Consider the following 65,746-nt stretch of genomic DNA (forward strand, 5'->3'; position numbering starts at 1 on the left):
GCTAGGTTTTCCAATCATCACTAAGCAAGCGCATACGTATGAGTATAATTCTATAAAAGCAAAGCCTAAATCTCCTAACAAAAACTGGTAACTTGACCATTCCAGTGCTAAAATGAATTTAAACCTGTAATTTAAGAACACATGGCATTATTTTCCCTAAAATCTGTCGTAAGCTACGTCTGGTGCTGCACTTACTAACCTCCACATATGCCTTACTCGGAAAAGTTACTTTACACTGCACTTTTGAACATGACTTAAATACCTGATTCAGTTCAAATGCCCATATTATTTTCGCAGTCATATGTTTCCTATAGTAGCTGTGCTGCACTACCTCTCATCTAAAGCTGCATCTGATAATCTGTTAACCTTTTCCCACTCAGTGTTTCCAACGGTTCCACTTGTAGTTGAATATACAGCTACAATTCTGCAGTTTGGAAAGACTTGCTCTAAAGTGTTTACTGACTCCACATTCGAAAAGTTTACTTTACAATACATTAAACATGATAACATGATTGAGTACAAATGCAATGCCAATTTCCCTAGATATATGCCTGCTAGAATCTGTACTGCCCTTACCTCTGTTCAAAAGCTGCATCTGAAGTCTTGTAACTGTGACTACTGGGTTTTTAAACTGTCACTTTGTAGTTAAAATACAGCTACAATCCTGCAAGGTTGGAAAGCCCTGCTCTAAAAGTGTTACGACTCCACATTCGAAAGTTACTATGTACATATCATTAAACATGATTTCAACATGATTTAGTACAAATGCGATGCCATTGTCCCCTTAATGTATGCCTTAGAGCAGTGATCCCAACCAGATGCTTTGTGAGCAACATGTTGCTCTCCGAACCCCTTTAATGTTGCTATCAGTGGGCCCCAAAGCAGGAGCTATTTTTTGAAATTCCAGGCTTTGGAGGAAAGTTTAGGGTTGTGTAAAACCAGGTGCACTGCAAACAGAACCTCAATGTAGTTGAGCAATCACATAGGGCTAGCCAAATGGCCAATCAACAGCCCTTAATTTTGGCACCCCAAGACATTTTTTCATGCCTAGTGTTTGCTCCCAACTCCTTTTACTTCTGAATATTGCTCAGGCGGATCAAAAGGTTGGGGATCCCTGCTCTAAAGCATCTGTACCTGCCTTACCTCTGTTCTAAAACTGGATCTGACATCTTGTAACTGCATGATTTAGTACACAGGCAATGTCAGGGGGCATAGTAAGGTTTGGTCACACTGCACATGGATGCTTTTTAAGATCTGGGTTGGTGGCAGCCATTGGCTTTTGTTACAATCACAAAGCTGTTCCCAGTTGTCCAAAATCCAAATGGGGGATTTAACTAAAAATTGCTCTGACAAAAAACCTAAGCGCAAAGCTGGCCACATCACCAATGCCATCAACTTTATGGTAAGAGCACCCCTTGAGGTAAAAAATTTTGGTTTGTGTCCTTACCTGGCGAAAACATCATTTATGATGAGCTGGCAGACTATTGACTGTAGCTGATTGGGAGATAAAAATGCTCTATTCCTTCAACTGCCTCTCTTGCCAACATTCAGTTTTTCCTACAGCTGTACAGTGCATGATGGGAAAGTGTTTTAGCCATCAGTAGGGATGTCCTATACAATGGTGATGGAGCTTCACAGTCAATACCAGGACAGTGGAAGAGTTTAAACCCCAGTAGGAAGTTGGGGCTAAACCACTAGCTAAATATAAGAAGGGGATGGGCAGTTAGGCAGTGAGTGCAGGAGTGTCAGAATCAGTGCGAACATATTCATGTTGTTGTGATTCATTAGCTTGCCTGATAGGTAGTTTTAATTCGCAATCCGTGATAGCTGAATACCACTCCTATGGAGCCATATACTGAACTGCTAGGTGAGACAAAAATGTTGAGAGATTTTACAGTGTATGTTGACATTGTTCATAGGCAGTCCCTGTCAAGTGGCAGCAGATTTAATATGACGGCCATATTTTAATCTGAGTTATGGAATTAGAAAAAACTCCAGTTTTCTAAGGTACCTTGTGTTAGTTCAGAGGTGCATAGATAGATGTAGAGTTTGAAGGGCTCGCACCTTTGATAGGACCCCATGGTATATCGAAGGTAGGTTACGAAGATAAAGGATCTATAAATGAAAATGCTCAGGGACACGTTGAGTTTTCGCACTTAGAAGGGAGCCTTTCTGTAATATGACCCCCACCGGATACCCGTAATCCTTTACGTGAAAAATGGTAATGTTCCCAAAGAAAGATTTTTTTTTCCTCTACTGATTTGATTTGGATTCCATCCATAATAGAAGAGGGGTTCTACCTGTATATGCAACTACCGATCAGTCTGACACTCATACAGTCAATGCACAATCACTGTGAAGTGACTGCCAGCAGAGGTCTCTGTCATATACTGCATCCATAGTGTAACATTAATGCAGTGCGGTTTGCCGTTAAGCGCTGTTATCGTCTATAGACGACAGTGAAAGTACTGTGCGTATTTCTTACAGAGTGAGAAAGTGCTTATATGACCTCTTGTATAGTCGTAAGAATACATTTATTTATCTCATGTCCCTGATTTTACATTTTCCTGGATGTTACATAATTTTTAATTCCTGGTTCCTTGAAAATATAAGAATGGGGTTTCTACTGCGTATGTCTTGAGATATGTCAGAGTAAGATAGACTTCTGCACTGCCCAAGACACAACAGGGTTAGTCATGAGCACCATGTAAACAACCCAAAATTGATTAACCTGGCATTTGAAGGAAGTAACTTTAGGAAAATATACTCCACTGAGGAACCACTGGCTCGGGCCCAGGTGAAGGTACTCTTAATACAATTCTTGGTATGTTTACAACGAGATGACCCAAACTAGTATCAAATGAAAGGTACGGGCCGAGACAGCAGAGGGAGATGGCTTAACTCAGCAATAACAGGCAGCATGGATATCAGGCAATAATAAAATAACTGGCGCATTAAATCATCCGGATTTTATACAGCAAGAATATTATAAAATATTGAACCACCAAATATGATTACAATATTAAAGCATATTATAATGCATGTTCCAGAGGTGCAATAACTAATGACCTAGCAGAGAGTATGGGCAGTACACTAATCCCCTACCGAATAAAACCCCACTATGTCATGTCAACCTTTAAAAGTTATTACTAAGATACGTGGCTCTAAGACTTTTTTGCTTTAAGGTTGTTTTTAACATTTAATTTAAGGTACAATGTAGAGAGTGAGAATTCTAGAACAATTTGCAGATGGCTTTAATCTTTTTATTATTTGTTTTTCATTTTTGTGTTCATTCTGCTTTTTTAATTCACTACAGCTCCTCCAGTTTGCATTTCAGCGCAATCTGGTTGCTAGACCCAAAATTACCATAGGGCAATCATGCACCTGATTTGAATAAGAGACTGGAATATGAACTAGGTAGAGCCTGAACAGAAAGAGAAGTAATAAAAATAGGGCATTAATTATTATCTTAATCTTATGATTAACGGTTCTATAACAAGTTAGAATTTAATAGAAAAGTGAAGCACTCCTTTAATGAAGCACCGTTTGGCTTTGCACGCAATTGACAGTCGACACGGTGAATTAAGGTGCCAATAACTGCTATAATATTTTTTGCTAGGGACAAGGAAAATAGAGACTTCCCTTTGAGCCTTGAGACAGAGAAGGTATTTGATAAATGTTATGGCTTTTTTACTTTAGTGCACTCCATATTAGAATGCTGGGTGACACCTTCACATATTGTATCTGAAAAAATATACTCGTTCAAGCTGAGCTACTCATCAATGGCACCATAATCAACGCAATAGACATAAACAGAGGTATGCCTCCTCTCCCTTCTTCTGTTGAACCTAACATTTGGCCCTCTCTTTAGGCTCCTTTGAGATATGACCGCATTCCAAGACATCAAAATCGGATCACATGAAAGAAAGTTTACAGTATTTCATTATATATAACATAGCGAAGCAGGGCCTGCCACACATCCTATCCTTCATCCAACAATATGGCCAGTCTCTGAGTATTGGTATTGATGCATATGAAATATTACTATTGAGCAATAAAGGGAACCCCAGATGGAGTAGAAAATACAGCTTTAAATAGGCCAACAACACAATCATTTACTTTTGCAGACAAATACAGAAGAATTCATATAATATATATGCATATAACATTGCATATTGCTAGAGGTATCTCTGCAAGAACCAAAACAATGGCAAGCACATCACGTGTCATACTCTGCCTTCCTTATTCTCCCTGCATGTGCTATACTTTATGTTCCACACACTTCCTGCCCTACGCTACCTCTTTGTTCCAATATTTTGCCTTTCCTACTCTATCTGTGTGTGCCATACTCTGCTTCCATGTGGTTTATCTGTGTGTTCCATGTTCTGTCTGTCCTACTCTACATGTGTTGTGCAATTTTCTTTCTGCCCTACACTGCCTGTTTTCCACATTCTGCCTTCCCTATTGCCTGGCCTGTTCTACCTGTATTTGCAATACTCTACCCATGCACTAATCGTCTGTGTTTGCAATACTCTTCCTGCCCTATGCTGGCTTGTGTGCCATACATACTTGCCCTTTGTTGCTTGTTGTGTTCCATATTGTACCTGCCCTACGCTGTCTGTGTGTTTATATTCTGCCTGCCGTACTCTATCTGTGTGCCCTACCCTGCCTGCCCTACACTGCCTGTATGTGCCATACCCTGCCTGCCTATTCTACCTGTGTTTTCTATACTCTGCCTACCCTATTCTGCCATACTCGCCTGTCCTATTCTGTCTGATTTTGCCATACTCTCCTGTGTGTGCCACATTCTATTTGCCCTACTCTGCCTGTATGTGGAATACGCTGCTTGCCCTACTATGCATGTGTGTGTGCCCTAAGCTGTCAGTGTGTGCATCTGGAGATGCAGCTATATTTTTAATTTTTCTACTAATAAAAATATTTTTTAACTGAATATCTCTGGTCTTGTGGATCCGTTTGAGTGTCGGTCAGCTCTGCTTCCTTATTCTTCTGCTGTACCTCTCCCTAAAGCTGGGGGTGTGGGGGCTGGTGCACCCAGACCACTTTCAATATTTGGTGAGTTACTTTACACTTAATTCTGTAGCACCTTGTCCTCCCTAATCATTTGAATTGTGCCTTACTCTGCCTGCCATATTCTGTCTGTATGTGCAATATTCTGCTTGCCCTATTCTCAGGGTGCGCGTTACTCTGTCAGTGTGTGCCATACGCTAACCTTCCCTGTGCCGCCTGTGTTTTCTATATTCTGCCTACCCCAATCAACCTGTTTGTGCCATACTCTGCTTATGTGTTATTGTGCCCTACACTGCCTGTATGTGCCATACCCTGCCTGCCCTATTCTACCTGTGTTTTCTATACTCTGCCTACCCTATTCTGCCATACTCTGCCTGTCCTATTCTGTCTGATTTTGCCATACTCTTCCTGTGTGTGCCACACTCTATTTGCCCTACTCTGCCTGTATGTGGAATACTCTGCTTGCCCTACTATGCATGTGTGTGCCCTAAGCTGTCAGTGTGTGCATCTGGAGATGCAGCTATATTTTTAATTTTTCTACTAATAAAAATATTTTTTAACTGAATATCTCTTGCCAGAAGCTGCCTGTTTGTGCCATTCTCTGCTTTCCTCTATTCTGCTTGCATGTTCCACATTCTGTCTGCCATAGTCTACCTGTGCGTGCCATACTCTGCCTGTATGTGCAATGCTCTGCCTGCGCTAATCTGTCCGTGTTGGCCATACTCTGCCTGTTCTATTCTGCCTTTGTGTGCCATGCTCTGCCTACCCCATGCAGCCTGTGTGTTACATACTCTGCCTGCTCTATACTGCCTGTATGTGCATACTCTGCTTACCCTACTATACCTGTGTGTGCCATACTCTGCCTGCCCAATTTTGCCTGTGCGTACCATACTCTGCTTGTCCTATGTTGCCTGTGTGTTCCATATTGTGCCTGCCCTTTGCTGCCTGTATATTTTATATTCAGCCTTTCCTGCTCTATCTGTGTGCCCTGCCCTGCCTGCCTGCCCTATGCTGCCTGTGTGTGCCATACCCTGCCTGCCCTATTCTGCTTGTGTTTTCTATACTCTACCTGCCCTATTCTGCCATACTCTGCCTGTTCTATTCTGCATGTTTTTGCCATACTCTATCACTGTGTGCCATACTTTGCCTGCCCTATTCTGCCTGTATGTGTAATAATCTACTTGCCCTAGTAAACTCGTATGCCTTATTTTTCCTGCCCTACACTGTATGTGTGTGCTATACACTGCTTGCCCTATGCTGTCCATGTGTTCTGTATTCTGCCTTCCTTACTCTGTGTGTGTTTCATACACTACCTTCCCTAGGCTGCCTGTGTTTTCCATATTCTGCCTATCCCAATCTACCTGTTTGTGCTATACTCTGCTTGTGTGTTTCACACTCTACTTGCCCGAAGCTGCCTGTGTGTGTCGTACTCTTCTTGCTTCTTTGCTGCAAGCGTGTTCCATATTGTGCCTGTGTTCCACGTTCTGCCTGCCCTACTCTACCTGTGTGTGATATACTCTGCCTGCCCTGTTCTCCCTGTATGTTCCATACTGTGCCTGCCCTGTTCTCCCTGTATGTGCCATACTCTGCCTACCGTATTCATCCTGTCTGTGCAATACTCTACCTGCAGTAATCTGTATGTTTTTGCTGTTCTTTGCCTGGTTTACTACGGCACATAAATTAATGCATATACAGGCAGAATAGGGCAGTCAAAGTATGGCACACAACTGACAGAGTAGGGCACACACACATGCATAGTAGGGCAAGGGCCCTATGCTGCCTGTGTGTTCTATATTCTGACGGCCCTATTCTACCTGTGTTCAACATTCTGCTTGTCCTACTTTACCTGTGCGTGAGATACTCTGCCTGCAGTGTTTTGCCTGTATGTGCAATAATCTGTCGGTGCTAATCTGTTTGTGTGTGCCATACTCTGATTGTTCTATTCTGCCTGTATGTGCCATACTCTGTTTGTCCTTTGTTACCTGTGTGTTCCATATTGTGCCTGCCCTACACTGCCTGTGGGTTTCATATTCTGCCTGCCTTACTCTGCCTGTGTATGCCATGCCCTGGCTGCCCTCCACTCACAATCCAAATAGTTAACATTGCATTGAATTAAAAGAGAGAATACTGGACCCTTGTTAATTATACATGGAATTTCACTTTCCAGGAAGAGGAGGTATCAATTACCCAATTGACATTTACAGTAATTTATTTAAGAACAATAGTAAAAAAAAAACCTCTCTCCACCACCTCACCAATTCTCAGTCTTTTACCTATTGACAAAGTGCTTAGTGTAGTTATCAAAAGTTTAAATAACTTAGCATAACATCTCAAATATAATTAGTTTGTTAATTAATGAGGATTAAATTAATAAAGTTAATTGACAAATCAAAGCGCTTGTGCTTATTAATTAATAGCATGTGGAGGTAGAGAAATGTGTATTAATTGCTTGCCTATGTAGGAACAAATACTCATGACCATTAGGTTGTAGACATTTAAAAATGAAGTGTTAGGGCTAGTGCTGATTGCAATCTCAGATTGCCAGTGAAAAAATTAATCCGAATTGGTTGTTAAAAAAGCTTTAGCTAATAGGTGTTGAATGAATTCATTAAATATCTAAAAAAAGATTTAAAAAAATTACCAAAACCAGCACTTAAGAAATGGAAGTAGGAAAAGGAAAATAGTACAGAGGTGGAGAAGTCCCAAGAAACTGCTGCCTGATTGTTTTCTAGGCCCTGGGACCCCACATGGGGAGACAGTAGGATGCTGGGGACTGTGGTCTCAAGACTACCTTTCTATCTTAAAAGAGAGCTATTCTTCCCTGTAAAACCACAAATCCACCAGTGCCATGTACCAAAATGAGTTAAAAGGAGAAATTTTAAATGCAGTTAGGGTAGGCTACGTTGTTCAATCAATATAAATTTTGTTAAAAACAAAGTCTGGAAACAATTCCGTTTGGTAAAAAAGGATCGTTTTGCCAACACGAGTTTCGCCTGGGCTTTCTCAAGACAAAACAGCAATTATTTTTAAATGTGTACAACCTAATGGTCATGAGTATTTGGTCCTACGTAGGCAAGCAATTAATATACATTTCCCTACGCTATTAATTAAGCTCAAGCACTTTAAATAATTTATTTAATCCTCGGTAATTAACAAATGAATTATATTTGAGATGTTATGCTAAGTTATTTAAACTTAAAAAGAAAATTAAAAGATTGAGACTTGGTGAGGTGGTGGAGAGAGGGGTTTTTTTTTCTTACAATTTTTCTTTAATAAATTGATTAAATTGGATTAGTCATCATACAGAACAACTTCTCCACCGTTGGCAGCTTTTGGACTTGTTGCTTTGACTTCAGCTAAAATCTGCAGGTTGGAAAGCCCTGCTACTAGACATGTTATTATATTCACTGTTCCAAAGCAGTAGATTTTGCCCCAAATATAAATCTAGGGACCAGGGCCCAATGTTAATTTGCTTAGGTGTCCATCATCACTAATAGCAGCCCTAACGTATGATATATTCTATAAAAGCACCTAACATCTCCCCAAAATGTGTCGCTAGCATGTCTGTGCTGCACTTACTAACTCCACATTGCCTTACTGGAAAAGTTACTTTACACACTTTTAACATGATTAAAACCTGATTCAGTTTAAAATGCATATTATTTTCCATCATATGTGTTCCTATAGTAGGTGCGCTGCACTTACCTCTCATCTAAAGCTGCATCTGATAATCTTGTAACTGTCACTAGTGTTTTCACATGTCACTTTGTAGTTTAAATACAGCTACAATCTGCAGGTTGGAAAGTCCTGCTCTAAAGTGTTACTGACTCCACATTCAAAAAGTTACTTTACATACATTAAACATGATTTAGTACAAATGCAATGCCATTTCCCATAATATTTACCTGTAGAGCAACTGTGCTGCCCTTACCTCTGTTCTAAAACTGCATCTGACAATCTTGTAACTGTCACGACTGGTTTTAACTGTCACTTTGTAGTTCAACTATAGCTACAATCTGCAGGTTGGAAAGCCCTGCTCTAAAGTCTTACTGATTCCAGCTTGTCTCACTGGAGATATCACTATACACATTTTATACATTAAAACATGATTTAGTACAAGTGCAATGTCAGGGGGCATAGTAGGTATGGTCACACTGCACATGGATGCTTTTAGATCTGGGTTGGTGGGACAGCCATGGGCTTTAGTTACAACACAAGCTGTTCCCGGTGTCCAAATCCACAAATTGGGGATTTAACTAAAAATTACTCTGACAAAAACCTAAGACCAAATGGCACATCACCAATCCATCAACTTTATCCTAAGAGCTACCCCCTTGAGGTAAGAAAATTTGGTTGTGTCCTTACCTGGCAAAACATCATTATGTTGAGCTGGCAGACTGATTGGTTGTTGCTGATGGGAGATAAAATCCTATTCCATTCACTGCCTTCTCTTGCCAACATTCAGTTTTTCCTACAGCTGGTACCAGTGCATGATGGGAAAGTGTTTAGCCAATCAGTAAGGTGTCCTTAGACATATGGTGGATGGAGCTTCACAGTCAATACCAGGACAGTAGGAAAGAGAGCTTAACCAGTAAGGAAGTTGGGCTAAACCACTATCTGAAATAAGAAGGGGGGCAGTTAAGCTGTGAGTGCAGAAGTGTCAGAATCATTGCGAACATAATTCATGTTGTTGATGTCATTGCTTGCCTGATAGGTAGTTGTTATTGCATGCTGATAGCTAATCCCACTCTATGGAGAGCCCATATATGAACTGCTGGTAAAAATGTTGAGAGATTTACAGTGTAGTTACATGTCATAGGAGGTGCTATCAAGTGGCACAGATTTAATATGACGGCCATTTTGATCTGATTATGGAAATCAGGAAATTCCCCAGTTTTCAGGTGCCTGTGTATTTTGATAGATATGTTTATGAGCATATTTTGTCCTTTGTATAAGTATGGAATGGCCCAGTGTCATTGTGATGTGATTGTGGATCAAATAAAAACCAATCTGGATAAGCTCATTCATGTTATGTGTTTTATTTGTTCTTTATAGAAACCAAAAATTAGATAAACCCAATAAAACGGTCTTGCCACCAACATGGATTTATGTAGCTTATTTGCTATCAAATACAAGGTACTGTTTTATTATCATTTTTAAAAATTCAAACTGATGGCTTAGGAATGGACTCTATAGCTGATGGGCTTCCCATTTGAAACTGGAATCCCATACCTGAACTATGAATTGGTGTAATTTGCTCCATCCAATGGGAGGCTTGTTGGGGTACAAAAAGAAAAGGGACTGGAGATCAAGTAAATATATATATAAACTCAAATGCAGCCATTATAATCATATACTGTAGAAGCCGAAGGAAAAAAAAGAATAATACAACTTCAACATATTTTGTATGTGTACTGTTTTATTAGTATATTGCATTAGTGCATTAGATAAATTATCTTGTGAGATTCGGCCCTTCTCACTTATATCATTTATTCACCAGTACTTCACACTTTAGCTTAATATAAGTTCATATTGTCATATTTAAGTTTCCTTATCTTATCTAAATGAGCACAAGCTTTCTCTTTTTTTTCTGCAATAATCTCCTCCACAGATCTTAAATTCTCACTCACATTATCATCTACATTAAGAAAATCTTTTGCTTTTGACTTAACAGTTACCATATTTCTTGCTGAATGCAGCATTTAGTCAGTGGATCTGAGATTTCTCTTGAGGTATGTGTGCCATATAATATAAATATACTGATAGTATTGTTTCACCTGTGAAAACACCTCCAGCATAAGTCTGTGGTGCCATATAATACCATCTTGAGATCATTTTTTATCCTGATTCATATAATCTTATAACAGAAAAAGCAGGAAGTAGTGTTCTGGCTATTATGTTAGGCATCCAGTCACTCCAGCCTTTATACATTACATTTTAGGCTAACTAACTATATAGAAAATTGTTTTATTTTGCACAGAAAAACTATTAGAAACTTGTTTTATTTTGCACAGCCTATCTATTTACTTAGATTTTATTTTTACACAGAATTTTTCCTTTAAGCTTTAGTTCTCCTTTAATGCAAACCTTTGGTTAGCGATGGTATATTCACCAGCAAATGATTTTACACATTCACAAAAACACCATTTTAAACATCTTTTTACATCCCCCTTTTGTGTTTTTTTCTGTCAGTGGACCTTTTGGGTTGTAGACTGGAAACAGACAGGCTAATAACTGAAAAACGATACACACATTAAAATGTGAACTTCCTCTTTTATTCATATTATACTGTATATCTTCCTAGTTTGAGTGGGACCCAGCAACCAAATAACATTTTAAATTCCAGGCTAAAGACCTGTAGGACAATTTTTTACTCCAAGTCACCCCTTTAAAACCAATCACAATAGGGCATGGAGCATAAAATGTGTTCAGTGAAGTTACATAGTTAAATCGGGTTAGAAAAAGAAAGTCCATCATGTTCAACCCCTCCAAATGAAACCCAGCATCCATACACATACACACACACCCACTAACCCTTCTATACACTCACATAAATTCTATATACCCATATCTATACTAACTATAGAGTTTAGTATCACAATAGCCTTTGATGTTATGTCTGTCCAAGAAATCATCCAAGCCATTCTTAAAGGCATTAACAGAATCAGCCATCACAACATCACCCGGCAGTGCATTCCACAACCTCACTGTCCTGACTGTGAAGAACCACCTACGTTGCTTCAAATGAAAGTTCTTTTCTTCTAGTCTAAAGGGGTGGCCTCTGGTACAGTGATCCACTTTATGGGTAGAAAGGTCCCCTGCTATTTGTCTATAATGTCCTCTAATGTACTTGTAAAGTGTAATCATGTCCCCTCGCAAGCACCTTTTTTTCCAGAGAAAACAAAATCTTCCATCCCTCTAACCAGTTTAGTTGCATGTCTCTGCACTCTCTCCAGCTCATTTATATCCCTCTTAAGGACTGGAGTCCAAAACTGAACTGCATACTCCAGATGAGGCCTTACCAGGGACCTATAAAGAGGCATAATTATGTTTTCATCCCTTGAGTTGATGCCCTTTTTTATGCAAGTACTTTATTTGCTTTAGTGGCCACAGAATGAAGTAAATCTATATTAGCTAAAAAGAACTGTATATGTGTGTGTGTGTGTGTGTGTGTGTGTGTGTATATATATATATATATATATATATATATATATATATATATATATATATATATAGGATCTTTTCAAGTCCCTGTGTGCAACAGCATCTTCCTATTTTGTCTATATAATATTCTGTTGGCACCAGGGCCCAATACACCCATCTAGTGTGTGCATATGGCTCCATCAAAATATATATATTTATATGTATATATATCTTTCCAGAGGAGAATGAGTGCACACTGGGAACCCTTGGATAGGTTATTGGAAAACCATAATTGTATTTTAAGTTAATTTTTTGACGTCTTTATGATAACATATTTTTACCTTTTGTATTATACATTCTGTGCTTTTTCACAGGACTTTTTTCTATGCTCTTTTCTAATCACATGGGCAACAATGCATATGCTGGTGATTGGTCTCTTCTCTAAATTCACATGACTCCATGTGCACGTGATAGGGTGAGTGCTTCCTTCTTTGTCTATTTAAAGTATTGATTTTAAACATTCATGGTCTTGAAAAAGGTCCTAGAGGTGAACCAAAACTTCGGCCTGTTTTAATTAACTTAAATAAAATTATGGTTTTAAAATAACCTAAAGCTATTGATAATACATATTTATATATATATATATATATATATATATATATATATACACCAAATGAAAAGGAACGCACAACTATAAAGAAGATCCGAAGGCTGGGTGCCAGTCTTTTAAATATATAAATAATCCCTTCGGTGACGGCACTCCATATTCAATAACGATGCAGACAACTAAATCAGTTCATGTAGGTTTATTAGGTGGACCAACATTTCGATTCCATACAGGAATGTTCGTCAGGGTGGGAGTGCCAAACACAGACAGCCAATTTAAACAAACAAAATGGCGCCAAAGTTCTGTTGCTAGGGTGCCTAGCAACACGAGTCTGAGGAAAAAACGGTTAGGATTGAAGTGAAAAGGAGAGAGAAAGTCACGCAGTACCATCCAGACCCCCCCCTTACCTGAAATCGCAACACTAGTGGGACAGCCTGTACAGTATACTGCAAGAAACCTGGATTACTCGTCCGACGTCCCTATGGAGGTGAGCCGACAATCCGGAAGTGTCAGGCAGGTTGCGTGAGTGAGGCGCTTCCCCCGTTGCTAGGCAACCACAGCAGCTTCTCAATCTCTATTGCCCACCAGAGCCGGTAACAGCGTCCCAGTGCAAAGCGAAGGAAGCTAGAGCCGGTGACTGGCTGTACTCTATGCGTGACCTTAGTGCAGAGGGAGATCTATAGGGTATGGGTTCCAATACGTCACTGGTACCGTTCAGCGGTATCAATGCGAATCAGTTCTCCATGTCTTTTGGCCTGGTGTCCATGGGGGGGTATGCGCAATGAACATCCAGCGCAATGAACTATTATGTCAAAGGAGCATACTGCTTGGCTATAGATCCCAATTTTAGCCAAGGGTGACATCACCCATATGGCATGCTAAGGGGTACTCCTACTACCCACTAAGCTAAGGGGGGCATTGAGGCGGTACAATCAGGCGTGCAAGAATGTAAGAGTAATAAAAGCAATATCTGTGTATCAGAGCATGGTGCTCAGTGTCGGACTGGGACACCAGGGGCCCACCCAAAAACCTTAGACCAGGGGCCCCTCTCAGTACTATTATTCTTCCTCTCCTCAATCAACTTCTATTCTCCTAGTCTGTTTTCTTTACATACTATAATCAATTATTCCATCTATTTAGCCTCTTTGTTCTCATAGAAAAAGGTAATGGCCATGAAATAGACCAAAAGTTTAGCAGCATGAGGGCCCACTGACACCTTGGCCCACCGGGAGTTTTCCTGGTATCCCTGTGGGCCAGTCCGACACTGATGGTGCTGTATAGGACGTAGCAAGACAGTAAGGAACTGGTATGTCTATGCATATTGTTATATATCAAACAAAAAAGAAAACAAAAAAATAAATGTTAGAGGCAAAAGAGAGAGCAGAGATGTAACACAATTCTATATCCTGGAAGGGGTAAATAGTCAGGGTATATGGCAACCTAAGGTTTCTGTCTCTTCTGTATCCAAACATGGGTTTAGGAGTGCGATGGAGGGAAAGTGATTCATCCATGTTTAACATTGGCCAATGTTTATTGACACTTGTGGTCAGATGTTGAGAAGCTTTGGAATATGTTGTTGAGAAAACCAGTGAGGTATTTGATATATCTTTGGGTTGTTTTGCCATAAGTAGGTCGGACTGTGTGTATTTTAGTGCCCTTTCAAGCTGTTGACATAGCAGGTTCTCTGAGTAGCCTCTCTGCAGGAATCTCTCAAACATTTCTTGTAGTTGGTTTGTAGCTGAGTCCCGTGAGCTGTTATTCCTTATCACCCGGAGGAACTGAGAATAGGGAATACCCCTAATTGTAGCAGGCAGGTGATTACTACTTGCTTGCAAAATAGAGTTATGGTCTGTTACTTTTCTGAACAGTCTTGTGCTGATATTGGATTCCTCCAGGAATATGTTTAAATTGAGGAAATCGATGTTGTTGTTGTTGAAATTCATGGTCAGCTTGATCGGATTATCCAGGCTGTTAAGATGTTGGTGAAAGGAATGTAGTGCCTCTTCTGTGTCAGTCCAGATCAGGAAGAGATCGTCTATGTACCGAAAGTAGGTCAATATCGACTTTCCCAAAAGTGGGTAGATGTGTGTGCCTTCGAATGCCAGCATAAACAGGTTGGCATATGATGGTGCCAAAGGACTTCCCATAGCCGTCCCTGCCACGTGTAGGTAGTACAGTTTTTCAAAGCGAAAGAAGTTCCTTGATAGGGTTAATTCTAATAGTTGGAGTAAAAATTCAATGGGGGGGTGTCCGTGGGGGAGAAGTAAGGAGAGCCTTCCTACATGCCCAAATCCCTTGTGCATGCGGTATCACAGTGTAGAGGCTCTTGACGTCCATGGTCACCAATAAGCAGTTATGAGGTAGGTCATGTAGTTCAGAGAGTTGCCTGATCACATGGCTTGAGTCCTGTGTATATGAATCCATACTTTGTACAAAAGGCTGTAGATAGTGGTCAATGTAGGTTGCAACAGATTGATATAAAGACCCTATGGCTGATATAATGGGTCTTCCTGGTGGAGAGGAGAGAGACTTGTGTACCTTCGGTAAGGTATATATAATGGGGGTATGGGGATATTCTGTGTGAGGAATCGATGTGTGTTCTGGTCAAGCGACCCAGAGTCCTTTGCCAGGCCTAGTATGGAGTCCAATTCTTTTTTGAATTTAACAGTAGGGTCGCCTGGCAGCAATTTGTAGGTGTTTTCATCTGACAGTTGCTCCAGCAGTTCATTTCTATAGAACGTATAGTCTAATAGTACAATCGCTCCCCCCTTGTCTGCAGGGTGTATAACCAGATCAGTATCATCTTTCAGGCCCCAATAGGGGCTGAAACGTCGGATTTATGTACACAATAAAAGAACTTTGAATTTTGCACAAACAAGGAAAAGTTGTGCTCACCACTAATTTTTAAAACCATAAGGCGGGGGTGCAATGAGGCTGTGACCACAAAATACATATAGACAAATACAAGAGTCCTCTGCACTCAACCCATTATCAATATATTTAAGACAGAGACATTTTGTGCATACTGCTACTGAAAAATGCCTTAGGAATAGGCAAAAGTTCACTCTGGAGAGCCAATTTGAATCCAGTGATTTTTTATTCAGACACACAACATGTTTCGGACAGACATGTCCTTCATCAGGTGCTAATTACAATGTGTTTTCACTCCAACTTTTTATTCACCCCATTTCACCAGCAAGTTCATCAGCTCACCCAATTAGGCCAGACGAACGTAATTAAATAAAAACAATACCAAACAGAATACTGCCATCTTGTGGCCTATTCGTAAAAGGCATAAAAGCAACTGCACCAAGTATACAAAGTATCATAAATAGTAACAATAAATAGTACAAAAGTCATCATATTGAAATAGTTACAATAAATAGTACAAAACGTATCCGATAAAGGAGATAGTATCAAAATAGTTTCAAAGTCCTACCCTTAAAGGGGATCTATCGCGAAAATAAAATTCTCTGAATGGAAAGTTGAGGTGAAAATATTAAAATCTTCAAATATATTTCTTTAGCAGAAATGCTTACTTTTTTTGTAAAATGATAAATGATGACATGCAATGAGGGTGCTTTCTCTTAGAGACTGTTCAAGCTACTGCTGAATGGGAGTGGCTTCTCACTAGCTATGATGTCACCTAGCAACTAGCAAAGTCCCTCCCTCCTCCATGTTGTATAACATCCTCACACCAACTGTTACTGTGGAAGCTCCTTGTGAGAAAAGTAAGCCTGTCAGGTCTGCACATTCTCTCAGTCAAGTAGAGCTGAGTGATTGGTAAATAATGTACTGATTTGTTCAGTTTGGCTTCAGATATTTTAATCCTATTTTGGGATCTTTTCTTCACAAAATATATTTAGCTTTTTAGGGTACCCCCTGAGGGTGTGTGGTGTAACACTGAAGTCTTTATACCTTATTTACAATTATCAAGCTGTTGTTTGCTTTTGCTGACTGAAATTGCTTGCTACGGCTAATACAGTGAAATACCTCCTTCAACTTCCATAATTTAGGCCAATTGGCGATGCTTATTGTTATAATACATGTTCACGTTCTTACAATTATATTCATTGTCACAGATTTTATCCCAACGTATGGTCTAACAGTGTGGTTGGTGTAAATAATGTATTTTAGTTGTTACTAGGCCCACATAGTAGCAGCTTAGTAAATCCAAAAATTGGGTGATGATACCATAGGCGCAGGATAATTCTGCTGCACTGTGCCTTTATTCAACAAATCACAACATGTTTTGAGCTTTTTAGCCCTTTATCAAGTGTGAACAACAACATAGTGATGCAAACTTTAAATTCTCAAAATCCCTCCCCCCTTGCATTTTAATTGGTCAACTAACAATTGCTGGGAGGTTTTTACAGCCTAGTCGGCCAATAAGATTCGGTTCCTGTAAGTTCCTACATCCAAAAACACCAAAATTGTAGAGTTATAGTCCAACAATAAACTTTTTCTTTAAATAGTCTTGTCCTATTAAAATAATTAAAAACCATTAATTATCATTTTTTTTTGTTCAGTTTGGCTTCAGATATTGTAATCCTGTTATGGGATCTTTTCTTCACAAACCTCAACACTTCCTTCACAGGCCTGCTAGAGCGAATGTCCTTCGAAACATAATCATTGTATTTGGTTACAATTTAGTTACACTTCAGTTATATTCTTGGGTACAATTAAGATACTGTATCATACTTGCTGCCAAACATTAAATGTAACAATGTATTTATTTAGAGTATATTACCACACGGAAGAGTTTAATTTCAAAGCATCACTATCTGTCAGGAAAAGGAACAGTGTTAGTAAATATTCTTATAGAAAGCTAACTATGCTCCACTGGTCATTCAAACCTAGAGGAACTAATGCACACAACTTTTTTATCCACTACTTATTTTAACAGCACAAGACTATTTAATGAAAAAGTTTATTGTTGCACTATAACTCTACACTTATGGTGTTATGCATCACTATGTTGTTCACACTTGATAAAGGGCTACAAAGCTCAAAACATGTTGTGATTTGTTGAATAAAGGCACATTGCAGTAGAATTATCCTGCGCCTATGGTATCATTACCCGATTTTTGGATTTACTAAATTATCACATTTGGATGAATGCAAGGGCCTCTGATACCTAAAACTACAAGCTATGGAAACAAGCAATGGAAACCCTGCATAATTGGGGCAGGAGGATAGAGTCAACTGACCAAATTGTCAGCATTATCTTGGAAGAAGGGAAGGGAGAATTGGGGTGTAAGGTGGTGAGAATTTGGCAGGAGGGCTGGGCATAGGCTGATTTGGAAAAATGGTCAGAAGCGCAGGGAGAATTAGGCAAGAGGTGCTGCTGTGACTCCAGTGATGTCATCTTGAGATTTTGCACTGAACATCCTATGAGATTTCGGATGGGGAAGTTTATGAGCTGATCTGTGAAAGCCAAGAATAGTTAGGGAATAGGTGTTACTGAGCTTTACCAGGATGGCTGTTTGTGCTGGGGATCAAGGCCAAGAGACAAAGTAGCTGCCATTCCCCTTCCTGCTTGTCTGGTATGTGGGGATTATTTCATACTAACATTGCACAAAAAATAAATACCATCAATGTTCAATTGTAGTCCCATTGATCTATTCAGGTAGGTGTTCGTAGAAACTGAAAAAAGTATGTTACCATTTTGACCAGATCTCACTTTCACACCTATGTGAATTTCAGCCAACACCTACCTGAATAGCTCAATGGAACCATTGTGATTGGATATTGGTGACTGTATTTTTAAAGAGGTTCTTCACCTTCCCAAAACTTTTTTTCAGTTGAGTTATTTTTAGATTGTTCACCATAAACAAATACTTTTTTAATTGCTTTCCATCTTTTACTTTTTACTGTTTTCCCAAAATTGAAGATTAAAGTTTAATGTTCATGTCTCTGGGGTTTTCAGTCTGGCAGCTCAGTGATCCAGGAGCATTCTGAACTGTTACAATTTGCAACAATTAGTTGATACAATTAGTTAAAAGATTTCTTAGCAATATATGAGGAATATTAGCAACTATTGTATCAATTCACCTTCCTCTGGATTAGCTGCTAGCAGATCAGTGCAGCTACTTTCACTTACACACAAATGTGTTGATGGTTGAATGCAAGTTTATTTCTCAACCTCATATACTGTTATATTGTGTTAATTTGAAACTGCAGTAAAAAGGCAGGTGAATTTGTGTTCAGACAGGTGAATTACAACTTTTGACACTGCTTATAATATGGGACTGAATCATCTGTTTCCCTGCCTGTTGAAAATTACAGGCGAAGAAACTGAAACTGATGATGTAACATTAGACTTAGCCTACCCAAACAGAAAAATCACCCTCCACTTATGGGGCTGTGAGAATGAAGCAGGAAAGCAAGGTGAATTGGGCAGATGAGCAGTACGAGTTCTGAGATAAATTTGCAGAAGAGCAGGGAAAGTGTAGTAAGAATAGGGCAAGAGAGCAGTAAGAATTGGGCATAAGGGCAGAAACAACTGGGAAGATTGTCAGTGAGAATTGGGCAGGATGGCAATGAGAATTGAGAAGGAGAGAAAGGAGAAATGGGGAGCAATGCAGTGAGAATTGGGCAGGTTGACAGTAAGAGTAGGAGAAGGAGTAAGGCAGGAGAGTAGGGAGAGAGTTGAGAATTGGGCTGGTGTATGAGGAAAAATGGTCAGAAGCGCTGTTAGAATTGGGCAGGTGGGCAGTGTGATTTGGGCAAGAGAGCAGGGAGAGTGATGAGAACTGGGCAGGAGCATGGGGCGAAATGAGCAGGATTGTAGGGGGAAATGAGTTATGACCTGCCAATGGATTTTTAAGAAAACCAATTCTTTCCAAAGGTTCTAATGACATTTTCATTATAATTTATTCTGACCCTTCAACATAAAGTGACAAATTATCAGTCTTCTACATGAAGAAAGTTGCACAGTACTGATCTGAATTATAAAATCATTTGAACTGAGCCTTCACTTTGTGTGCTAGTATGCATTCATAGATCACTGTGTATTAAAATGAAAGATGGTTTATGCTATATTTATAATGTTAAAAGAAACTGAATGGACAGAATTATAAAAATTAAAGTAGCTAGACACTCACTTTTAGGAGAAGAAAGTGTATACAGAAGATACCTTTATTTATTTGTCGATTTATTTGTCTGCTGTTAGACTACAACTCCCAGAACGCCCTATTGTAAATTATAGTTCATCAACAGCTGAAGGCTTATTACTAGCTAAATTAAAACACCAAGAAGGTAAAAGCCATGAATAAAAAAGCTGTTGCAAATGTCATTCCGTTTCTTAAAAAATTTGGCTAAACTGGAAATGATTATATAGCATGTGGCATTGGCAGCAATGTCTGTGGAAGAAGCAGAATCAGCCTTGTAAAAGGTGTTTAGCATTTTATGTAATCCAGGCATGGGCATGGAGGCAAGGGTGTGCAGAGATGGCAAAGGGCCCACAGTCCCCTTGTCCTGTGTGTACTGGGCCCTTCCAGCTGCAGATAAGGCAAAGATTTAGCCAGGCACTTAGAGTCCCCTAAAACCAAGGGTGATATTTAAAATGGTTTCCAACCTGGTTCCTTTTGCCAAGACCTCTTCCCAACATAACCCAATGTTGATATTGTACAGATATTGAACAGAGCAAAGTCACCCGGTACCTTACAGACTCAGCTTTGCACACCACATGTAGTGTTAGTACAATAATACAACCTCTCCCTCTAATTTCTAAACAATTATCTGGACAGCTGGGCAGTTTGATAGAAAAGCAGCCAAACAACAGGACTCCAGAGAACAATCCAGTACGGGTTAGGCAGGAAACATCCCACAGCTTCTGTGCAATAGCGATTCCCTCAATCCCGCAAATCAGGAGGGAGGAAAAGTTTAAGCACAGGGAGGCAGGCCCAGACTGGCAATCTGTGTGTTCTGGCAAATGCCAGAGGGGCTGCTGTATGGTTCCATAGAAAGTTACCATATAGTGGGCTGGTAGGGGGCTGTTTGGGCTGGTAGGGGGCTGTCTGGGCCTCTGTGTACTTGGAATGGCAGGGCCTATTTTGACTCCCAGTCCGGGCCTGCAAGGAGGTAATGTTTGACGTTTCATCCTCCAAACTCCGGGTAAGGAGAGGAATGCTGCCCTACCGAGCGTGAAATGCGGTGCTGCCGGTGCCCTGCGCGCCTCAGAGCTGCTGTGCAGAAGTCTGCATGTGTTAGGGATCTGCTTTCTGCAGGCTGCGCTGTGCATTCCAATCAGTGGCTCTAACGCTGTTTGTACACTCCTCACAAGAGCCACAAGCAATGTACTGGGCACATAGTACAAAGCCCAATATGGCAGCGTGAATAGTAGTATGGGGATTACCCTGATTTAATCACAGCCTCAGTTGAGTGCACCGGGCAGCACTTATTACACACAGCCTAGCACAATATACAACTAACCACTCAACTACACCTGTCTGCTCCCCTATCCGCAGGCTCGCCTTCTCACCCCCTGCAGCACATTTGTGTGCCAGCACCTGTCTCCCAGCGACCAACTACACTAGGAGTCCAGCGCACACAGCAGCGTAAGCACAGCTAAAGGGGCCCACCACAGACAGGCCAATGTGTGAGAGAGGGGCCACGCTGCCGGAGCCCTGCGCGCCTCAGAGCTGCTGTGCAGAAGTCTGCATGTGTTAGGGATCTGCTTTCCCTTCACTCCGCTGTGTGCGCTCTGGACAGCGCAGCCTTCAGAAAGCCTCTTGCTTGTGTTCATCCTGGGACAGGCTTGGACAGATTGGAATGCACCTTCCCCTTACTGGACAGCGCAGCCTGCAGAAAGCCTCTTGCTTGTGCTCTCCCTAGGTCTGGCTTGGAATGATTGGAATGCGCCTTCTCCTTACTCCGCTGCCGGTGCCCTGCGCGCCTCAGAGCTGCTGTGTTAGGGATCTGCTTTCCCTTTACTCCGCTGTGTGCGCTCTGGACAGCGCAGCCTTCAGAAAGCAGATCCCTAACACATGCAGACTTCTGCACAGCAGCTCTGAGGCGCGCAGGGCACCGGCAGCGGAGTAAGGAGAAGGCGCATTCCAATCATTCCAAGCCCGACCTAGGGAGAGCACAAGCAAGAGGCTTTCTGCAGGCTGCGCTGTCTAGTAAGGGGAAGGTGCATTCCAAGCCTGTCCTAGGATGAACACAAGCAAGAGGCTTTCTGAAGGCTGCGCTGTCCAGAGCGCACACAGCGGAGTGAAGGGAAAGCAGATACCTAACACATGCAGACTTCTGCACAGCAGCTCTGAGGCGCGCTGGGCACCGCATTTCGCTTTTTAAGTTAGCGCTCGGTAGGGCAGCATTCCTCTCCTTACCCGGAGTCTTGGAGGATGCGACGTCAAACATCACCTCCCCATACTAGTACATATATACTACTGCTGATTGACAAGTTTGATGCTCCGGGTCCAGGTGTGCAACAGGCAGCACAGGGAGGTGCGGTAGTGTGACCTGATCTCCGTGATGTCTATATGCCCTCTGTTTGTGTTCATATACCCCACTGATCACAACACCCCACTCGTGGCTTCTAGGTGCCCCGATGATTGCATCTGGCTCAAGACCGACATACAGGGTAACCCATATTCTATTATAATACCTAAAAGTCACTACACATACTAAATGAAACGTGTACCTTTTACCGGCATCTTGAACCAATGTACAAGTCTCTATCAGTAGGCTATTTTCTATAAATAATTACATAAAAGAATGCCCTAGTTGTAGCTTTTACCTTGCACAAATTTTCTCAAGTGAAAGCTCTAATAAAGATGTGCCTGCAAGGAGAATGTGCAGCGCAGTACAAATGTTCAGAAAAAAACCGTTACAGATGAAACACCTGTGGATAGCCTAGCAACCAATAAAAAGCAAGCTTTCACCTGTCACTCAAAACACGACCCGACCTAGAGCACAGTAGTCTAACGAGTCAGAGAGAGAACACAGAGAGTCAGTCATAAGAAAAACAAAGTATAACTTATAAAGAAAACAAATCTCATAATCAAACATATTTACAAAATTGACTATTTTCATGAGCTCTACCTAATATTAAAATTTTATTTTCGCGATAGATCCCCTTTAAGACATATTCGATCCAGATTCATGTCAATCATTTTTCAGTAATCTTTCAGTAAGTAGAAAGCAGTCTAAAGAAAAGCAACAGTATAATAGTTATAAAAAGCACTTTAAACTGAATGCATCATTTATCCCACATGGTTCTAGTGTATTTAAAACCTCACAATATAGTTTATTTTTTGATTGATTTACTGACTATTGTATTACGCAAAAATTATTTTCGTTTTGACAAAGAGTTCTATATACAAACACAAGGGACCGCCATGGGGAGCAATCTTGCTCCAAGCTATGCAAATATTTTCATGCATTTTATTGAACAGACAATTATTTTGGGCAATACTGACTTTCGGCATTTTATAAAATGCTACTACAGATATGTGGACGACATCTTCCTGATCTGGAGTGGTGATGAAAGCAGTCTCAAAACCTTCCTTGAGCTCATTAATTTGAAACATAACACTATTAAATTTACGGCTGATTTTAATACTAATTATGTACATTATTTAGACGTAAAAGTCTCCAAACGGGGCAATCAATTAGAAACCGACTTATATTCCAAACGCACGGAATGTAATAATATGTTGCTTAAAAGCAGCTTCCATACCCCAAGTACACTGAAACGGATACCTAAGGGCCAATTTCTTAGGATTAGGCGTATTACCTCAGATGATCACAAATACATAGTGAGCAGTAATAACCTGATTGATAAATTTGTGGAGAGAGGGTATAATGGAGAATCCCTTAGGCGAATGCGTGATGATGTATTAAAAATTGAAAGAAATTCCCTTTTACATGGAAATAGGAAAAAGTATGACACCACTAAAAGAGAACGTATACCTTTTGTATCTACATATGGCCCTAAGAGTAAGGAAATTGAAAAAATTGTACAGAGATATTGGCCAATGTTGCAGACAGATCCAATTTTAAACAGATATTGTAAGGAAAGGCCCATTTTTTCATATAAGAGAGGACGGAATTTGGCAGACAAATTGGTCAAATCTGATATTACACATGCCAGGAACACTACTCGATTTATTGGTCCCCCTAAGATGGGAACTTTCCCCTGCTTAAATTGCAGTAATTGCAACTCTATAATTAAGGGAGCCTATGTGACACATCCTTTAAGGGGTAATAGATTACCAATCAAACACTACTGTACCTGTAATTCTGAATATGTGGTATATGGTTTAAAATGTCCATGTGGGAAGATGTACGTTGGTCAAACAAAAAGAAAAGTACGTATAAGGATAGGTGAACACAAGCGATCGATTACAAATTATGACCCATCTAATATTAAAACCCACACTCCTGTAGGTAAACATTTTTATGAACACAAACACAATAGTGCGAGTTTAAGATGGCAAGTGTTAGAGGAAATTAATTTGCCTTCGCGTGGTGGTGATAGGAAAAGAATGCTCCTCCAATGTGAGGCGAAGTGGATTGATATTTTAAATACACTAGAACCATGTGGGATAAATGATGCATTCAGTTTAAAGTGCTTTTTATAACTATTATACTGTTGCTTTTCTTTAGACTGCTTTCTACTTACTGAAAAATGATTGACATGAATCTGGATCGAATATGTCTTAAGGGTAGGACTTTGAAACTATTTTGATACTATCTCCTTTATCGGATACGTTTTGTACTATTTATTGTAACTATTTCAATATGATGACTTTTGTACTATTTATTGTTACTATTTATGATACTTTGTATACTTGGTGCAGTTGCTTTTATGCCTTTTACGAATAGGCCACAAGATGGCAGTATTCTGTTTGGTATTGTTTTTATTTAATTACGTTCGTCTGGCCTAATTGGGTGAGCTGATGAACTTGCTGGTGAAATGGGGTGAATAAAAAGTTGGAGTGAAAACACATTGTAATTAGCACCTGATGAAGGACATGTCTGTCCGAAACATGTTGTGTGTCTGAATAAAAAATCACTGGATTCAAATTGGCTCTCCAGAGTGAACTTTTGCCTATTCCTTGGATATTGTGTGGCTTGGACGGTGCCACTGACTCTGTTGGATAGAGCCTGGATAACTTTGGAGTGAGGGACCACCCAACATATGATTAAAGTACTTGTGAAAAATGCCTTACCCTTTAAACAACACAGGGATTGTTTGTCCATATATTGCAATATATTTAAGCTGGCCAACTACGTCAAAGTCATCCCATATCTGGCCAGTCCTTCGCTCAATTTTCATCTGATTCATTAAGAATTCTATTGCTTCATTATACATTTTACAAAGGGACTAAGTTTTACCTGCAACTTACTAGCTGCTTTCAAAGTAAAACTCCCAAACCTGGCTGTCCTTTTATTAGACACCAGTACGATCACCTGACTATAGCTGGGAAGGGTGGGGGCAGGTATATTTTGGGACTATATATATATATATATATATATATATATATATATATATATATATATATATATATATATATATATATATATATATATATATACATATATATATATATATGTATGTATATATTTATTAACATAAGGTGTAGAAAAATTCTAATTTGCATCTGTTGGATTGATAAAAGATTATTGCTGATTGGTTGTTATAGGTTACTGTACAAGATACTTGTAAGTGTTCACTTAATGTGCAAGTGTTGGTTTTCGAGGAGTATAATTAAACCTTGTTAAAAATGTATGTTTTCTTCACTTGACTGAAACTTGATGTCCCTGGGTTCAGAAGCTCATACTGTATATGTTAGGACTCAGTCCCTTGAAACTGAGACATGTCCTTCATCTGCCAGTTAATGCTCAGAGAACTAGTCAACCTTTGGGCTCCAGAGTTACAATAATTTGTAAATATGTAAACTGAGAAATGTTTCTTAGTATTAGTATTACTATAGTGAAAGGTATCGTGAAAAATCTACCTTTTTGTCAATAGGTGTCACTGAAGTTCCTCACTGCCCAAGAAATGAGCAGCCATAGTGTTTTATACAGATAAAATCTAGGCCCGTCAAACTGTACATGCTTGAATGAGGATGTGTAACAATATGGTGTCCATCACCATCTTTGACATAATTTTTTACACAGAGGATTATGCTACAGTTTTTTTCTACCTGATGTTTTCCTGTTAACTTGAATGTGTCAAGGCAGGTCTATGGTGCTGTAAAAAAGGCATCAAAATTAGCAAAGGCAATTTGTATGCTGGAGTATCACATTGGGCTTTACATACACCTACAATAAAATACACAGATTCATAAATGTGCCAGATTTTATGCAGTGATGTTCCACAAGTATGGGAAGCATATTAATACACCATGTTCATTGGCCGATTTGATGTAATTCTTTCTACTGGATAAATTCAGGGTCTGAGATATACACAGCTATATAAATGTGCCATTTGTTATACACCATATTTTACACCCTTTTGCGGCATAACTGATTATAAATAGTGTAATGTGTAATAGTTTCATCTCTTACACAAGGGAAGGTTCCCTGGATGAAGATATATTGTATATAATACACAAAAGCCATGAATATCTTGTAAATGATATCCTTATAAACGGTGAGTTCTGATGTCATCCGTTATAAACGGTGAGTTCTGATGTAATTTCTATCACATGACTCACTGAAACTTGTGTATTATAATAAATAGTACCCCCAGTTGCAAAATATGAGGCTATTAGAAGTTACCTCGGAGTAACACGGCTTTGTGTTTTATATGGTCATGATACTCCTCGGCAACTTATAATATCCTTATATTTTACAAGAGGGGGTACTTTATTCACTATATATAGACAGGCACACCTAAGCAGATCACATGTAGATAACCTATGTAATGTTTTGTGAGATGCAAGTCACTGATCCCAATAGGCCTGACTACACTAGGCAGTCATACCAATCATACTATGGTTCAACCGTCAGTCTGAATCAGTGTTTCTTTCTCAGGTTACTCAAATTAAGTTGGAGAATCAGCCTCAGGACCCAAGACTTAATTTAAAACCAGTTAAAATCACCTTGATCAATGGCTATTTTCTATTAAAATGAAGTCATAGGATCATGGAGGCCCACTGTAAACACAATGGGGCCTAATTTTGGCTCCTAGCCCACAAGTAAGAATCTCCGGGCCAGATGGAAAGGGTTAATAAACAAATAACCTTTTTATAGAAAACATTAGTAGGATATTTAAGGAATTAACTTCGCCACCTGTGTGGCAGTTCAGCATGGTACTACGGGTATGGCTGCATAAGGGCTGTGGAACATGGAGCCACCAGAAACGTATTAATAAGCATCCCTGTGTCATGCACTAATCAGTCCACTGAAAAGCCCTCTGTATAATGCGCTACTTTTTCTTTGAAAGGCTAAACGGCTTTATACAGTACCCTATATTAGTAACTGTACACTGCTTAATTATATAACGATATCAATAAAAATAATATACATTCATTTAATATTTAATAAATGTGTCTCTAATAGTTCAGCAGTTTTACTTTTTGGAATAAAATTCCGAACTGAACGTAAATACATTTAATTTAAATTCATTCTTGATAGGTAATTCTGTTGAAGTCAGGTCCCCCTCTTACAATTTTACATCCATGTAGCGAGAGAGAAAAAAGACTCCTTTTCAAAACTGGTCATTTTAATATCAGAAATGACTAAATCAAAATTCGCTTTAAAAATAAATTACACAGAGTGTTATACAGAGACATAAGTGCTGTGAACATCCGCAAATTTAAAAAATAATTTTCAGAATTGCTCTTTTATTATTCCTTCACTGTGCAAAGTAAATGCAATACAGAAACTCACTCTTTGATATTACAGATGGGCTACTATTTTTAAATTGCTGCAGAACTGTGTACATAGCTCAGGTGCATACTGTATTGTCTAGTACACATAAACTAGACACTGAATAAGAAATCAAAGCAGCATCCAGTAATTGAAAAGTACTAATAAGAGTAAGAAAAGCAGCCACAGCTGATGAAACACTACCTTCATATCTGATACACTGTCAATGATGACTATTCATGTGTACCCAACAAAATACGTATCAGCTCTTCACTAAGCTCAGGCTCCAAGAGTTCTATTGGCCTATTAAGAATTATGAAAAATGCCTCATCGGTGTAGAGCAGTGGTTCCTAAACTGTGAGGCGGTGCCTTAGCAGCAGCCAGGGGAGGCCCGGGTTAAGGGTCAGTTAGGGAAAGAGAGAATGCCTATTTCTACAGATATGGGACCTGTTATCCAGAATGCTTGAGACCTGGGGGTTTTCCGGATGACAGACGACTTCCGTAATTTGGATCTTCATCCCTAAGTCTAAATGAAAATCATGTAAACATTAAATAAACCCAATAGGCTGGTTTTGCTTCCAATTAGAATGTATTATATCTTAGTTTGGATCAAGACCAAGGTATTGATTTATTATTACATAGGAAAAGGAAATCATTTTAAATATTTTGGATAAAATGAAGTCTATGGGAGATGGACTTTCCATAATTTGGAGCTTTCTGGATAATGGATCCCATACTTGTATTCGAAAAGGCTCCTGGATTTGAGGCTGAAGGTCAGTTTAAAGGAGAACTAAACCATAAAAATGAATATGGCTAAAACTGCCATGTTTTATTTATATAATTTATTGCACCAGCCTAAAGTTTCAAAGAGGGCTTGAACTGAGAAAATGTATTTCTAACACTGAGTGAAACAGAGCCAGAAATATTGTGTCCCTTTAGGAGAACTAAACTGTAAATATTAATATTGCTAAAAATGCTATATTTTATATTCTGAACTTATTGCACCAGCCTAAAGTTTCAGCTTCTCAATAGCAGCAATGATCCAGGACTTCAAACTTGCCACAGGGGGGTCACCATCTTGGAAAGTGTCTGCGACACTCACATGCTCAGTGGGCTCTGAGCAGCTGTTGAGAAGCTAAGCTTAGGGGTCGTCGCAAGTTATCCAGCAGAAAATGTGGTTGCCCTGTTATAAAAGCAGATGCTACAGGGCTGTTTATTAAAATCTGATGCAATTGCACTGGTCTCTGTGCTGCAATGTAGTAATTATCTGTATTAATTACTAATCAGCCTTATATTGGGGCATGTCTATTCTATGTGTACTGTATATTGTGAGAGGGTCCCTAAGTTCAGTAAGTGACAGCAGCACAGAGCATGTGCAGTGAATCAGCACAAAAGAAGATGGGAAGCTACTGGGGCATCTTTGGAGACACAGATCTTTACTGCGTAAGGGCTGTGGTTGCCTTGGGCTGGTTCAGAAGCCCAAAACATAATGTACAACGTTTCTAGCTTATTTCTTTAGTTAAACTTTCCTTGTCCTTTAAGGACTGAAACATGTTCTAGATATGGAACAATAGCTGAATTATTGATGCTGGGATCTTTTTATCTGTCTTATTATGAAATAAAGGGGGTTGAAAGAAAATGTTGAACTTCAAAGGGAGGTTAGAACCAAAAACACTCTGAAAACCTCTGGTGTGGAGTATGTATATTTGGGGGAATTGCCTAGTTCATGTCTAAGGTGAAATTTCCAGATGTGCTATCTAGGGATGCACTGAATCCACGATTCAATTAGGGATTTTGCCTGTTTCAGCAGAATTCAGACTGGGTTGAATCCAAATGCCTGTTTATACTGTATTGAATTCTACAAAATTATGTGAATGTTTTCTTTTGCTGCATGTATGGTTTTTTTCAACCCCCTTTGCCTGGTCTTCCTCGCATTTGGTTCATGATCCTGCCAAATCCTTCATAAATGATTGGGATTCAACCAAAATAGTGGATTCAGTGCATTCCTAATTATAATGCATTTTTTTTGGTCCACCTGAGACCCTGATATGCAGGACCCACCTGTCCTGCATAAAAAAAAGCTTCTGCACCATATTTGGTAATCTTAATTTTCCACCAGGATTGGACCCATGCCCTTATATCAATTGGCCATTAAGGAGACATTAAGGGATTTACTCTCTGCTTTCTAACACCACTGTCCCCTCTTGGGAAATGTTCTTATCGTATGTTATTGAACAGGTGAGACATTTTATAATGGCACGTCACCTACATCTTACGACCAAAGAGACACCTACGCAGGTAGAAATTCTTTGGGAATCGATGGACCCTCCACAGAGAACTATCTCTTATCTATACAAGTGTATTCTAAACTATCAAAATCTCGCCAAGCGATGCATTCAAACTTAAATGGGAGGAAGAATTAGGACTTACAATAGAGGAAGAAGATTGGGAAAAAATTGTCCTTTTGGTGCATTCAACCTCGGTCTGTTGCAAAATTCAGGAGCTCAATTATAAATTGTTAAGCAGTTGGTATAGAACCCCGGTTAAATTGGCCAAGATATACAAAACACTTCCACCACATGCTGGAGGTGCAACGAAGGGATGGGGAATCTGTGTCATATCTTCTGGGAATGCCTGGGATTAATGGACTACTGGTCTCAGATAAGGGAAACCATTAAAGAAATCACAGATGTAGAAATTCCAAATGCTCCTTTGGATCTACCACACGTCTAGATCAATTCGGACATATCGCAAATCTGTTGTACCAATTTTGCTAGATACAGCTAAATTGCTTATTTCCTTAAACTGGAAACAGCACACATCTCCTAAAATGGTGGATCATCCACACAAGAGAGAGAGAAATATAATCAGAAATGGTTTTATTGGACACAGTTTAAGGAAACAGGGTAGGTGTTCTAGGATTATCATGCACATAGAGCTGTTTGTAATTCCTAGGGAATGTAGAGGTTAGTAGACTATTTAAGCATTTTTTACGCCTTTGTATAGTAAAGCTAGACTGGCTGATCTGAGACGCCTGCTCATAGGATATTCCACGTGGGAGATATTTGTAATAGCTAAAAGATCTTCTCTTTTCTTTCTTTCTTCTATCGGATTCATCTTATCCATGTCACCTGCTTTCTTTACATTCAGAGTGGAAATGGTGCCCTGATTGCAGCTTTGTAATACAGACTGTAAAGAGTTAAAAGGGATAATGTGTATTAACTGAATTTCTTTTTCTGTTTCTTTATGCTCTGTTTAAAACTTTCAAATAAGTCAGAATTTAAAAAAAAGAAAAGCTTTTGCAAAAAACACTGTACCCCACCCCACGTAGACCCCCTCTCCTCCTCCCTGGCTAACTACCCCCGGGGAAATGCCCCATATTCCATACTTACCCTTCGGCGCAGATTCTTCCAGCGGAGTCCCATGCATCCATCTTCCGTGTCCTCTGTAAGCTGACTGGGAGATATGGTATTGATATGGAGATATATGGTATTTCTGCACATGCGCAGTTGGAGCAGTTTGCCGGTTTGCAACAACTGCGCGTGCGTGGAATTACATGGAAATTGCCGATCTCCCTCTCAGTTTACCGAGGATGCGGAAGATGGATGTGCGGAACTCCGCTGAAAGAATCTGCGGCGAAGGGTAAGTATGGCATATGGGGCATTAAAGTAGTTCATTGTTCAGCAGCACTTCGCATATTTCCATCAGGGCCTTTTTATTTCACATTATACCAACTCAATGATAAAGTAATGGAGACAATGATGCATCTCCCAGGCTTGGCCTTTGCAGCTGTACCAATCTCACTTATTTCTTTTTCCATTTACTTTTTGCATATCTAGCTGTAATCCTTAGTTTATACGTATGGAAAGTATGCATAATGTTATTTCCTTGGTTGCTATCACATAACTGTACATTCTGTTGTTCAGTACGCATGAAAATACTGATTTCTCGCAATATAATACATTATTTTCTTTGAATTGTATTTGCAAATAACTTTTTAATACATGCATAAAAAATGTGTTATTTGGCTGGATATTTCCTGTAAATGTATGTGAAGCAAATAGATGGCATTGTGGCAGGGCTGGAACTAGGGGTAGCCATACATTATTCTATAACTTTCTATATGCTGGCCCTTTGTTGGGAAGGACTTGTTGATCTTTGCACCTGTATTTAAGCTTTAACTCTTATATAGACAACCCTCCATTCTCTTTGATTTCCAGGCGGAACTTTACCAAAAGTGTTTGCTTCCTATATAGTTAAAGGGGTGGTTCACCAACTTTTACTATGTTATAGAATGGCCAAATCTAAGAAACTCTTCATTATTTTTTTTTATATAGTTTTTGAATTATTTGCCTTCTTCTGCTGACTCTTTCCAGCTTTCAAATGGGGGTCACCGACCCCGTCTAAAAACAAATGCTCTGTAAGGCTACAAATTTATTGTTATTGCTACTTTTTATTACTCCTCTTTCTAGTCAGACCCTTCCCCTATTAATATTCCATATTCTCATTCAAATCAATGCATGATTACTAGGGTAATTTTGACCGTAGCAACCAGTTTGCTGACACTGGAAACTGGAGAGCTGCTGAATAAAAAGCTAAATAACTCAAGAACCACAAATAATAAAAAAGGAAAACCAAATACAAATTGTCTCAGAATATCATTCTCTACATCATCCTAAAAGTTAACTCAAAGGTGAACATATATGATATATATTTTATACATAAGATGGAGTATGCAAACAAATCAGAAACATTTTTACAAGAAGCAACATTTGTGCTAATGAATTGAGTTGTTTATGTGAAAAAATGCTCTTTATGCATTTTATTCAGTCATGAAAAACTGGCTCCAGGATACTCCAGTGCACAGGTGTGGAAATTTTTCATTCTCCAGAAGAGTTTGACATGTAAATATTTGGCTTGGCAGCTGTATCAGAAACTAAATTTTCATGCCCTCTGTAAACAATATCCACCTGTGCATGAAAGCCATATCAGTCAATAATATGAAAGGCGTACATGTAATAAAATATGCATTTGTCCCAATAGATTGGTGTCAGATCTTTGATGGACAAATAGCCAGTGCTCATTATACTGAAGAAGTCCTATTTATAATAGTCGCCGCATCCTCTTCAAAGCTGTGACTGCTCAGAGCGTTTCTTTTTTGCATGGAACTTCCTCATCCCCAAAGCAAACTGAAATGAAAAAACAAAAACAAATTAACAGTGAGTTAAATGTACACAAACACTTATATTAGAGGCAGTGGTATAGCTATCAGATTTATTATCTGCAAACCTTATTCAACAATGCAATAGACCAGTGCCGTCCAACTTCTGTAGTACAGAGGGCCAGAATTTTTATAGCCTTGGTGGTGGAGGGTCGATAATCGAAGCCAGTGTTGACCATGCCCTGTTTTTAAACCACACCCACTTTAAACCATACCATAGTTACCACAAGAACTTTTAAGACCATGTCCACATTAATGGTGGTAGCCAGGGATGCACCGAATCCAGGATTCGGTTCAGGATTCGGCCTTTTTTAAGCAGGATTTGGATTCGGCCGAATCCTTCTGCCTGGCCGAACCCGAATCCTATTTTGCATATGTAAATTAGGGGCGGGGAGGGAAATCATGTGACTTTTTGTCACAAAACAAGGAAGTAAAAAATGTTTTCCCCTTCCCACCCCTAATTTGCATATGCAAAATAGGAATCGGATTCGGTTCGGTATTCGGCCGAATCTTTCACAAAGGATTCGAGGGTTCGGCCGAATCCAAAAAAGTGGATTCGGTGCATCCCTAGTGGTAGCACACCAAAAAACAAACAAATGATTGGTGCTCATTGTAAGGATATCTCCCATATGTGAAACAAGTTTATTAAGTCATATTAAGACATTCTCTTAAATCCATATGCCTCATCCTCCCCTGTGGATTACACAGCAACCCCCAGCAGATGATTACACACCTTGGGGACCCCTAACAAGTATTTCCAAATGTTAAACCCCAACATGTTTGCCTACCACAGGCACAGTATGACACACACTGGGAGCATAGGGCAGGCAGAGTATGGCACACACAGGGAACATAGGACAGGCAGAGTATGACACACACAGGGAACATAGGACAGGCAGAGTATGACACACACAGGGAACATAGGACAGGCAGAGTATGACACACACAAGGAGCATAGAACAGACAGAGTATGACACACAGGGAGCATAAGGCAGGCAGAGTATGATACACACAGGGAGCATAGGGCAGAAAGAGTATGGCACACACAGGGAGCATAGGGCAGGCAGAGTATGACACACACATGGAGCATAGGGCAGGCAGAGTATGGCACACAGAGGGAGCATAGGGCAGGCGGAGTATGGCACACACATGGAGCATAGGGCAGGCAGAGTATGACACACACAGGGCAGGCAGAACAGTGCAGGAGAAAGGGAAACCTATCAGGACTCTAAAGGTGGTCATACAAGATAAGATCCGCTCGTTTTGTACTGACTTTTAAAGCTTACACAAGGTAAGGAATCACAGCAGGCAGGCTTTCATGTGGAGCCATAAAGGGGGGGGGGTGAGGGTCGTCAGTTGGACAGCCCTGCTATATACCATAGCACCAAATACAGAATTCTTAATTTTTAAACAATTTGCTATTTCTCTATATCAATAAGATGTTAACTAAAATGAGTATAAATTTGTTTTAATGGCAAAGCTATCCTATTGGGTTGTTTTCATGTCATTAAGCATAATAAGAGAAAATCTACCTTTTACAATATAAAAACAATTGCTCGGTGACATCGCTTCTGGTTTAAATGGCGTCACTTCCGGCCGGTGAAACGCTTAATGTGTGAAGGGATCGGATAGGCTTCCTGGGTGGGTACGGGTTGGGTTTAGGGTAAGCGGATGAAGAATGGGCACGGGTGTGAAAAAAAACAGACCTGCACAGGACTCTACCCTGCACTTGAAACTGGTGTGTTTCCTTCAGAAACACTACTATAGTTTATATAAACAAGCTGCTGAGTAGCCATGGGGGCAGCCATTCAAGATGGAAAAAAGGCACAGGTTACATAGCAGATAGATAAAATACCATTGTATTGGACAGGGATTATCTGTTATGTGCTATGTAACCTGTGCCTTTTCTTCTTTCTCCTAGCATCTTGAATGACTGACTCCATGGCTACAAGCCGGCTTGATTATAAAAACTACAGTAGTCTTTCTGAAGCAAACACACAGCTTTTACCAGCGCATACGAACAGTGAATTATATGTTAATTACTTCAAAACGCTTTAATTGTTGGCATTACTGTTCCTTTAAATGTATTTTCCATGTTGATTGAAAGTTAAGTACACAGCATACAAGGTATTTCATCACTGCCAAAGCTCATAAATATAAACCACATCCTAAACCTAAATCAAAGTTAAATTACATAAACCAAAAACAATTCAAAAAACCTAAAACAACATATACATTAATTGAACCTGGCATATACTGTAGCTGTAGAATATCTTGTTAAATACAATCCAAATTTAACTAAAGTATTTTTCTAAGAAACAGAATTGCTTCTACCATAACCTCCTTCATAGAAGCTCTTAAATCTGATTTGATTAATTTAAGTGCTTGCATTTAGTCATTAGGAGTCGGTACATTTTTGGCAACTCTAACTCCAGATACCCGAAATTGCTGCCGACTCCACAGCTCTGAGTGGAAGTCCATGTCATCAAGGGGGGCATATGAAGAAATAAGAAGATGCAGCTACTCTCCACTTTCTCCAGAACCGACTGTTCAGGCTATCAGGGCAATAGTAGACGATCATCACTTGCTACAAGGTCAGCTAGCGAATAGCCACCTTAGTTCTGAAATATCCTGCCATTTCAGTCCAAAACATGCCTGTCCTCATTGGGGGGGGGGGGAGTTTAAATGTGCTTGGAGCCTTTAAAAAAAAAGAGTCATGTCAAACTAGACGTTTTCTCTGCTAGTGGAAATATGCAGGCAGTGATATCATCAATATCCCCAAAGCTGTCCCGTGTGTATGTAGTAAATGATATGAGTGGCACCCGCATGGGGCAGATTTTGGTCAAAATCACTGATTTCACTTAAAGGGATTTTGTCAATTTTTACTGTGTAGTTTTTATTTCTAAATTACACTGTTTGCACTGCAAATAATTCACTCTACAATATAACATTTCATTCTGGAACCAGCAATGTGCATTTTTTTTAGTTGTAATATTGGTGTGTAGGCAGCCACCTCAGGTCATTTTGCCTGGTCATGTGATTTCAGAAAGAGTCAGCACTTTAGGATGGAACTGCTTTCTGGCAGGCTGTTGTCTCTCCTACTCAATGTAACTGAATGTGTCCCAGTGGGACCTGGATTTTACTATTGAATGCTGTTCTTAGATCTACCAGGCAGCTGTTGTCTTGTGTTAGGGAGCTGCTATCTGGTTACCTTCCCATTGTTCTGTTGTTAGGCTTCTGGGTGGGTGATATCAATCCAACTTGCAGTACAGCAGTAAAGAGTGACTGGAATTTAGCAGAGTACAAGTCACATGACTAGGGGCACCTTGGAAATTGACAATATGTCTAGCCACATGTCATATTTCAAAATGAAAAATAAATATATATATATATATATATATATATATATATAAAGCTGCAAAAAGAACCGCACTCACAGGACTTGTTCCAAGTGTATAAAATAGAATATCTTTATTTCGACGTTTCGGCCTCTAAACTCAAGCCGTCTTCAGGAAGTGAATATATATATATATATATATAAAAATCTGTTTGCTCTTTTTGAACAATGGATTTCAGTGCAGAATTCTGCTGGAGCCGCACTCTTAACTGATGCATTTTGAAAATTGCATGTTTTCCTGTGACAGTATCCCTTTAATACACACAGCATCAGAACCTGTGAAGAAAGGGCTTGTATGACATTAGCCTAAAGCTGGCTATACCATAATAAAAACTGCTGACTCTGCTTACTGGTCCCTATACTGGACCCTTGGCACTAAACATAGTCCATATTACATGCTTTCTGACCATGCTAACCAACACAGTCAGACTTCCCTCAGAAAATCAGAGGTGTGTCCAAAGCCCATTCATTTGCATAAAGCAAATGCATGACTCACACTTCTGCAGACAATACGTAACGCAGTTTGCAGAAAGTTTTTCTTAAACCAATAAAATCAACAATGCTGTGGAAAAGTTCAATGTGTTCCACAGAGTTCCCTTCCTCTTCTTTTGCATTGTGACATACGAGGGAATCCTTTGGTTCATAACTTCATGTCTATGTCGGAAATTTCTCTACAGAAGTTTTCTCTTATAATCTTATAACCTTTAAAATGTGCTCCCTTTGCACTTTAAGATGTTGTAGTCATTATACATGAATTTCTGTCAGGCACACTATAACTGCTTTGCTCTCCCTAGCTTTACAGCAGAAAATAAGCTGGGGAGCTACTGGAGTGTAGGTGCCTAACGCAGGTTGAGACGCAACATGCTGCATTTTTCCTGCGTTCGGCGCCTACACGCGCCTGTGTGAGTACAGCCCCATTGGAAAAAACTTAATGCATCTATTCCTGCGCTCCCCTGCGGCTGAATGCAGAAAAACGGAACGCAGGGGAGCGCAGCTACAACCGCTCGTCAGTAAAACCCCTAAAACAGCTTGTGGATAGCATCAAGGCTTGTTGTAAAGAGAATTGTGCTGTATGCATGCAATGTCCCTGTGTAAAAATGGAGTTGGATACCTCGTAACTAACTTTTAGAATGGTGTAGGCCAAGTTTTCCAGACTGCTGAGTTGACTCAAGGTAAAGCACGAATGAAATTTGAGTGGGAATGATCATTCACAGTCTTGGTTATCCTTTAAATTTAACAGAAAAATCTATTAGGGGTATGTTATTAAAAGTATGTGACCTTGTTATGAGCTTAGGGGACCTGATCCAATGTCTCATTGGAATGGGGGGGAGAACAAAAATATGTTTTGAAGATTTCTGGTAGAGACAGTTTTCATATGTTTCAAAGTTTGACTAAAGCTGGCCATATATGTAAAGATGTGATTGGCTGAGGTCACCCTAGTAACGGGCCATTGCTTTATTGTGGCTACCTGGGGGAGGGTCAAACTGGACTCATAGTCTTTTCATCCCCAGGTCAATGATTGGTTTCTGACAGAAAACCATACCCATCAGGAGAGAACAGCATCCTCTTTCAGATGTCGTCCTCACTGAAGGGATTTCAATAGGAATTCAATAGCTATCTGGCCAACTATCAGTCTGGAAGGCTGTCATTTTGGCTTTGTACACAGGCTAGTAAGCGGTCTACTTTGTAGTTAGCAAACACTATTAGCATCTGTATTGCCTGGAAGCAAATGCCCTAAAAAACTCTGCTCTGTAAATATGTATACACCTTCAGCTTGCTCATGTAAAATGGCTGTTTGTATTACTAACATGTTTTTAAGTATGGAGAGGCTTTTAGACATGTGATGAGAAGGTCCTTTGGAGACGGCATTGACAGTGATCATGAAGAGCCGGAATACGAAAAACAGATTCACATTTTCTTGTCCAAAGTATGTAGCACCACCTTGTGGCTAACTGTACCTATAGCTAGCTGGCGTATACTGTATTTCACTTTGAGCCACCTCTGCTTTACATCTAGTGAATAGTGTTGCCCTGCAAATTGCTGAAGTGTGCTTACATGTCATTGCTCCATTAAATTATCAGATTTAAATTATTCCTACATTACAAGGGGTGTTATCACCACGAGTGCAGTGGGCAAAGTGCAATTTTCGTGTATCCACCATGTTTTTTTTTTTTGGCCACGCAATAGTTTTCCCCCCATGATTCCAGCATAACTGCGACTGTCTGGAGGGGATGTACCTAACCCAATTGCACCAATGAATCAGAACTGACATAGTTATGCTTGTATCTCACCCACTGTGGGAACCACTGTGTATTTTTAACTTGCTTGCAGCCTTTCATTACCCTCCTTGAATTCAACCCAACAAAGCAGAATTCAACAGCCTCACCTGTAGCAGTAAGTAACATCTCTGTCATATGCATCATTTAATAGCACAGTCACCCACTCAGGGACTTAATAATACAGTGAAAAAAAACACATTTATCATCAATGTTTCACTCCCACTGGGACCTCTCGCTCAAGACTCAGTGGGACTGAAAAGTTGAATTTTTGATAACATTTTTAAATTTTGGTTACTGCACTATGAAGTCCCTGAGTGCATCACAATATATACAGGAAAACCCTGATTTTACATTCCCAGATTTTACCGTTTTTTGGAAATTAATGCCATTTTGTTGCGGCTCATTCAAACAAGCTGTGTTTTTTCTTTCCCGGGGGCATTTAGTTGATTTTTACCCTTATTTGCACCACCTCTTAGAATACTGACTATATATAATATGTGGCTCCCAATCCTGCTTAGTCTCAAGTGTTTTTGTCACAAGTAGTGCTGCATGTGCCAAAGCCATTTCTGCAACATACCAAATTACATAAAATACGAAACAAAACTTCCACCTGATCAGACTTCTATTACAGCAGTTTATGATCCAATTTTGTAGGATGCCACTTGTGCTGTTGCATGACAAGATTTAGTGGGTCAGATAATCGTACAGCCTTTATTAAGAAATAACTTTCCGAAACTCCGATTGCACTCCTTTTCAGAAAAGACGATAGGGCAACTGTCCATTGTGCGGTGGTCGATTTCTCTTCCGTGGCCATCTCCTATAAGGAAGGCAGGGAGGAGAAATTGAGCGCTGCACCATGGATCGGATTGCCTTTGCTGAAGAGGAGCGCAAGTGGCGTATCGGTAAGTTATTTCTTTCTTCTCGTGGATGCGCATGCGCAGTAGAGCGAAAAGCCGTACTTTAACTAAAAAGTTTTGTTATACTGCGCATGTGTCTGCCCCGGGAAATTTGAAGAAAGAAGAAGCCGGAAGAGGATCGCTCCGTGGTGCTCGCTGGAAGAAACCCGGGGCCGTTGCAGTTTTCTGCTGATAGGAGCACTGGCCCAGAGAATCAGGTAAGTCAATACAATCACTTGGGGGTGCCTAACATTTGGCACCCCCAAGTATCAAACGACTTTCCTTCTCCTTTAAAGTAAGCAGAATGTGGAGGAAAATTTCCTGACTGACTTTTTTTTTATGTCCAAGAGACTGATGAAGTGCTCCGCAGTTATCCTCATTACATGAAATTACCTTGCCATCTATTATGGATTAATTACCTATTTTATATTCGTTTCACGGCACAGAAATTACACATAATAAGGCAGGTAGTTAACATTATATGAACTATGAAGGAAAATAATAAGCGCCAATGTTGCTCAATTGCTGGGTATCACAGAGGCCAGACAGGAGAGCTGAATGAGCTAAATACTGGGCACCCTTCCTTTGCTCATGTTTAGTCTTAATTCTTCAGTGCTCCTCCTTCATGATCGTGCCTTCCGCATGCAAGGTCTTTAGTACATCCCCGCCCTATTACCCCGGAACACTTCTGTTTGGATTCCTAGCATCCCATTCAAATGCAAACGAAGCACATTTGTTCCTTCATAAGATATTCATGACGTTTGGTGTGACTGGATCTCCCTTGGGACAGTGCTGCCAGGCAGAATTCCTGTTAAAGGCTTATTATTCCCATATGAAATGCTGCACATTGTCAGTACAGAGGACTAGGTGTTTGTTTATACCTTGTATTACTAATTCTAAGCAGCCACAAAGTAGACCATTTCTGTGGAAGAACCATGAAATCAGTGGGTGTTTCCGCTGCCTAATTTGCACAAAAATACCGTTCCTTCGATAATTGCTGCCAGGGTTAATTAGCATTGTTTCAAAAGAAAGCCATTAAACCCCTCTGCAATTTATTTCTTTAATATAAATGGATGGGGGACGTTGATATGTAATTACCAACACTGTCTCCTTACATCTTCCCCCCCCTGCCCCCACCCTTTCCAGCAAGTCTTTGTACCCTAATGTCCCCACCACTTTCTGTAAGCAGCCTTTATTTTCTTCCATTGTTAACAATTAAAGGGATTCTGTCATGATTTTTATGGTGTCGTTTTTATTTCTAAATTACACTGCAAATTATTCACTCTACCATGTAAAATTTCATTCCTAACATGAGAAGTGTATTTGTTTTAGTGGTAATATTGGTGTGTAGGCAGCCATCTCGGGTCATTTTGCCTGGTCATGGGCTTTCAGAAAGAGCCAGCACTTTAGCATGGAACTGCTTTCTGCTATTGTTTCTCCCACTCAATGTAACTGAAGGAGTTGCAGTGGGACATGGATTTTTACTATTGAGTGCTGTTCTTATATATCTACCAGGGAGCTGTTATCTTGTTACCTTCCCATTGTTCTGCTGATGGACTGCTGGGGGGGGAGGGGGGATATCAACCCAACTTGCAGTGCAGCAGTAAAGAGTGACTGGAGTTTATCAGAGCACAAGTCACATGACTAGGGGCCAGTGCTGGGCCAACCCAGCCAGGCGCCCTAGGCAACCTGGCTGGGCATGGCGCCGGCTGAGTGCGTGAACGAGTGCGCATAAGCGCATTATTACCAAAAAATAGTCATGGCAGTCGGGGAGAGACGGGACCGGACAATGGGGTAGGCGTCAGAGCAGGTACGTGCCTGGCGCCCCCCCAGCTATGCGCCCTAGGCACGTGCCTACTCTGCCTACCCCTAGTTCTGGCCCTGCTAGGGGCACCTGGAAACTGACAATATGTTTGCTCTTTTGAAAAATGGACTTCAGCGCAGAAGTCTGCTCTAGCAGCACTATTAAAGGAAAACTATACCCCCAAAATGAATACTTAAGCAACAGATAGTTTGTATCAAATTGAATGACATATTAAAGAATCTTACCAAAATGGAATATATATTTACATAAATATTGCCCGTTTACATCTCTTGCCTTGAGCCACCATTTCGTGACTCTATCTGTGCTGCCTCAGAGATCACCTGACCAGAAATACTACAACACTAACTGTAACAGGAAGAAGTGAGGAAGCAAAAGGCAGAACTCTGTCTGTTAATTGGCTCATGTGACCTTACATGTGGTTTGTATGTGTGCACAGTGAATCTTACGATCTCAGGGGGCGGCCCTTATTTTTTAAAATAGCAATTTTCTATTTATGATTACCCAATGGCACATACTACTAAAAAAGTATATTATTATGATAATGGTTCATTTACATGAAGCAGGGTTTTACACATGAGCTGTTTTACTCGGTATCTTTTAATAGAGACCTACATTGTTTGGGGGGTATAGTTTTCCTTTAACTGATGCATTTTGAAAAAAACCTGTTTTCCCATGATAGTATTCCTTTGGCTGCAGGATTTGCATACAAGATGCAGTTCAAGGATTTTCTTTAATGGGAAGCTAAAACTGCCCTTTAAAACTGTTCCTTCTATGGGTTTTTATGATGCATGTAATGCTGGGATATCTAAATGCTGCATCTTGTCTCAGATTCTGTCACTGCCATTTAAGTTTTGACTGTGACAGGAGACTGACCAAAGGTGCTGCACAATAGACTGTTGCAGCCATTTCTGCTACTGAGAGGCCATCATTTTTCAGTTGCCCCAAAAATTGGATTCGATGGGCAATTTTGACTCTTTCACAAAGGCACATGTCAACCTTTTTGATTGAAAATATAAAATGTTTTAATTTTGTTTATATACAAATGTTTATGTTTTGTTTATGTAAAGGTACTCTGATTTCTCACATTTTTAAAGGGAACACAAACATGCCTCACTATTGTTTGCAGCCAGTTGCAAACTGAACAAGAGAATGTTCTTGAAGATATCGGGGGTCATTTACAGTGCAGGGTGCAAACAAAGGCCTCATTCCACCATTTTACATTTTGCAAAATGACGCCGGCCTCTGCTCTCCATTTTGAAGCCTTGTTGCTTTAAGTTACCTGCCTTAATTTAGCTGCAGTACAAGTACAGCTCCCTGTGTTCTTCAGTACGTTGCATGGCAGCTCATTGCGTGCATTTCTGATGTGTTAGCAAACAACCTGCACAGAACAGAGCTACTCCTCTCACGTGCACCTCGGGAGGCTCATGCTACATAACACACCTCACCAGAATAAAGGTGAAATGGAGCAGCAGACAGATATCATTTATGTCCATGTCATTCCTACATCTAATTTAACGTATGCCCCAGCTCATAGAGCATAAAAACAAACTTACTATTTTGGTCATGAAAACAAGAGAGTAAAGAAGGAAAGGCAAAACTCTTGTTGGACCTAGTAGTATACATACAATGTCCAAAATGCAAATAACTTGTTGCCACAAACCGTATAAATCAGTGATAGCTCAATCCAACAGTGATCTGGGTTTGCCACGTCCAGGAAAGCGATATCATGTAGAAAATGAAGATTTCACTGGAGAGCTTTTTTTAGTGAAACAGTGAAGACGTTTATTGAAGATGCTTAAATGCATCTTGAATAAACGTCTTCACTGTTTCACTAAAAAAAGCTCTCCAGTGAAATCTTCATTTTCTACATAGTATACATACAATGAGTGACCTCTGGAAGTGGTGTTTTTTGCGGAATTTTGAGGGGGGGGGGTGGCACTATAAGGCCCGGTATACGGAACGCATTTTAGGACATCTTCCTGCAAAATACCTGTCCTCCATGTATTGTCCTACAGCTTAGGAATGCCGCATAGGGTGCTTTTACCGTCACTCATCCTCCAAATCTGCAGTCATACCTCCGTCCTCTACACTCCCTTCTCAGCCATCAGTCATACGAATTCCGCCCTCAGTCCTCTGCTCTCTTTCCTCTGCCCTCAGTCCTCCACCTTCTGCCCTCCCTGCTCAGCCCTCTACCCTCCGCACTTCACTCTCCGCTCTCCCCCGTCAGAGCTCTTTTTTTTTTAACTTTCGCATTTGGCGCCATTTTCACAGCCAATAGGGGTCTTTGGTTTTGTGAGTGGACCTCTTTGAGGGAGGAGTGCGGAGGGCTGAAGAGGTAAAGAGAAAGGCTGAGTGCTGAGGAAAGAGGGCTGAATGAAGAGGGCGGAGGGCTGAAGGTGTAGGATTGAGGGAGGAGGGCGGAAGGCTGAGGGCAAAGTTTGTATGGCTGATGGCTGAGAAGGGAGGGTAGAGGACGGAGGTATGACTGCAGATTTGGAGGATGGGTGACGGTAAAATCACACGATGCGGCATTCCTAAGCCGTAGGACATCGCATGAAGGACAGGTATTTCACCGGGGGATGTCCAAAAATGCGTTCCGTACCAGTACCTAGGTTGCCACTTGACCTAAATACAGCCCTGGGTCTTGGTTAAGCAATCAACTCCTAGCATACTGTAACATATTCGAGTTATAGATAAGCAACATAAGTGCTGGACACAAAACATCATTGCTAATAAAAAAAGAACTTTATGTACACCCAACTGCATATTATTTTTTATTGAGTCTTACTTGAAAGCATTAAACCCATTTCCTCTAGCTCCACACACCTAGCAGCACTGAATCTGTCATTTTGATGTGTGATATGAATATGATAAAAGACAGCAAAGCTTTAGTGCTAATTACATATGATAAATAATGGTTATTGGCGGTGGTTATCCACCTAGTAGAATTCTCTTGAATCCCCAATAAAGTGTGGGAAACTGTTGCAATTGAACAGCATCTGGCCAGGCACAAGTTTCAGATACATCTCAATTAAAGCATCTTTCACTGAGAAACCTGCCTTCTCTATGCACACTGGGTTTCCTCTACAGATAAAGTCACCTCATCAGAACTCTGGATGCCTGTGTGTAGGAAGCATATGGCAGATTGGTGGCTCAGGCAAGTATAATTCATCTGTAAAACACAAGGGAGTAAATAGCCAGGCAGCCCAGTCCTACAGATTCAGTAAAATACATACACTCCACCGATAAGTCTTCATTGATCTTGAAAACATTGCACAATGGTGGGCAACAGTGGGTAGCATTGCTGCCCTGACGTGCTGGGCTCATATGTTTCAGGGCAGTATCTGCAAGGAGTTTTATATTCTCCCTGTGCTTGTGTGGGTTTCATTCAGACACTCTGGTTTACTCCCACACTCCAAAAATATGGAGGAAGTTCCTTAAGAGCATCACTTCACTAAACTGATGTCAGTGATGTATAATCTCTGTAAAATACTGCAGAAAATTAAAGTGTGAGGGTGTGCCAAGTACAAGTGCAGTTTTGTGGCCAAAAAACATGGCTGCCGACCAATAAATAAATAAAAAATAGTATATTATTAAAATCAATGAGTGTGGGGCAGTCATATAAAAAAAAAACCCTTGTCTAGAAGCAGAATTCTCTCTTTAAAAAGCTGATCATGTTATAAGCCCATTATGCATCATAATTTGAAGCAATTTCTAGTGTTCACCATGTTTTTTATCCTGTGAGCAAATTCAGCTTCAAAACTGCTACTGTGCTATGGCTAAAAAGTCCATCAATTCTTGGAAAACCAAACATTTCTAATTACCAAAACACTATGTGGCTGGTAAAACATAGCAGACCAGCGATCATTCTAGAGCAGTTAGAAAGATGGAAGCAAAAAGGGTGATCAGATAACGGTTCCCTACATTTTTAGGAGGGAAAGTATATTGTACCAACCCATATCTTGGCAGACTGCACAATATAAGGGTTCATTAATCCAAACTCATTCTCACAGCTGGTAAGGATTTTAAGATGAGGTTACAAGTCACCTACCATTATATCTAGGGAATGTAATAATTAGCCCTGTAGCATCAGTTATATTACAGTCCAACCTCATTTTCTGCTTAATAATTTATGACGACCCCTAAGCTTAGCCTCAACAGCTGCTGAGAGCCCACTGAGCATGTGAGTGTCACAGACACTTTCCAAGATGTTGAACCCATATGAACAAGTTTGAAGTCCTGGATCATTGCTGCTACTGAGAAGCTGAAACTTTAGGCTGGTGCAAAACGTTCAGTATATGAAATATGTCCTTTTTAGCCATATTCATTTGTATGTTTCATACTCCTTTAAAACAAAACCTTAGGTGTAGCTTTGTTGTGAGTTTTCTCAATTACATATTTAAATACACCCAGACAAGTTGTTTGAACAATGTAGTTACCAATTACAAGTAAATAAGGTTTAACTATTATCTTTAGCATCACAAGTAAACCGCTACAATTCTTTAAAGTGGCTGTACCCCAATACTTTCCGTTTTCATGGAAGTTGAGAAAATGTCGCTAACAGGCTCATTTATAAACACTGTGCAAATTTGTTCCTGGGGATTAACCCATAGCAACCAGTGATTAGGTTTTTTTTTCAGCCATCTGCAGGTTGAACTCTGAAAACAATCATCTCATTGGTTACTGCCCAGGTGCAAATTTTCCCTGTGTATATATAAATGACCCCCACCTACTCTTATGGGTATGTGGTAGAGTGAGCAAAATTAAAAAAAATTAAAAAAATGTTTTTAATCTGAGAATTTGTACTACCAGAGTCAGTTAACAAAGGTCAATGAGAAATAGCACCAGCTGGGAAAAAAAAAAGTAACCAGTGAGACCCCTAAAGTGTGAAAGACAGAACTCAACCCACCTCCACTGACAGGTACCAAAGGAGACGTCAGCTCAACATGAAGATTAAAAGATGAACAAACTGCAACTTCAGTAACAAATATCCAAGTAAGAAACACTTAAAATTTGTATTTTTGTCTTAAATGTATTTAATACAAGAACAGTTTCAAAACATTTGATATATCTGAATTCAGTATCAAGAACTTACTCTGTGGATACATAACCTTCATGAGCTCTAAGCCCAATCAGGCATTGTTTCTCTTTGAAAAAGAAAAAAAATTGTTTTAACAGTTGTATACTTGTACAAAAGTGAACAATCCTTGCATTGACACCAGTTTCTATGTAATTGTCTGGAATACCTGAAATTATAACCAGTTTGATTTAAAAAATATATAAAGAAAAAAGTTTCACTGTAATCCTTATAGGCGTCATAACACAGTGACAAATCTACAATGTAGTTGAAAAAGTCCAAAAAGAGGGAAAAAAGTACCCGGTTTCATTCCTTCTGTTTTCACAGATGAAAATGTTTGGGAACAGCAGAGGGGAACAGATTTATCCGAAGCATTAATTCATGACACTCTGTAGCAAAGTGATGTTATCGCCTTTCAACATGATACGCCCTGAAACACAAAGAATTAATAAGTAAATTTAAGAAACTCAAGTATTGCCAAGTAAAGGTATAATGTAATAAAAACTGTGTGTAACTGGGAAAGATGTTTAAGGCTGTTTACAGGAGCTCCTCTCCGCAGTGTGTCAGCACTATGCATTTCTCACCAATACACATCAATGCAGAGACACGGCTGAACAGAGCCGAGTGAATCAGCTTCTCCCCAGCTGCAGAGAAAATATAGGCAAAGTAGAGGAGAGAGCGCCTCCGGTGACATTAGCCTTTAGTAGTGCAGCCTAATTTATAATCAGGGCATTAGGGTAGGGTACAGGGAAAAATCCCAAAAGCTTAGTTAACATCCTTATTTACAGCTCACGAGATGAGACAAATGCTTAAAATCACTCCCATTCCCATCATCACTAAGCATGGAGAAACTGTAGAATGACTTTGTAGGCAATTGGTGGAAACGCAAATTGTAAAGAAGGGAGGGGAAATTGGTGATTTCATGCATTTTGCCCAAACCTCCTAAAATCACCAGGCAACAAAACACTGGTTATCTCTGCTTTTGCCACAGTCCTCGGACATACACTAGTATACTAGTAAAACAACAACTGTCATACTGTCTCATGTATAATCACATAAATTACCTATAGGTCTTGGTGTTTTAGTTACTAGAAACTCCCTGAAGCTTTTTTTTTAATGAAGCTGGGCTGCTGGAGAAAGGAAAGGCCTGTCCAAGAAGTACCAAGAGTGAGAAAGAATACACATGCTAATAGTTAACTATCAAATCAAGCAGGTTAAAAGGGTAGCTCACAAAATCTCACAAGCATGCATAAAAGCAAATTAACACTGCCTATATGTACAGTACAGGTATAGGATCGGTTATTTGGAAACCTGTTATCCAGAAAGCTACGAATTACAGAAAGGCTGTCTCCCATAGATTCTATTATAACCAAATAATTAAAATTTTTACAAATTATTTTCTTTTTATAAAACAGTACCTTGTACTTGAGCCTAACTAGGATATAATTAATCCTTATTGGAAGCAAAACCAGTTAATTGCATTTATTTAATGCTTATATGATTTTCTATTAGACAAGGTAAAAAGATCCAAATTATGGAAAGATCTGTCTGGAGCATTCTGGATAAGAGGTCCCATACCTGTACATAGTAGCTACAGTGACCATGTGACAAAAAGTCCATCTCTTGTGTCAGTAATGTGTGTGCAAAACCCATTAATTAGCATATGTAATGCTATGTGATTTGCAGGGACAGAGCATGGTCTGGGCCACAATACTAAAATCTTCAAGATGTAATAGTAGTGCACAGTCCCTTCATCAAAAGTGTCCGTGTAGTTTATTCAGAAAACGACCACTGACCTAGCACTAGCAAAGTTAAAAGCTAAATCAGAGGGAAAAAAAATGTGCCAGCAAGGAGATATCTCCCCAACAGGGACAGTAACAAAGGTGACAAAGCTGCTAATGATCCGCAACCAGCAACACAATGAGCAAAATGCAAGAACATAATGACCATACACAACTGTAGCACAGGATAGAATGGCAAACATTCAAAAGTCACACAAATAACGGAGCCGACAGCAGATGGTTATCTTTACCCTAACATGACAATTAACCCTTTAAGTGCCGCACCGCACGTAGAATCTACGTTCTGTGGGGATGGCACTTGAAATGCCACAGAACGTAGATTCTACGTTCTGCAGCATTTCAGGGTTAGGGAACGGAGGAGCGGCTTTTCAAGCCGCTTGCTCCGTTCCTCTTCGTTCCCCAGCCCCCAGGCAACGAGCAGGGGCCGGGAACGAGTGGCCCCTGAGGCGCGATCGCCCAGGGGCCCCAAATGCAGCAGCAGACACGTGCACACTGCGTGTCCTGCTGCTGCTTTCACTTCCTGAGCCGAAGCTCCGCCCCCTCACAACGGATCTTCCTGGGTGATGCAGCATTTTCTTCCTCCTGCCCTGCACAACGATCTGGACCTGCTTCCCCCAGGTTAGTGCCCATCCACACACAGAAACACACACAAACACACACTTATTTTCCCATTACACACTTACATTCACACACATTTTTGGGGGATCAGGGGGGGTCACACACATTCACAGCACCCCCACACGCTTGCACACACACACACAACATGCAATTGGTCAGTTGTACACACACATACACACTTGCACTGTTGTGTCTTTTTTTTTTTTTCCTTATCGCATCGTCTTTTTTTTGGCTGAAAAAACTGTTTTATTGCCATTGCGAATAGCGTATTCGCTAATTGCACTGCGCAATACCTTTTGTATGTTATTTTGGTGATTATACTGCAATTTGGGTGATTTTGGTGCATTTTTAGACATTTTATTGCATGTTTTGCCATTTTATTACATTTTCAGCTTTGCAAAGGTGTTGTTCCCCTTTTTCTGTCTGTAAAACCTATTTGGCCATGCTAAAATTATCAAAAATTGATTCTGACTGCTGATTACAGTAGGCGAAAAAAAAAAACATTGATTTTTGCGGTTTTGTTGGATTTTAGTGATTTTTGTTACTTCATTTTGACCTTGGAAATTTTGTCTGCTATATAACCATTTGGAGGTCTCTGTGTACAAAATAGTTTGGTAAATCTTTTCATATCAGGCATCAAACTGTTCAGTACACTCCTTGCTTTCATATTTACGATGACTTTTGCTGGTACGTTACAAAATGTGGGGTATATAATGGGGTAAAATGCAAGCTTTGTGACTATTTTCAGAATTTCCATAAAAAGCGTTATGTTTAGCATTGCTTTGCGGTTTGGTAGTTTGCAGTAGAAAATTGTGATTACCTGCTTTAGATTCGTCTGAATGTGTACTTTCAGAAAATATATGGGTTTCTAGGGTCTCTATCGTGTTAGGGGGTCTTATGGTGCATAATGCACATACCAGGTGTTGTATTGTAGCAGTCAGAGTGTCATATGTGAAAATTCATATGTACTATTTTCATTGGGACGTCTCTGTATGCCACCTAGTTTGGTAAATCTTTTCATATCAGGCATCACACTGTTCAGTACACTCCTGGCTTTCATATTGAGGATGACTTTTGCTGGTACGTTACAAAATGTGGGGTATATAATGGGGTAAAATGCAAGCTTCGTGACTATTTTCAGAAATTCCATAAAAAGCGTTATGTTTAGCATTGCTTTGTGGTTTTGTAGTTTGCAGTAGAAAGATGTAATTACTTGCTTTAGATTCGTCTGAATGTGTGCTTTCAGAAAATATATGGTTTTCTAGGGTCTCTATACTGTTAGGGGGGTCTTATGGTGCATAATGCACATACCAGGTGCTTGTATTGTAGCAGTCAGAGTGTCATATGTGAAAATTCATATGTACTATTTTCATTTGGGAGATTTTTGTGGGGTAAAAACACAGAAATATATGTTTACCCCCCAAAACCATATATTTTTGGAAAGTACACATTCTACCGAATCTAAAATAGGTACCCATGCCTTTCTGCTCCAAACTACTGAGTCGCAAGGCCTTCCCAAAATTGTCGGTTTTGGTGAAATATCTAAAAATTGCCTCAAAGCTTCAAATTCCCAGCACCATATCACCCATGTATCATTACGTACCAAGAAAAAGCACCCTAAATATGATTGCCAGGGTTCCTCCAAACAGTTTGGTGGCCATTGTTCATAGGTTTAGCCAAGAATCTGGCATTTAGAGGCCCCAAAATGAAGTTAGTGCATATAAATAGTCCTGTGGGTAACTTCAGCTAATAACTTCATTTCGGGGCCTCTAAATGCCAGATTCTTTGGTAAACCTATGAACAATGGCCACCAAACTGTTTGGAGGAACCCTGGCAATCATATTTAGGGTGTTTTTTCTTGGTACGTAATGGTACATGGGTTATATGGTGCTGGGAATTTGAAGCTTTGAGGCAATTTTTAGATATTTCACCAAAACCGACAATTTTGGGAAGGCCTTGCGACTCAGTAGTTTGGAGCAGAAAGGCATGGGTACCCATTTTAGATTCGGTAGAATGTGTACTTTCCAAAAATATATGGTTTTGGGGGTAAACCTATATTTCTGTGTTTTTACCCCACAAAAAATGCAGTCAATGTGTTGATTTTTCATTAGCTGAAGTTACTCACAGGACTATTTGTATGTGCTAACTTCATTTTGGGGCCTCTAAATGCAAGATACTTTGGTAAACCTATGAACAATGGCCACCAAACTGTTTGGAGGAACCCTGCCAATCATATTTAGGGTGCTTTTTCTTGGTACGTAATGATACATGGGTGATATGGTGCTGGGAAGTTAAAGCTTTTAGGAAATTTTCAGATATTTCACCAAAACTGGCAATTTTGGGAAAGCCTTGCGACTCAGTAGTTTGGAGCAGAAAGGCATGGGTACCCATTTTAGATTCGGTAGAATGTTTACTTTCTAAAAATATATGGTTTTGGGGGGTAAACGTATATTTCTGTGTTTTTACCCCACAAAAAATGCAGTCAGTGTGTTGATTTTTCATTAGCTGAAGTTACTCACAGGACTATTTGTATGCGCTAACTTCATTTTGGGGCCTCTAAATGCCAGATACTTTGGTAAACCTATGAACAATGGCTACCAAACTGTTTGGAGGAACCCTGGCAATCATATTTAGGGTGCTTTTTCTTGGTACGTAATGATACATGGGTGATATGGTGCTGGGAAGTTGAAGCTTTTAGGAAATTTTCAGATATTTCACCAAAACTGACAATTTTGGGAAAGCCTTGCGACTCAGTAGTTTGGAGCAGAAAGGCATGGGTACCCATTTTAGATTTGGTTGAATGTGTACTTTCCAAAAATATATGGTTTTGGGGGGTAAACGTATATTTCGGTGTTTTTACCCCACAAAAAATGCAGTCAGTGTGTTGATTTTTCAGTAGCTGAAGTAAAGTCCTGAACAATTTGGATGTGCTAACTTCATATTGGGGTCTCTAAATGCCAGGTACTTTGGTAATCCTATGCACAATGGGGATCAAACTGTTCAGTGGACCCCTGGCAATCATATTCAGGGTGCTTTTTCTTGGTATCTAATATAGTGTGGGATAGGCGGAGCAGCAAAATAAAACCTTTGAAGTGATTTTTCAAAATTTTGATACATTTTTATAAAAACCGCTACCTTCAGACAAGCTTTGATGTTTGGTAGTTAGGAGTAGAGAGACAGTTACCCATTTTGGAATCGGCAGAATGTGTACTTTCCAAAAATATATGGTCTTCTGGGGTAAACATACTGTTTCAGGATTTTGTGGCCTTGGAATCAAAAGTATGCCGTTTTCTGCCTTCTGCCGGGAGTTTTTGCTGTACAGATGTCCTAAATCTGCCTAAAACTATACATATTTGGTATTGGCACGTTCAAGAGACATGAGGCTTTCCAAATCAGTTGGATTTTCATGCGTAAAATGAAATATTTTTCAGGTATAAGTTCATATATTGTGAAAAATAGGTATTTTTCATTTTTTTTTTGTATTTAGCACTATAAATCTTTTTGCAGAGGTGGAAATACATGAAAACTCAGGCAGATTTAGAAAGCTCAGTTTCTCCCGAAAAAAACAATGTATAGTTTTCCTAGGTGAACTATAGGTTTCCCCTCAGAAAATGCCCCTAAAGTGAGAGAGCACAGAATGTTTCAAAAACGTCTGGCATTTCGCGTAACCAAATTGGTCAATTCTGCTGGCACTTAAAGGGTTAATAGAAATCTGATCCTGCCCAGTTGTTGACAGACTTTGAATTGAGGATTTTTCCCAGAAGATATGCTAAAAAACGCAGCTTTTATTTTTAGCAAGAGAATCAGGATACACCTTGTTTTCATGCCAAAAAATGTATTTATTAAATGCAACCCCACCAGTACAGAGGTTAACCTACATATATGTAAAAAGGTCTAATACGCACCAATTGGTTTTCGTGACTTTGTTTTGAGATGGATTTCTTCGGAGTCGTCCACCACTAGATTCATGTATTCATCAAAGCCCTGGTAAAAGAGAAGTGAGATACATTAACAGTGCCCCCACAATTTGTATTCAGTTCTCATACATTAGACCTTTTGGACAGACTCTACTGCCCTGCAGCTGTCTTCCCATTAAGACACTGTAATACTTTATACAAATTGGAAAATACACCAATAAGTCGGGTAAACCAAACATAGTAAGGTATAAACAAAAAGCACTGTGGCAACCAAACGTTTTGGATGGTTTAGAAATTCTACCTGCACTACAGACAAGAACAGCACAATCTATTGATGTCCTCAAAACCACCTATTGGCTATCTTCCCCATTAACCATTCAATTGTAGAGAAAGTTACAGTCTCTCTTTTCTCTAAATATTCATATGTATAAAAATGCAAATCATGTATCTAAATTATTGATGAACAATGATGCAGCCATCCACCTAACTGACCCACGGCTATTTGTTATACTTCACATAGTAAAAGGCCTATAATGCTGAAACTGAAATGTTTTTCTTAAATTTAAACATGAAGTCAAGAATTACTTACAATGATGCAGCCTTCAATACGCATATTCACTTGCTCATACAACCACACCTGAATCCGTGATCTCTGAAACAGGCACAGAGGGTAATTAGAACACACAAAAAAAATGTCAAACGTCTGTGGGAATGTCAAATAAGGGCTGTGATTGGCTGTTTGGTGGCCCCTATGTGGACTGGCAGCCTACATGAGGCTCTTTTTGACAGTACACCTGGTTTTTATGCAACGAAAACTTGCCTCTAAGCCAGGATTTCAAAAATAAGCACCTGCTTTGAGGCCACTGGGAGCAACATCCAAGGTTTTATTTTAGTGTTTACAAGTGCATACTGGACACACAATGTATATACAAGTATGGGATCTGTAATCTGGAAACCCATTATCCAGAAGCTTCCAAATTGCATAAATGCTGTCTCCCATAGACTGCATTATAATCAAATAATCCAATTTAGTCAAAATTATGTCCTTTTTCTTTGTAATAATAAAAGAGTAACTTGTACTTGATCCAAACTAAGATATAATTAATCCTTTATGGAGGCAGAACCAATCTGTCCGATTTATTTAATGTTTATATGATTGGAACCCCATATATATATATATATATATATATATATATATAAATATATATATATATATATATATACAGTGCCAGTAACAATCTATTTAAACATAAAAAGGCGCCAAACATCAGCTTGTGACGTCATCAGAGCCTGGATGCGTCACTAATTAGTGGTGCATAAAACAGTTTTACTCAACAGCCGCTATTCCTATGTAAGTGGATATTCGAGTGCATATGTGATTTGCTATGCGGCCATGTGCGTGCTCTTATATACTCAAACAGTGCTGTGATGCAGCGCATATACTTTGGTGCTGTTTTAAAATCATATCGCCACTTACCCAGGGAGGACCGTGAATAGCAGAGGGAAAGGAGCGCTCACCATGTCGCCTCTGAAGACTGGAGGCGTGTTCCACTAAGCGAAGCTGAGACCCCTTCACCTGTCCTTCCAATGCGCCGCTGTATTACTATCTGTAACCTGCACCCAGGCAGTCGGCCTTGATTGTACGAGTGCTCCAGCCTGATGAGAATTGTATACTGGAACTGTCTCTGCCCAGTGCACTTACTGGTTGGATTCGGTTCTATCTGGCAGCACCTAGTTTTTATTATTATTTTTTTTTTTGCACCGATAGATTGTTACTGGCACTGTGTATTTCACCTGAGGAAGGCTAGTATTAGAGCCGAAACGTCGTAATAAAACTTTTCTTTTTTTCACCTTTACAAGTCCTGTGAGTGCGGTTTTTTCAAGACCCTTTTGTATATACTATCTGTAACCTGCACCCAGGCAGTCGGCCTTGATTGTATGAGTGCTCCAGCCTGATGAGAATTATATATATATATATATATATATATAACCTGAATCAGACGCTTGCACTCTAAACCAGTCTTCCATGAACGTGGGTGCTGGGTCAAAGTATTTATGTAGAGTTCAAGAGGACCCGCACACCTTGGTTAGTGAACCAAAAATTTCTTTATTTTTCAAACTTGTGCATCCTTTTTTTTTTTTTTTTTTTTTTTTTTAGTGAACCAAAAATTTCTTTATTTTTCAAACTTGTGCATCCAACGTTTCGACCCACATTAGGGCCTTTATCAAGGACAAAATACAAGTGTGCCGGTGAGAATTTAAACCTGTGTAGCTCCTCCCAGTGTTACAAAGGCACCAATCATAAAGACATATAAATCCACATTGCATATAATCAGCCATAGGTGAAGTAATTGTGCAATATCTTAGCTCACCATGTGATGTCGCTGTTGAGTGAAAAAAGTGGTTTTTCTTTTTCAGAATAAGTCCATTCAATAAAAAACATCCATCCCTGTGCAACCTGTGAATTTACATACATTACTTTGTTACTCTGTTATCTTGAAGCGACAGATACACTTTGTTACAATGTTAGCGTCAATTATCTGTTTCAATAAAAGTTATACAAACTTGCTATACATTGTGCTGTCATTTCTAAACTACCTTAGTTCATTGAATTATAAAAAGCAATTCAGGACCAACTGCCCGTTTAACCCATTTGGTGCTACACAATTCAATTTGTGTATCCAGTAAGCCTCCCGTTGGAGTAGTACTCTGTCAAAGTCCCCTCCTCTGGCCCTCACAGGGACATGCTCAATTGGCATGCATCTAAAGGCAGCTGGGCTATGTTTGGCCTCAGCCCAATGTTTAGCCACCAGCTGCTGTGTGATATCTTGTTTTCTGCCTTTTTCTTTTTTATCCTTGTAGGATGCACAAGTTTGAAAAATAAAGAAATTTTTGGTTCACTAACCAAGGTGTGCGGGTCCTCTTGAACTCTATATATATATATATATATATATATATATATATATTTAGATCCTTGAAAAAGGTCCCAGAGAGGACCGAAACGTTGGAAATGAATTTGTGAATAAAGCACATTGATTTTTTCACTACAAACAAGGAGTGCGGGTCCATTTACTACGATGTATTACAAGATTTGACCAACCTTTATATCCTAAATCCGTAAAGAGTGCGCTCACTGTACTGACATTATATATACTTTGAATTTTGCACATAATGGAGTGCGGATCTTTTCATTAAGATTATATGCAACACTTTGGATCCAGCACCCAGATTTGATTGAAAGATTCCGGATTGGAGTGCGGCTGCCACAAGTTGATAGATAGAGATATATATATATATATATATATCTATGGAGACTACCTGCACTCACGAAAAAGAGGGTGAACTAGCGCCTGGGTGCAATCCTCAAATGTATGTAGCAATATAGTCCGAACAGGGGCACTCTCAGGTCTTATAAATAAGAAAAAATATATATATTGTGGGCACAAAAACGGACGTTTCGGCTGCGAACAAGGCTAGACGGCTAGCCGAAACATTAGCAGTTTTTTGCTGAATAAACGCAATTTTTTCACCTTGGATAAGACCTGTGAGTGCATGCCTTATTTGGGACAGTTATCTTATTGTTTATATTTTGTACCCAGGCACTTTTAACCTTTATACGCGCTGTGCCGGCTTCAAGCAAGATTTCGAGTACATTATATATATATATATTTTATATAATTTTTTTTTTTAAATGCACTGAAGTGTTTTTGTCAACTTCAAATGCAACCATCTGATTAAGTTCTGAACATGCAAAAGAGTCATCATGGTTTACTACTGCCCTCATATAATTAATTATAAAATAAGTTCATTTTAAGCAACGTTCCAATAGACATTCATTACACGTGTTATTTGTAAGTATAACTTCCAGTGAAAGCAGTGCCTGTCTCCAGCTTTCCTCTGCCCTAGTGGCTCGGACTTTTGAAACATCATTTTTTGAAACTCATGTATTGATATACGGCCAGCAAGTTACCCGGCTCTTTTACATTAACAGGTAATCTTTCTCCTTGCTCTTTTACATTAACAGGCAGTGTTTGTCCTTTGGGGATGACAATGTAACTCTCTCTCCGACGTGTTTCAGGAGAGGAGACTCGTACAACTCATATTATAGACTGCCCATATGTAATGGCTCAGTATGTGTTGGGAGCCGAAACAATGGCGGCAATTACAAATGAATCGCCAAATAAACCATGTCAATAAGAACAGGGCCTCTGCTCAGTCTCACGGCACAAAGCGTCACAACACAAGCGCTAAAGATGTTATTATAGTTTTATTGGTAAGTACAAGCAGAACAATAAAAGGATACGATGGGCTGCACCATCACTTTCTGCACTTTCTGGCCTCCTTGCCCGCGGTACGCCATCTCTGCTGCCTCGTTAGTTGCTAGTTCCCAGTAGCTAAGACGCCGTGGGTGACGTCACGAACGTCTCCGTCACGTGACCTTCGGCGCCTTCGTCAAATGGCGGTCACGCGGGGATTGGCTGGAGCCGTACGCTACTACAGTGCTCCACTTAGTAGTTGTTTACGCTGACTAGCTTTAGGATTTTTCTTTGGGGCAGGATTTATTCAGTCTTCCCTTGCGGCTGCGAACCTGTTACATACTTGCTGGTCTGTGTAAGGTGTGTGTCCTTGATATTAGGGGGTTATTGGAGGCTGTTTACACATAATGCTTTTGTGTGGTAACTCGGAGGGCCCAAGAATAAGCAGAAGCCACCCACACGTGACGCAGTTCCATTAGTCTGATTTATAGCGGCCATTGGCCCTGCTGCATCAGGTAACACGTGCTCCTAATGACAGAAGAGTTTATTAGACATGTTGGGACTAGAATAAACCCGGGTATTGCGCTTTATAGCAACCTATACCCTAATACATACCTACATGTGAATAACAGCCACACTGTACAATGATCAAGAAGTGAAGACATATAAATATCCCAATGTAAAGTGTAGTGGCACTTAAAAGGGGTTGTTCACCTTTAAATTCACTAACCTCCGAAAATTCGCCAGCGACGGCTTCCCTCACACCGCCACACTTCGCCAGGCGTAGATTCGCCAGGACAATGTGAATTCACTAAAATCCGAAGTTGCGCCCAGGATGCCGAGGGAAGTTGCGCTAGCGTAATTGCGCCGAGTGAAGCGAAGTTGCGCTAGCGTTGCCTAATTTGCATACGGCAGAAGTTAAAGTTGAATGGACGTATATGTTTGCAGCAAATACATTACACTACACAATCCTGGGAAAACTTCATAAAATAGAGTTTTATATTGCCCTACACATGAGCCCACTATGTGCCATATGTTAGGAAATGTAGGGGGGAAGCCGGTTACCCACAAAAAAATTCATGCTCTTTCAGCCTATCACCCTGAAAAAGTAAAAGTCGCCAGCGTTTTTTTTTGGACTTAAATTAAATTAAAAAATTTCAACTTATTTTTTGAGGAACTCCTATCTACTCTATTGCACTTCTCCCGGTCTGAGGTGGCGAAGGCAAGTCTGGCGCAAGATTGAACGTTCAGTAAAATCCTCATCTTAGTGAATTTGCGTAGTTACGTTAATTCGCCAGAGCGCAAATTCGCCAGGCATTAGGGAGCGAAGTACCGCTAGAGTCTATCTCCTTCGATAGCGAAGTTATGCCAGTTGCGAAGTTAGTAAATCGGCGAAGTACCAAAATGACGTCACGCTAGCAAATTTTTCCCCGCATTAGTCACTTTGCCCTTTAGTAAATTTGCCCCATAGTATGATGTAAGGGTGATATTCTGAGACAATTTGCAATTGGTTTTCATTTTTGTGGTTTTTAAATGGGGGTCAGTGACCCCCATTTGAAAGCTGGAAGCGTCAGAAAGAAGGCAAACTTCATGCTCCGAGTGAACAGGCACTACTGTCTGTCTTCGCGTAATGAGGTATGCCTTTCTTTCCTCACATTACAGTCGAGCGTGCACTACCAGACGGGACAGTAGCGAAGAGCTTTTAGCTTCTGCTTGTGAGTGTGAAAGGGTTTTTACCTTACAAGATATATAATCATTAAAAAGTTCCTACTTCTGTTCTTCAAATGTGGCCATCGTCATTTGTTCCATGTCATCGGGCTCCTCTTCTTATTTCTTCCTCTTCTTATTTCTTCCTCTTTCTTATTTCTATAGCGCCGTAACATTTTATGCAGTGCATTTTACAGATTATACATCATTCCATCAGTCCCTGCCCACTAGGAAGACTTACAATCTAAGGATTCTATTACGTTCATTCACAGTAAGGTCAGTTATTTGTCAATCATATCGCTCACACACACACTTCATGCAGTGGTTTCCAGAGAGTTTACATCATTCACATCAGTCCCTGCCCCACGGGGGGAGCTTACAATCTAAGGATCCTATCAATTCATAGACAGAAGGGTCAGTTGTAGGTTTAGGTTGCATAACGGAGTGATTGGAACCAAGGTGCATGATTTATTGAATCTGGTGTTTGAACTACTGAATTGCATAGTAGTGAAGAAGCACAGAATGCTAAGGTGTTTAACTCATTGCATGTTGGGAGGGACACCCTGATTGATAAAGCCTGGCTTTACCCCTCAATAGAGCAGTGATACCCCTCATCCTTCATGCTCCGAGTGAACAGGCACTACTGTCTGTCTTCCGTAATGAGGTATGCCTTCTTCCCCACATTACAGTCGAGCGTGCACTACCAGACGGGACAGTAGCGAAGAGCTTAGCTTCTTGGCTTGTGAGTGTGAAAGGGTTTTTACCTTACAAGATATATAATCATTAAAAAAAGTCCTACCTTCTGTTCTTCAAATGTGCCATCGTCATTTGTTCCATGTCATCTGGCTTCTCTTCTTATTTCTATAGCTCCGTCACATTTTATGCAGTGCATTTTACAGATTATACATCATTCACATCAGTCCCTGCCCCACAAGGAGAGCTTACAATCTAAGGATTCTATTACGTCCATTCACAGTAAGGTCAGTTATTTGTCAATCATATCGCTCACACACACACTTCATGCAGTGGTTTCCAGAGAGTTTACATCATTCACATCAGTCCCTGCCCCACGGGGGGAGCTTACAATCTAAGGATCCTATCACATTCATAGACAGAAGGGTCAGTTGTAGGTTTAGGTTGCATAACGGAGTGATTGGAACCAAGGTGCATGATTTATTGAATCTGGTGTTTGAACTACTGAATTGCATACTAGTGAAGAAGCACAGAATGCTAAGGTGTTTAACTCATTGCATGTTGGGAGGGACACCCTGATTGATAAAGCCTGGCTTTACCCCTCAATAGAGCAGTGATACCCCTCATCCTTCATGCTCCGAGTGAACAGGCACTACTGTCTGTCTTCCGTAATGAGGTATGCCTTCTTCCCCACATTACAGTCGAGCGTGCTACCAGACGGGACAGTAGCGAAGAGCCTTAGCTTCTGGCTTGTGAGTGTGAAAGGGTTTTACCTTACAAGATATATAATCATTAAAAAAGTCCTACCTTCTGTTCTTCAAATGTGCCATCGTCATTTGTTCCATGTCATTTGGCTTCCTCTTCTTATTTCTATAGCTCCGTCACATTTTATGCAGTGCATTTTACAGATTATACATCATTCACATCAGTCCCTGCCCCACAAGGAGAGCTTACAATCTAAGGATTCTATTACGTCCATTCACAGTAAGGTCAGTTATTTGTCAATCATATCGCTCACACACACACACTTCATGCAGTGGTTTCCAGAGAGTTTACATCATTCACGTCAGTCCCTGCCCCACAGGGGAGCTTACAATCTAAAGATCCTATCACTTTCATACACAGAAGGGTCAGTTGTAGTGTGTGGGTTGTATAACGGAGTGATTGGAACCAAGGTGCATGATTTAGTGAATCTGGTGTTTGAACTACTGAATTGCATACTAGTGAAGAAGCACAGAATGCTAAGGTGTTTAACTCATTGCATGTTGGGAGGGACACCCTGATTGATAAAGCCTGGCTTTACCCCTCAATAGAGCAGTGATACCCCTCATCCTTCATGCTCCGAGTGAACAGGCACTACTGTCTGTCTTCCGTAATGAGGTATGCCTTCTTCCCACATTACAGTCGAGCGTGCACTACCAGACGGGACAGTAGCGAAGAGCTTAGCTTCTGGCTTGTGAGTGTGAAAGGGTTTTTACCTTACAAGATATATAATCATTAAAAAGTCCTACCTTCTGTTCTTCAAATGTGCATCGTCATTTGTTCCATGTCATCGGGCTTCCTCTTCTTATTTCTTCCTCTTCTTATTTCTTCCTCTTCTTATTTCTATAGCGCCGTAAACATTTTATGCAGTGCATTTTACAGATTATACATCATTCACATCAGTCCCTGCCCCACTAGGGAGAGCTTACAATCTAAGGATTCTATTACGTTCATTCACAGTAAGGTCAGTTATTTGTCAATCATATCGCTCACACACACACTTCATGCAGTGGTTTCCAGAGAGTTTACATCATTCACATCAGTCCCTGCCCCACGGGGGGAGCTTACAATCTAAGGATCCTATCACATTCATAGACAGAAGGGTCAGTTGTAGGTTTAGGTTGCATAACGGAGTGATTGGAACCAAGGTGCATTGATTTAGTGAATCTGGTGTTTGAACTACTGAATTGCATACTAGTGAAGAAGCACAGAATGCTAAGGTGTTTAACTCATTGCATGTTGGGAGGACACCTGATTGATAAAGCCTGGCTTTACCCCTCAATAGAGCAGTGATACCCCTCATCCTTCATGCTCCGAGTGAACAGGCACTACTGTCTGTCTTCCGTAATGAGGTATGCCTTCTTCCCCACATTACAGTCGAGCGTGCGCCATCAGACGGGACAGTAGCGATGAGCTTAGCTTCTGGCTTGTGAGTGTGGAAGAGTTTTACCTTACAAGGTACATAATCATTAAAACAAACTCATTGCATGCACAGATTATACATCATTCACATCAGTCCCTGCCCCACGGGGGGAGCTTACAATCTAAGGATAGTATCACATTCATAGACAGAAGGGTCGGTTGTAGGTTTAGGTTGCATAACGGAGTGATTGGAACCAAGGTGCATGATTTAGTGAATCTGGTGTTTGAACTACTGAATTGCATACTAGTGAAGAAGCACAGAATGCTAAGGTGTTTAACTCATTGCATGTTGGGAGGGACACCCTGATTGATAAAGCCTGGCTTTACCCCTCAATAGAGCAGTGATACCCCTCATCCTTCATGCTCCGAGTGAACAGGCACTACTGTCTGTCTTCCGTAATGAGGTATGCCTTCTTCCCCACATTACAGTCGAGCGTGCACTACCAGACGGGACAGTAGCGAAGAGCTTAGCTTCTTGCTTGTGAGTGTGAAAGGGTTTTTACCTTACAAGATATATAATCATTAAAAAAGTCCTACCTTCTGTTCTTCAAATGTGCCATCGTCATTTCTTCCATGTCATCTGGCTTCCTCTTCTTATTTCTATTCCGTCACATTTTATGCAGTGCATTTTACAGATTATACATCATTCACATCAGTCCCTGCCCCACAAGGAGAGCTTACAATCTAAGGATTCTATTACGTTCATTCACAGTAAGGTCAGTTATTTGTCAATCATATCGCTCACACACACACTTCATGCAGTGGTTTCCAGAGAGTTTACATCATTCACATCAGTCCCTGCCCACGGGGGGAGCTTACAATCTAAGGATCCTATCACTTTCATAGACAGAAGGGTCAGTTGTAGGTTTAGGTTGCATAACGGAGTGATTGGAACCAAGGTGCATGATTTATTGAAATCTGGTGTTTGAACTACTGAATTGCATACTAGTGAAGAAGCACAGAATGCTAAGGTGTTTAACTCATTACATGTTGGGAGGGACACCCTGATTGATAAAGCCTGGCTTTACCCCTCAATAGAGCAGTGATACCCCTCATCCTTCATGCTCCGAGTGAACAGGCACTACTGTCTGTCTTCCGTAATGAGGTATGCCTTCTTCCCCACATTACAGTCGAGCGTGCACTACCAGACGGGACAGTAGCGAAGAGCTTAGCTTCTGGCTTGTGAGTGTGAAAGGGTTTTTACCTTACAAGATATATAATCATTAAAAAAGTCCTACCTTCTGTTCTTCAAATGTGCCATCGTCATTTGTTCCATGTCATCTGGCTTCCTCTTCTTATTTCTATAGCTCCGTCACATTTTTGCAGTGCATTTTACAGATTATACATCATTCACATCAGTCCCTGCCCCACGGGGGAGCTTACAATCTAAAGATCCTATCACATTCATACACAGAAGGGTCAGTTGTAGTGTGTGGGTTGTATAACGGAGTGATTGGAACCAAGGTGCATGATTTAGTGAATCTGGTGTTTGAACTACTGAATTGCATACTAGTGAAGAAGCACAGAATGCTAAGGTGTTTAACTCATTGCATGTTGGGAGGGACACCCTGATTGATAAAGCCTGGCTTTACCCCTCAATAGAGCAGTGATACCCCTCATCCTTCATGCTCCGAGTGAACAGGCACTACTGTCTGTCTTCCGTAATGAGGTATGCCTTCTTCCCCACATTACAGTCGAGCGAGGCTATCAGACGGGACAGTAGCGAAGAGCTTAGCTTCTGGCTTGTGAGTGTGAAAGGGTTTTTACCTTACAAGGTACATAATCATTAAAACAACTCATTGCATTGCACAGATTATACATCAATTCACATCAGTCCCTGCCCCACGGGGGGAGCTTACAATCTAAGGATAGTATCACATTCATAGACAGAAGGGTCGGTTGTAGGTTTAGGTTGCATAACGGAGTGATTGGAACCAAGGTGCATGATTTAGTGAATCTGGTGTTTGAACTACTGAATTGCATACTAGTGAAGAAGCACAGAATGCTAAGGTGTTTAACTCATTGCATGTTGGGAGGGACACCCTGATTGATAAAGCCTGGCTTTACCCTCAATAGAGCAGTGATACCCCTCATCCTTCATGCTCCGAGTGAACAGGCACTACTGTCTGTCTTCCGTAATGAGGTACGCCTTCTTCCCCACATTACAGTCGAGCGTGCACTACCAGACGGGACAGTAGCGAAGAGCTTAGCTTCTGGCTTGTGAGTGTGAAAGGGTTTTTACCTTACAAGATATATAATCATTAGAAAAGGCCCTAAAGTCCTAATAACCAAGATTCTAGGGAGACCTAACATATTAGTAAATCTTGAAAATGTTGCCCAGAAAGGGAAGGGAAGCTTTTGAGGTGTCACTAAAAAAAAATATTTGTGGCATCAGAGAGATGAAATCATCCACAGGCAAGATGAAAGTATCTCATGGAGTCATCACACACCACAAATTTTTGGCGCCCTGTCCTTCACCTAACACCTCAATTGCCTACACCTCCCAAGTGCAGCGCAAAAAACCCCAAACTAAACACTGCATAAAACTCTTATTATTGCCCTGAACCAATAAACCATATGTATAGTATATCAATTTTGCACAAAAGGGAACATACATTTTTACAATAAATCTTATCAGTACACACAATTTATTACCCTTTCAATAGTGCAGCTTTCTTAGGAGCTACGTTCTTAGCATTTAAAGAGTTAAAAGGCACTACTGTCTGTCCTCCATAAAGGGGTAAGCCATTTCCCCCACACTACAGTCGAGCTAGTGCTATCAGATGGGACAGCAGCGAAGAGCTTAGCTTCTGGCATGTGAATGTGAAAGGGTTTTTACCTTACAAGGTACATAATCATTAAAACAACTCATTGCATTGCACAGATTATACATCAATTCACATCAGTCCCTGCCCCACGGCGGGAGCTTTCAATCTAAGGATCCTATCACATTCATAGACAGAAGGGTCAGTTGTAGGTTTAGGTTGCATAACGGAGTGATTGGAACCAAGGTGCATGATTTATTGAATCTGGTGTTTGAACTACTGAATTGCATACTAGTGAAGAAGCACAGAATGCTAAGGTGTTTAACTCATTGCATGTTGGGAGGGACACCCTGATTGATAAAGCCTGGCTTTACCCCTCAATAGAGCAGTGATACCCCTCATCCTTCATGCTCCGAGTGAACAGGCACTACTGTCTGTCTTCCGTAATGAGGTATGCCTTCTTCCCCACATTACAGTCGAGCGAGGCTATCAGACGGGACAGTAGCGAAGAGCTTAGCTTCTGGCTTGTGAGTGTGAAAGGGTTTTTACCTTACAAGATATATAATCATTAAAAAAGTCCTACCTTCTGTTCTTCAAATGTGCCATCGTCATTTGTTCCATGTCATTTGGCTTCCTCTTCTTATTTCTATAGCTCCGTCACATTTTATGCAGTGCATTTTACAGATTATACATCATTCACATCAGTCCCTGCCCCACTAGGAGAGCTTACACTCTACGGATTCTATTACGTTCATTCACAGTAAGGTCAGTTATTTGTCAATCATATCACTCACACACTTCATGCAGTGGTTTCCAGAGAGTTTACATCATTCACGTCAGTCCCTGCCCCACAGGGGGAGCTTACAATCTAAAGATCCTATCACTTTCATACACAGAAGGGTCAGTTGTAGTGTGTGGGTTGTATAACGGAGTGATTAGGAACCAAGGTGCATGGATTTAGTGAAATCTTGGTGTTTGAAACTACTGAATTGCATACCTGGTGAAGAAGCTACAGAATGCTAAGTGGTATAACTCATTGCATGTTGGGAGGGACAACCCTGATTCTGATAAAATGACTGGCTTTAACCCCTCAATAGAGCAGTGATACCCCCTCATTCTTCATGCTTCCGAGTGAACATGGCACTACTGTCGTCTTTCGTATGAGGTATGCCTTCTTCCCCGTTCACATTACAAGTCGAGCGTGTGCACTACCCAACGGGACCAAGTAGGAAAGAGCTTAGCCTTCTGGCTTGGTGAGATGTGAAAGGGTTTTTAAACTTACAACGATATATAATCATTAAAACAAGTCCACCTTCTGTTTCTTTTCAAATGTGGCCATCGTCATATTGTTCCATCATTATTACCTTGGCTTCCTCATTTCATATGTTACTGGTCTATTGATGCTCCGTCAGCAATTTGCTTTAACATAGCACGTTGCAAGGTTTAATACAGATTAATACATCATTCACATCAAGTGCCCTGCCCTCTATCTGTACAAGTGA

At 40.2% G+C, this 65,746-nt stretch overlaps 1 protein-coding gene and 1 long non-coding RNA gene across 3 annotated transcripts; both read right to left on the reverse strand.

Moving 5' to 3' along the window:
* Positions 1-32,301: 32,301 nt before the first annotated feature.
* Positions 32,302-45,369, reverse strand: LOC121393264. Its single transcript, XR_005960923.1, has 2 exons — positions 43,216-45,369; positions 32,302-32,796 (listed from the first exon to the last, which is right to left on the reverse strand). It is a non-coding gene; the product is annotated as an uncharacterized LOC121393264 (long non-coding RNA).
* Positions 45,370-46,243: 874 nt separating this feature from the next.
* LOC121393263 (small nuclear ribonucleoprotein E-like) lies at positions 46,244-57,153 on the reverse strand. Of its 2 annotated transcripts, none has more exons than XM_041561193.1 (4): positions 56,955-57,153; positions 53,229-53,291; positions 52,628-52,706; positions 46,244-46,732 (listed from the first exon to the last, which is right to left on the reverse strand). In XM_041561193.1, the coding sequence occupies exons 1-4, from the start codon at positions 56,997-56,999 to the stop codon at positions 46,677-46,679; spliced, it is 243 nt and encodes an 80-aa protein (XP_041417127.1). In that variant the 5' UTR covers positions 57,000-57,153; the 3' UTR covers positions 46,244-46,676. The 2 variants fall into 2 exon arrangements, with proteins under 2 accessions (XP_041417127.1, XP_041417128.1); XM_041561194.1 differs by lacking the exon at positions 56,955-57,153 and adding an exon at positions 55,012-55,549.
* Between the last annotated feature and the right edge of the window lie 8,593 nt (positions 57,154-65,746).

This window comes from Xenopus laevis, chromosome 4S (assembly GCF_017654675.1).
Source record: "Xenopus laevis strain J_2021 chromosome 4S, Xenopus_laevis_v10.1, whole genome shotgun sequence".
NCBI lineage: Eukaryota > Metazoa > Chordata > Amphibia > Anura > Pipidae > Xenopus > Xenopus laevis.

Excerpts from the sequence above, each read along its gene's own strand:
- LOC121393263 (XM_041561193.1), bottom strand. The coding sequence starts at position 56,999 with ATGGCGTACCGCGGGCAAGGAGGCCAGAAAGTGCAGAAAGTGATG. Across the intron at positions 53,292-56,954 it reads AGAAAGTGCAGAAAGTGATG|AGATCACGGATTCAGGTGTG; the intron begins GTGCAGCCCATC and ends TGCCTGTTTCAG. Across the intron at positions 46,733-52,627 it reads AAAGTCACGAAAACCAATTG|GGCGTATCATGTTGAAAGGC; the intron begins GTGCGTATTAGA and ends TTTGTGTTTCAG.